This window comes from Apodemus sylvaticus, chromosome 2 (genome assembly GCF_947179515.1).
Source record: "Apodemus sylvaticus chromosome 2, mApoSyl1.1, whole genome shotgun sequence".
NCBI lineage: Eukaryota > Metazoa > Chordata > Mammalia > Rodentia > Muridae > Apodemus > Apodemus sylvaticus.
Genome location: NC_067473.1, coordinates 103,577,371 through 103,649,459, shown reverse-complemented (window position 1 = coordinate 103,649,459; position 72,089 = coordinate 103,577,371).

The following is a 72,089-nucleotide window of genomic DNA, read 5'->3' as shown; positions in this document are numbered from 1 at the left end:
TCCCCAGTGGGACTGAAGCATCTTCACCTGGGCCCTTCAGCTTGTTGACCATTTTGAGTTCTGTGGACTGTATCTTGTGCATTCTGTAAGGTTTTTCTTAAGGCTAATATAAACTTATGAGTGAGTACATACCATGCATGTCCTTTTGGGTCTCAGTTACCTCACTCAGGATATTTTTTAGTTCCATCTATTTATCTTCAAAACTCAGGATGTACTCATTCTTAGTAACTGAGTAGTATTCCATTGTATAAATGATCCACATTTTCTATATCCATCCTGTCATGGAACATCTGTGTTGTTTCCAGATTCTGGCTATCACAAACAAGGCCACTATGAACATAGGGGAACATGTGCCCCTGTGACATGGTAGGGGTATCTTTTGAGTATATTCCCAAGAGTGGAATTGTTGGGTCTTCAGATAGATCTATTTCCAATTTTCTGAGGAACCTCCTAGCTAGAATAATAAGACAACAAAAAGTGATCAAGGGGATACAAACTGGCAAAGAAGAAATAAAGGTATCACTATTTGCTGATGATATGAGAGTATATATATATATATATACAAATTCTACCAGAGAGTTTCTCTAGCTGATAAACAAGTTCAGCAATGTGGTCAGACATAAAATTAACTCAAATAAATCATTATATACAAATAATAAACAGGCTGAGAAAGAAATTAGGGAAATAATTCCTTTCACAATAGCCACCAATAATATAAAATACCTTGGGTTAACTCGAACCAAACAAGTGAAAGATCTGTAATAACTTCAAGTCTGTCAAGAAAGAAATCAAAGATCTCAGAAAATGAAGAAATCTCCCATTCTATGAATTGACAGAATTAACATAGTAAAAATGGCCATTGTGCCAAAGGCATTCTACAGATTCAATGCAATCTCCATCAAAATCCCAACACAATTCTTTAAAGCCATGGAAAAAACAATGCTAAATTTCATATGGAAATGCAAAAAAAGCCAGAATAGCAAAAACAATAAAATAACAATAAAAGAATGGCTAGGGGAATCACCATTTCTGACCTCAAGCTCTACTACAGAGCAATAGTGATAAAAACTGCATGGTATTATTGGTACAGGAACAGATACACTGATCAATGAAATAGAATGGAAGATTCAGAAATTAAACCACAGACTTACAGACACTTGATTTTTGACAAAGAAGCCAAAAATATACAATACAAAAAAGAGAGCATCCTCAATAAATGCTGCTGGTCTAACTAGTCTTCTGTACATAGAAAAATGAAAGTAGACCCATATTTGTCACCTTACACAAAGCTCAAGTCCAAGTGGATCAAGGACCTCAACATAAAGCCAAATATACTGAATCTAATAGAAGAGAAAGTGAGAAAGAGCCTTGAGCTCATTGGCACAGGGGAAAATTTCCTAAACAGAACTCTTAAGAACTAATATCAAGAATTGAAATGGGACCGCATGAAACCGGAAAGCTTCTGTAAGGCAAAGTACATAGTCAACAAGACAAGTCAGCAACCTAGAGTTAGAGAAAAAAAAAACTTCACTAACCACACATTCAATAGATGGCTAATATCCAAAATATATAATGAAGCTAACCACCAAGAAAAAAAAAAACAACACAAACCCAATCAAAAAATGGGATAGAGAACTAAACCAAGAAATCACAACAGAAGAATCTTAAATGGCAGAGAAGCATCTAAAGAAATGTTCAAAGTCCTTAGTTCAGGGGAATGCAAATAAAAATTACCCTGAGATTCAACCTTACATCAATCAGAGTGGCTAAGATCAAAACCTCAGCTGACAGCACATGTTGGTAAGGATGTGAAGATAGAGGAACACTCCTCTGTTGCTGGTAGGATTGCAAACTGGTACAACCACTCTGGAAATCAATCTTGACATGCCTCAGAGAATTTCTAAATTCAAACTACCATTTCCCTATCTCTAGAGGAAAGAGCATTATTTTCATTTCTATTTTTATGACAGCTCAAATTTTTGTACAATGCCTAAGATAATCTAATGAATCCAGAAAGAAAAAAATTTATTTTTATATTCATTATTTCAGATACAAAAGTCTTTGGGACAATTCTATTCATAATTGTGTTATATATACATTAAAGCTAAACACTCTGTACATTTTTCATTTTTCATCTATTGTATAAACACCTAACCCTCCAAATGAAGACTGCCACGGACTGACCCAGCCGGGGAGTCACGACCGAGGGAAAATCAGGGCTTTGGATTCAGGAAGGCACAGGTTCGGCGAGATGACAGACAGACACACCAGAGAGCGATTTGAATCTGCTGCAACTTTACTTTTTAGTCAGGCATATTTATAATACATTGAGGAACAGATCAAGGTTGGCACATCTCCAGAAACACTCAAACAATTACTGAACAAGGTACATTTCCATCTTAATTAGAACAGCAAGTAGACATGAGATGATGCCCACAGGAACTCTTAATCTGTGAACCGTGATCAAAAGCAAACTATGATCATGAACCTCAGACATATAGTGTTCGATTCTAACTTGTGGTTACTTATTAAAGTTGTGTTAATAATCAACAGGAGAACTTGGGCCTTCAGACCAATTTGCATGCTTAAAGCCTTCTTCTGTCATCAAAAGTCAAAATGCTTTAAAAATGAACACATATACATTACAAGAGCCTTCTCTACTACCTTGGACAGCAAACACCACAGTGATCTGGCTCAAGCTAATCTATGTCCATAATCTCAAGAAAATTATAGGACCTTCTAACCTTCAATGTTTTTTATCCATCTATTACCTTCTTATCGTAAGTACCTGTATAAAACAATAGCTCATCAGTAGTCCTATACTTTTTCATATTGTTCTTCTTCTTGCTACAAACTATTCACCATTACCTTCACCATTACTAAGGCTAGTAATAAAGACGGACCCTGTTAAAACATTCCAAGGCTTTCTTTCACTAAGGTTCAATATGAGTTCATTGAGTTTAGGACTGGAAGCGGTAGGCGTAATCACCACATCCTTTTTCCTTCCACCGGAATACCAAGTTCTCCTTTATCAATTGACCTGCTTGTAGGCTGGGATCAAGCTGTATAAAGAATTAAGAGTAGGAAGAAGAAAGACACAGTGCAAAACCCATAACCCAGGAAGCGCAATATCCTTAGAGAACATCAAGGCCTTTTCTTAGGCCAGAGGTGGGCACACTGCCAGGGACCTCCAGGGAGCCTAGCCCTGAGGGGCATTTTTCTCCCGTCTGCCTTAATGACATACTGTCATGTCACACAGACGACACTGGAGTTGGTGTGGCAGAAGACTGTCATAGAGATCTCCATTACCTTAACTCTGCTTGTCTAAAACTGAAACTGAGTAAATAAATCTAAATTAGTCCTAATACATGATATTTTCACCATAATTTGAATTTCGATACTTAGAACTACATTGTAAAAAATTAAGGAAAGATACATTGTGTGTGTGTGTGTGTGTGTGTATGTGTGTGTGTATGTGTGTGTGTGTTGCTCTCAGCTAAATTCACATTAAATTTAATCAAGATACATACTCCATTAATCCTGACCATGAAAAACAACTTTGTTCACTACAGACCAAGAGAACCATGCAGATTTTCAGTGAAGAAAAATACAATTATGACCATGGTCCAGACTAGAATAAATAGTATAAGGAATTTGGAAAACATTTCTTATAGGAGGATTCAGACTTTATTTAACTAAACTGCAATTCCTTAGAACCTACCCAGTGATTCTTTCTATTACACTCTTGTAACAGTTTCTTCCTCTCCTCCTCCTTTCCTTTATGTTTTTGTCTCTTCTTCCCTCCCACTCTTTCCTCTTACTTCTCCTCATCCCCTTTCTCTCTTTCTCTCCTTTGTCTTTCCTTAAAACACATATTAGAGCTTGGAAATACAGCAATAAATGAAATACATATAAGTATTACCTTCAAGGAGCCCCAGAATAATTTGTATACTTAACAATCAAAACATCTGAACAATATACAAAAACTGTGAACTAACAGAAGTTTTAAATTAAAAGCTATTTCTCCTCTAAGACACAGTTATTATAAGCTTGAAATAATCCCCTTTAAAAGGTTTAAAAAGTACCTCCATTAGAGAACAGAGGAAACCCAGAATGGAAGAAGACAACCACAGACTCCGCCCTCCCTAGCTAGAGGATCACAGGCTCCCGGCATGTATATCTGTAAATCATGCTTTGCCTTTTACACTTCATAGGTTCCAAGAGATATTTGGGCAAGTGCTGCCTTGTTTCCTGCCTCTGGGGTCAACAGTTGGGATCATCTCTAACACCATCAGTTTCCTCTGAGAAGTAATTAGTGCTCAAGTAAATGTCATAGAACTCTCATAGTTGCATAGAAAACTACTCTACCTTAAGTCCATTTTTTTCTCATCTACAACTGGGACACAGATGGGGGATTTTGTTTATCTTGCTCATATTTTTGCTTCTCCTACATACTTATGAAGATTCTGATTCTCCAGCAATTATGAAAACATTAAAAAGACAGTCTAATATGGGAGAATCCCTCAATGTCAAGACTTCTGTGGAGATATTTATTTGGGCTTTTTGGAGATTTCTATCACTCCTCAGTGCTCAGGAGATTTCATCTTCTTTTAAATAGTGTCACATTTACATTTTCTTTTAATATAAACACACATTAAACATATACACTAGTTATTAATATGACAAAAAGAATTTCCAGACCAAAAACTAGACTCACACAAATGTACATTTCATAAAAGAGAAATGAACTCACCTAGAATCATTTAGCTACCATCCAGACCATAAGTCCAGAGTGTTGATGCACCATCACCTCAGGAAAGCCTTCCAAAAAGGATCTAAGTCAGTTTCAAACATGGTTTATGTGCAGGGAGTCTATCTTTGGCCTAACAGGTATTAATTGTTTAAATTGTCTCTCTCTTGCTAGGAGTGCAATAGCATCTCAAATGTAGATTCTCCCCCCACCTCTGCATTCCACAGAACATCTGCTTGAATATGTTCTTTACTTATACATATCATCATTCAACTATGGAGAGCTTTCATTAAGCTTTTTAATTTTGTATTTATATTTTCATTCATTTTTTGAAATTTCCATACATATAAACAATGAGTTGAATTATGTTCATTCCCCCATTCCTTCTCACATATTTTCATGTCTACTTTTATTATTAATATTAACCCACTGTGTTCAACTAGTGCTGAAGAAATGAGCATAAGTATGAAACCATCTGCTAAGCAAAACGAGCCTTATTCATTAGCCACACTTGATACTGACTGGCTATCAGATTCTAGTATCTGTTCATCTAAAGAGGTGGAATCTTGAGAACCCATCTCCTATCCATGCCATGATTTAGGCTGGATTTTGTGCATGCTTATGCAGATAACCAAGGCTGCTTTGATTTCATGAATCAAATCATAAATACATTAAACTTTCCCAGGGTCTTGAAAGGGGAGAACATGTTCATTCCAATCTTTCTCAGGAATACCAAGGCTATCACAGACCCACACACACTTCCCTCTTGCTTTACACTTCTAAGGTTTCAGGGTAAATGTGAACCTTCAAAATTTGATGGAATCCATAAATTCTCTTGTAAAAAAAGTCATAAGAACTCATTTTAATTTTTTTAAATATTTACTATGTATAAGTTCAAATGTGTGCAAATATAGTTTCATCTCTCACCTACTCCAACCTTTTCCCAACAGATTATATTGGCACAAGGTAACATAATTATTTGATCCATAAGTGTGTCATTTAATTTCTATAAATATGTAGTACATTACTACTAATATATCTTAAAACAGTATCCATTTGTAATTTTGTAGTTCTGAAGGCCAGAAACAAGTGAGCTTGAATAGATTCTCTGAGTCTAGAGTCTATCGAGGTTAAAAGGTATTTGGTAGACTGCATTTGTTTATGTGGAGATGTGCAGAGGTAATCTGTTCTCAGTTCTACTCCAGATGTGTGAGACAATATACTTCAGAGTAGCTACAGATCTGAGATTCATTTCCTTGCAGCATTTAAGTTATGTTAATAATATACCTGTAACGTTAACTGCTTAAAGTTGCTCGCATTCCTTTGGTGTCTATCTTCATCTTCAAAACATAGACTGTTCTTCTTATTCTTGAAACTGTTCTGACTATTCACTATTTCTCTTCTGTGTGCTAGCAAGAGAAAGACCCCTGTTTGTCATACCTTTGCTTATTAAAGTCTCATGCTTGTCCTTACCTTATGGACAAATCAGTAGTCATTCTATCATATCTTCAAATTATCTTTTGTCATGTCAGAGCATATTCATAGGGATGAGTTCATTATATTAATGGGTACTCGAATGAAGGGAACATATATTTTGCTGTGCCATTTTAGAAAGTCTAACTTTCTGTGAGCCAGCATTGGTCAAGAATTAAAGAATGTCTCTGTTCTTTATCCTGAAATACCTATCCTCAATGTCCAAGATTCCCATATACCCTTCCCACATCTCTTATAAAATATGTTATAATTTCCACAGGATCAGATATGTATTAAAAGGGAAACAACATTAATTAATATAAATTTGTATTTTGAATACAGGAAGAACATGTGAGGAAAATTAACCCCCAGAAAGCTAATCCTCACTGCCTCACGAGGAGAGCAAGCATGGCAATGAACCCTATCACTCGCACCCCTAACACCTCCCTGAACCACTCTACCCACACAGATTTGTTCCAGCTAAACCAGGTTAAAGAATGATAAAATAACCATGCTAAATAGTTAATCATAAAAGTTTCACAAACCCTCAGAGATGAGATATAATTTTGTGCCCTTACAGTGACATTTCTGTGAGAGAGCTCAGCATGCTATTTTTCTCATTCCTATAATTCTTTCTCAGATCACAGGAAAGTTTCTTAAATTTCCATTGAATGGAAAAAGTTTCAGTGGGTCTATTTCAAAGTGAGAAATTTGTAGTTTGGCCTTTTCCACCTCCATCCTTTCAACAACTATTTTGTCTTCTGGTAATAATCACAAATCTTTTCTTCCTGGAGGAACATCCAAGATCCTGGTTATTTTTGTGTCTCTTTGTCAAAACATATGCTGCTAAATTTTAAATAGCTTTCTCTATTTTTATCCAATTATATTAGTTACTTTTTTATTGCTGTAATAAAATACCTATACAAATCAGTGTAAGACATGAAGAGTTTAATCTAGCTCACAGTTTCAGATGATACAGGCTACTGTTACAGGGATGACATAGCATCAGGAATAAGAGAAGACTGGTCATACAGTAACCACAATCAGGAATGTGAGAAGGAAGCTTCAGGGAGAAATGACTTGTGCCTAGCTGGGTTTCCTTTTTCCTTTCTCAATATTCAATCCAAGAGCCCAGAAGATGGGATGATTCCCCCACATTCAAGTCCACTTTCATTTGCCAACTCATCCTCTCTTAAACACCCTCATAGACATACCCAGAGATGTATATCCAGGGTAATGATCGATATAGTTGATAACCAAGTTTTACCTACACAATAATATGCTGATTTATGCATCAGTTGTTTAATATGTTTTTTATCATTGCCATTTTAAATAGCATAATAATTACTTAGCCACCAATGCCATCCTTAAGCTAAAATAAAATAAATTATAGTATTGCTAAAGGAAGATTCTAGCATTCATCATCTCTGTTCTTCATAGATTCTTTCATTATTGAACTATTTACCTGAATTGTAGTTAAGAAATTTTGTTTCATATTTTTCAAGCAGGATTTTAGGATATTGTTATTTACAATGGCATTGTCCTAAGTATTTTTTTTAGCTTTCACTTTTAATAGGATGCTTTGTATAAACTAGACACTTGGAAGTATATAAAAATATTTCTAGACTCTAGAAATTTACTATTCAATAGCAAAAGAAGCAATCCTATCAGCTCAATGCAGACTGCTACACAGGATTTTGAGATTAAGAGTTCATGTTCCGTGTCTGAATAGGATTTTTCAAAACAAGGTTCCTTGGGTCTATAGATTGATGACTTGGAATGAATAGGGAGCAAATAGTTTTCCTCAGTCCACAAGTTCCTTTCATGTTCAAAGAAGAGAGTCTATTCAATTATTTCCCCTCTGCTCTCTCAGATGGCCACGTTTTGTACTGTTGATTAAAGCCAATGTTTGGAAATTATAAAAATTTAACAAAAAGACCCTAACACATAGATTGTAAGTGATTTAAATTCTAACGAAGTTGCTTCTCTATTTGTGGGATTTTTTTTTTTTTACATAAGGTTCCTTTTGAACCTTTGTGAATATTGTCAGGAGTTTTTAAGCAATATTTATTGTATTAACCTTGACTTTCTTATTAATTTTCAGATGGACTTTGTCAGAACATTTCCCACAGATGCATCCTGAGAGACAAAGATCTATGCTGTTATTTTCTCAGATATGTTTTGAAATGTTTGCTACAATCTCAAGATGTGCAGCCTGCTAAAAAAATAATAAGGCTACCTTCTCTGTGCCCTGTCTTTGATCAGCTCCACACCATGCACTCTATCAAAAACCTTTGTCTCCTAACTGCTCTCTGCTCTCCGGTGTCTACCAATCAATGTCAGCTAGTGCTTTTGCATCACTTTGAAGAGGCCAAGTCACAGAAGCCTCAGCAAAGAAATAGGAGGAAATTATTTTCAAAATCTCTTTTAAAATATTGTGTGGAGAAAAGTCAGTTTACAAGATGTACATATTTTTATAAGAAAGAATGGGTGTAAGAAAATTTTGACTCTGTCATTCCTACAGTGAATGTGCAAAATGATGGAAGAGGCAAAAGCACATGTCCTAGGGAGTCTTAAATTGGATTCATAGTTGACAGAAGTTATAAAGCTGAGCAAAGGAGGAAGATGTAATCTACCAGATAGTAAGTAAAATATCAGGAGTCCTCAAGATGAGAGGAAAAACATTTTCTAATTTAAAATAATTGTGTGAATTGACAAGCATGGAATGTATATTGTATTTCCTGTGTGGTGGGCATCATCATGAAACAAAATATAGACTATGTAAGCAAAATGAATATGGTGCTCTCTCTCACAAATAGGTATTAAAAAATCACTAATAACTAATAACTATACTGATGGTATGCCAAATGTTGAAAGGGTGCTAAAGGATGAACCACGTAAAGGTGAAAGGAAGTGAGAGACAAAAAATAGAGGAGGCCATGAGCTTGGTGTATTTGCCAGATACCAGAGCATGTAATTGTTCTCATATATTTTGGAATTTACTCTAATTATAACAAGAAATCTTTGGGGGATTATATATAACAATAATTTGATTACACTTGTGTATTGTTAGAAATGAAAATTAAACACTGAATTCTGATTATACCCCCCCACACACACAGACATACACACATAGACACTCCTTTGCCATTAGCTGTATTACTTGGGTTCGTTTAGTCATTTGTAAATTGGCATGATGTGATGTAGATCAGGAGAGAGCAGAAGTTAAGGATAATGATGAAACATCACTTATTGTACACTCATGAGTATAAGAGACTACTCTATTTCACTAATTCTTGTATCATTAGGCAGTAAGAGCATGCCTGTATCATCATAGGGGCCTCAATAAACATCTTTAAATTCAGTAATGTAAGCACATTCACATACTTATTCACCTATAAAATAAGAAATCCCCAAAGGTTCCATATGTCTTTTTCCTCCAATGTGTTTGGAAAATTGAAATCCCCAAAGGTTCCATATGTCTCCTTCCTCCAATGTGTTTGGAAAATTGAAAAAATATTATAGCCTTCTTAGTTCATTCACTAATGACACATTACCATTGAGACCATGTTAGAATGTAACTCATCAGTGTTTGGGCTATGTAAGATATTTGTGTACCTCTGTATGAACTTCAGGATGTTTTTGTATGAATATTTTATGTAAATTTCTGGGGTATTTTGATGGGTGTTGCATCAGTTCTATATGCTTCTGGTCATTTCCCCATTATTAACTCTTTAAATCCATGAACAAAGAAAGTTTTTCCATTTCTAACATCAACCTCAATCTCTTTCTTCAGAGATATACAATATTCATTGTAGAAGTCTTTCACCTCCTTGGTTAAGATTTTTCCAAGATACTTTATTGTAAACCCATATAGCTTCTAAGGGTATTTTAAACTTGATCTTATACCCATAGATACATGTATCTCTCAACCCTCACTTAAGAAGCTTCCTATTTCAGTAGATGGATGTTAATACAGAGATTCGCTAGGACAAAATACAAAGAATAAGGACTACATGGTCAGCCCCAGTTTGATCTTGTTTAGGAAACTACAACATAACTCCAAAGATTCATGAAACATCTTAGAAGAAAGGGCCAGAAAAAGTGTAAGATCCAGAGCCAGGATGTCTTTTGGAGATAGTGTCTTCTTGTCATGGCAGAATGAAATGAAATAAAGTACCATTTTTCCCTGAATTCTCACTGTAAATCATTATTTTTTTATTTATTCACTTTACATCCTGATCACTAACCGCCCCCCCCCCCCGTCCCAGTGGACCCTCGCACAATCCCTCCCTCCATCTCCCCTTTCCCCATCTCATCTGAGAGAGTGGAGAATCCTTTGTGTATTGCCAAACCCTGGCACATCAAGTCTATGCAGGGATACGTACATTCTCTCCCACTGAGGCCAGATTAGGCAACTGAATCTATAGACATGTAACAATGTTAAGACCTGCTCCAGTTGCTAGGCATCCTTCATGAAGACCAAGCAATGCGTGTGCTACATAGGTCTAGCCCATGTATGCTCCTTGAGTGGTGCTTCAGTCTCTGAGAGTCCCCAAGGGTCCAGGTTAGGTTACTTTGTTGGTCTTTGCAATCCTTTCCCCAACTCCTCCACAAGACTTACCGAGCTCAGTCCAATGTTTGGCTGTAGGTCTCTGCATCTGCCTCAGTCAGCTTCTGGATGGACCCTCTCAAGGAACAGTTATATTAGGGTCCTGTCGGCAAGCATAACAAAGTATCATTAATAGTGTCAGGGTTGGTGTTTGCTCATGCAACGGGCCTCAAGTTGGGCCAGTCATTGGTTGGCCATTTCCTCAGTCTCTCTTCCCCTGCATGTCTTGTAGACAGGACAAATTTTGGGTTGATAGTCTTGTATATGGGTTTGTGGTCTTTTCCCTCTACTGGGGGACCCTGCCTGGCTGCTGGATGTGGCCACTTCAGGTTCTATAACCCAACTTTTATGAGTTTCAGCTAAGGTCACCCCATTTGGAGCCTTATCCATTCCAGATCCCACTCTGGAAATCAATCAGTCAATTTCTCAGAAAATTGGGAATCATTCTACCTGAAGACACAGCACACTGCTCCTGGCATATACCCAAAAGATGTTCCACCATACCATGAGGACATGTGCTCCACTATGTTCATAGCAGCTTTATTTGTAATAGCCAGAATCTGGTAACAACTCATTCTCCTCAACTGAAAACTGGGTACAGAAAATGTGGTCCATTTACACAATGAAATATTACTCAGCCATTAAAAACAAGGACATCATGAATTTTGTAAGTCAATGGATGAAACTAGAAAATATCCTGAAAAAGGTACCTCAGCCCAAAAATGATGTGCATGTTATATATTCATAATTGGATATTAGTCATAAAGACAGGATAATCATTTTATACTCCACAGACCCAAAGAAATTAAACTAGAAGGAAGGCCCAAGAAAGGATGCTTGAATCTCACTTAGAAGGGGAAATAAAATAGTCATATAGGGCAGATGGAGGGGAGGATCTAGGTGGGAGACAAAATGACAGGAATTGGGGTGATTCGGGATCAGGTGTATTGAGAGACAGAGAAAGGGACAGAAGACAAGGAGAACGCATTGAAATTTGTAACAGAAAGAGGTAGAGGATAGAGACATCTCTAAATAGTAATGATTTTAAAATGGTCAAAAAACCAAATCTGGAGAGGTAGCTCAGTCTATAATTCTCACTTGCAAGCAGGGATACCTGAGTTCAATTCAAATAACTTACATTTAAAAAACAACTGAAGTCAGAAGTTGTGGAAAAGCCTTCTTTTTTTAAATTGATATATTTTTTATTTACATTTCAAATGATTTCCCCTTTCCTGGGTCCCCACTCCCCGCAAATCCCATAAGCCCTCTTTCCTCCCCCTGTTCCTCCATCTACCCCTTCCTGGTTCCCTGTTTTAGAATTCCCCTATACACTTGCACTGAGTCTTTCCAGGACCAGGGGCCACTCCTCCATTCTTTTTGGACATCATTTAATATGTGGATTATGTCTTGGGTATTCAAAGTTTCTAGGCTAATATCCACTTATCAGTGAGTGCATAACATGATTGATCTTTTGAGACTGGGTTACCTCACTTAGTATGATGTTCTCCAACTCCATCCATTTGTCTAAGAATTTCATGAATTCGTTGTTTCTAATGGCTGAATAGTACTCCATTGTGTAAATATACAACAGTTTTGGTATCCATTCCTCCGCTGAAGGACACCTGGATTGTTTCCAGCTTCTGGCTACTACAAATAGGGCTGCTACGAACATAGTGGAGCATGTGTCCTTATTGCATGCTAAAGAATCCTCTGGGTATGTACCCAGGAGTGGTATAACAGGGTCCTCAGGAAGTGTCATGCCCAGTTTTCTGAGGAACCGCCAAACTGATTTCCAAAGTGGTTGCACCATCTTACAATCCCACCAGCAGTGGAGGAGTGTTCCTCTTTCTCTACATCCTCGCCAACACCTGCTGTCTCCTGAGTTTTTGACCTTAGCCATTCTGACTGGTGTGAGGTGAAATCTCAGGGTTGTTTTGATTTGCATTTCCCTAATGATTAATGATGTTGAACATTTCTTAAGGTGTTTCTCAGCCCTCCAAAGTTCTTCAGGTGAAAATTCTTTGTTTAGCTCTGTACCCCACTTTTTAATGGGGTTATTTGGTTCTCTGGGTTCTACCTTCTTAAGTTCTCTGTATATATTAGATATTAGCCCTCTGTCAGATTTAGGGTTAGTGAAGATCCTTTCCCGATCTGTTGGTTGATGTTTTATCCTTTTGACAGTGTCCTTTGCCTTACAGAAACTTTGTAGTTTTATGAAGTCCCATTTGTCAATTCTTGATCTTAGAGGGTAAGCTATTGATGTTCTAATCAGGAACTTTTCCCTGTGCCCATGTCCTCAAGGGTCTTCCCCAGTTTCTTTTCTATTAGTTTCAGTGTGTGAGGTTTTATGTGGAGGTCCTTGATCCATTTGGAGTTGAGCTTAGTACAAGGAGATAAGAATGGATCGATTCGCATTCTTCTGCATGCTGACATTCAATTGAACCAGCCAAGACCTCCTTCCTAGGGAACTGTCTAACCCATAATTAAGATACATCATCCCACATCAATTAAGGTAATCAAGAGAAATGCTCATAAGACCTTCTATCAGGTGATCCTTTATTCTGCCTTTTTAACAAGTAATTTCACCCACCTCTTGCTGGTTTGATATCCAAGTAAGCGTATCATTTTTACATCACAAACTTCTAATCCTTTTCTGGAAGGTTCATGTTTATCTCACAATATAGAATTCAATAAGCTATAAAATTTGACATATTGTCTTAATGCCAACATATTAAAAGTCAAAAATCTCTTCATTATAATCTCCAGAAAAAATAAATAAATAAAAAGTAAAAACTTTATGTTTCTAAGATACAATGGCTCAGAGTAAGGATTTTTATTCCAAAGGGGAAAAATATGATAAAGCCAGGAATAGTCAAAACAAATTAAAACCAAAAGTCAGCAGAACAAGCTTCAAAACTTGCAGCTCTGTCTAGCTTTTAGGCAGGATACACACTAGTTTTCTTCTTGGCCACATCCATGTCTGAAGGTCTCCTTGGTGAGCATTCCATAGCTTTGGCATCTCTACTATCCTAGAATCTCAATTGCAGATGAAATTTCCTCATCTTCACCACTTCACACAATGTCCTCCATGCCTGTCTGCAAGGACTTCAACCTTGCCACACAGAACCTGCTCTCAACAATGCTTTCTCCTTGACTTCTTAATTAGCACTCAGTACATGACATTGCTAACTTCAACTGCCAACTCAAGGTGTAGCCTGACCCCCTTCAATCATAGCAGACCAAAGACAGCCCTATCAGCTTCTGTGTGCTGACCTTGGCAAATATTTTCCTAAAAAGTTTCTTTTGAGGAGCAGGGAATTCCTTCAGCTTGGGCTTTCATTCTTTATAGGTATTTTGATCTGCACAAGAGGAAACCTTCAGAAGTAGGGTTTTTCCATTTGAATACCTTTGCCATCCTTCTAGTACACCACAGGAGGCTTCTCTTGAGTAATAGTGATCTCTTTAAATAACATCCTAAGTGAGGTAACCCAATCACAAAAGAATACACATGGAATGCAATCTCTGATAAGTGGATATTAATTAGCCCAGAAGCCCTGAATACCCAAGGCACAAATTGCATAACAAATGACTTCCATGTAGAAGTATGGAGAGGGTTCTGATCCTGGAAAGGATTGATCTAGCATGGGAAGAGAATATAAGGACAGAGAAAAAGGAGGGAGGTGATTGGAGAAGGGATGGAGAGAAGAAGGTTTACGGGACATATGGGGAGGGGGGATCTGGGAAAGGGGAAATCATTTGGAATGTAAACAAAGAATATAGAAAATAAAAATATTTAAAAAAAAAAAAAAAGAATACAGCTGTTTCTCAGCACCAACACTGATGCTTTCCTATCAAAGTGACTCAATCCATTGTCTTGAAATTCAACTTCCCTCAAGATTTCAGGACACAAGAAAGATGAAGGCAGACTCTTGGCCAATGTAGCTTACAAACAGTCCCTGTTTCAGATCCTAATAGAGCCTTTGTTGCTCCCCAGCTCCATGATACTGCATAGGCTTGGCCTCCAAGGTCCACACTTCCCTCAGCACTCCTGTGTTCCAAGCTTCCACCAATAGGGCCCATTGAGATCTGTGTCAATCACTCAAGGCATATTCCAGTAACATACACAATGGAGTACTATTCAGCCATTAGAAACAATGAATTTATGAAATTCTTAGGCAAATGGATGGAGCTGGAGAACATCATACTAAGTGAGGTAACCCAGACTCAAAAGATGAATCATGGTATGCACTCACTAATAAGTGGATATTAACCTAGAAAACTGGAATACCCAAAACATAATCCACACATCAAAAGAGGTACAAAAAGAAAGGAGGAGTGGCCCCTTGTTCTGGAAAGACTCAGTGAAGCAGTATAGAACAAAATCAGAACAGGGAAGTGGGAAGGGTTGGGTGGGAAAACATGGGGAGGGAAGCGGACTGATGGGACTTTCAGGGAGTGGGGGGTCCAGAAAAGGGGAAATCATTTGAAATGTAAATAATTATATCAATAAATTAAAAAAAAAAGAACCACATAGTCAGGCTTATCACAGCAACTGCCCAGCTGTGCACTACCAATTTCTGTTTTATTTTTGTTTTCTCATGCCATGACAAAATGTTCCAACAATCACATCTTAGGAAAAACTAATTAAAAAGGTTCACTTTATTTCATATATCAAGCATTAATCATCATAACTGGAAAGTTTGAGAACTAAAGGCTTAAAGTATCTGGTCACTTTTACACACCCAATCAGAGTAGGGGAACAATGAACGCATATACGTTAGTGCTCTGTTCACTCTCTGCATTTTATACACACCAGGATGTGTGTATACTCTCTCACCCAGAGTATGAGTGTGGTTTCCCATACCAATTAATTAATAAAATATAGAGAATCCCCAACACATATACACAGAGGTCCATCTCAGATGATTCTCCAGACAGGCAAGTCAACAATAAACAGTATCATACACTGGATCTGACATGATATATTTTTCCTCAGAAGCTTCAGGAATCAGAAAGTCATGGCTCAGTACATCAATACATAAAATCACAAAAAGGAAATTATATGAAAATTCAACTATAAAAGTATTTCAATGCTTTAGGGGTTTATAAAAATAAATTCTTCTTACTTAACTCCTTAAATTAATTGCCCCATAGTGAGCTTAACAACAAATATAATTATTAGTGCACAGTATCAGCTTGCAGTGGTTACAAAGCACAGTTAGGATATGCAATGGGACATAAAAATATTTATCGTTTCTTTTGAACACAGAGTCACAGATACTGTAAGGAAGGCACTGAATTGATGTGTTTGTGTGGGTACATTTAATATCCTCAGAGACAACTTTTACAGACAACTCTTGATATTTTGATTATTCTAAATTTGCATTAATTTAAATTCTAATGTTATGCTTTAAGGATATTGACTATACTCTCTATATAAAAACAAAGAATGAAGATTGAGGACAGAGTTTAAGTGTTTAATTACAAAGGTCAAATATGTAGTTGGAAAGACAGTTCAATACCTAAGATCTCTGGCCGCTCTTCCAGCAGACCCAGGGTCAGGTCCCAGCACTATTAACTGGTTGTAACTCCAGTTCCAGGAAAGCTGATACTCTCATATGGTCTTCATGAATACTGCAAGCATTTGCTGTACAAATAATAATATAAGCACATATATACTTAAAATAAAACATAAATTAAATATGTAAGCATGCATAGAATTATATGTAGTACATTATTTTATGACAGCATTGTATGATTTCTTATAACTTTTTCAGAAATTCCTTCTTTTATTTAATGCTCTTGCCTCTTTCCTCTGTATTTATCTCTCCCCTTACCCCTCTTCTCTGCATTTCCCCAGTCAGCTTATTTATATCCTGCTATGCCTTCTCTGTAATGCTTGCACAAACCCCACCGCAGTAAGTATACATTTTTACATTGAGGAACTTTGAAGGTTCCTACAGAACATATACTCATATCTGAATATTTGTAGTTTTCACATCTGAGCAGAAAATGTTCTTTCCAAGAGTCAAAGATCATTTAACAAAAAACTTAACACCAAGCATAAAAAAAAAATCCTCTTTGGAATTGCTGGTCAGGGTTGTACAGGAGATAACTCAAATATTCCAGACTTCTACCCTTACCCTTCTTTTCTCCAGAGATGGAAGTTAAGTCTCTGTTGTTGAAGAAACCATGCACTTCAAAAATAGGATTGACAAACCCCTGAGCTGAAATTGACCTGAATGCCTCTATCCATGGGGAGTATTTTTCATGGTACCAGAATATATCTTGAACGCCTCCAAAGGAAGGAAGCAAATCAACATTCCAACCAAGATAGAACATGTGCAAACCATAACAACCATCATGGCATGACAATCTTAAGGGTGAATCAGTAGCCCAGATACTTGGATGGGAGCCAACAGCCTTCTAACCTGAACAAAGACTTTCTCAACAAGAGGGAAGCCATGCCTGGTTACTCGGAAGCTACACAAGCACCTAAGGCTAGTGAAGTCACAGATTTTAAAGGAGAAGCTACAATTACCACTTTACCAAACCAGCACAAACCTAATTACATTCTAAGGTTTTTTTCCTCTTATACCCAGAGACAAGTGTAGTTTTCACCCTCATCAAAGAAAATTTTCTTTTCAGCAGAAGGAAATTATTACATAAAGCTACTATCAACTATCAACTACAGTGCAAAGTTGTGGAGCTCAATCCCAATGGATACTTCTACAAAACAACTCAGAACCTCAAGCTCAGGGAACATTGTGAAAGAAGGCCTTAGAAGATTACATGAACCAGAGGATCCAGGGTTTGCTGGGAGATTGTATCTCTCCTAGGAATGTCAAAAGCGATATCCATAAAGTTTCATGAACATGATCTCAAAACATGAGCTATACAAGAACAGCAACTATAAACTCACCAAAGTGAATGAGGGAAAGTCCACAAGGCCTCCTCTACTCTACACAAGAAACTACAGGCAACTAAGAAATACTCAGAATGGAAAAATATCCTTTCCCAGGAAAGAGTTCATCCATTTGCTTTCCAATACTAAATTATCAGCTCTGAAAACATATAATTAACAAGATACAAAATGATCAGATTATGTTTAGGAAAATATGTATATAAGTATATCTATGTATGTGTGTGTAACAACAATTAATAAAAATCTATGCCAGAGATTTGAAGGAGTGTTATGAATAACATATAAGAGGGCTTTGAGGGAGGAAAGAAAAAAGGGTAAATAACAGAATTAGATTATAATCTCAAATAAAAAATAATAAAATTTTAAAATTATAAAATATTAAAACAAAAATTTCAGTGAGGCATAAAAGTAGGTGGTAATGCAAACTTATAGAAAAAAAATTTAGTAGGCAGAGGGAATTCTGCTGTCAAGATGGTAGAACTAAATCTACTTTTATCAATAGTCACTTTAACTGCAAGTAGATTAACATCTATAATAGAAAAATTAGAGATTGTCAGGGTGGATAAAATGTTACAATCCATCGACATACTGTCTACAACAAACTCACTTCAAATAAAAAATAGTATACAAACAGATTGAAAACTAAAATTAGAAGTGTGCATCTTGTGTAAATAATAAATAAGAATCATAAATATAATAAAAGGGGCAAAATTGTCTATGTAGCAATAAAGTTATAAAAATTGTAAGTATTGACATATCACAAATAAAGTTAATTATACAAAATCTATCAATCCTGAAGAAATGAACATTTGGGCAATTATAGTTTTAGACTTCTGTACCCCACTCTTTATAATGGATACATTAAACAGATAGGTAACAAGAATGTGAGACAAAATAATGGGCTAACTATCAAGCAACCATGGACAGAGTACTAGATCAAAAACTGAATTGGGTAAGATGACCACTCACTATCAAATCTTGGATCTAGGAAGACCTGGCCTCTTTACATTGTAACCTCAAGTACTCAAGTATGTCAAATGGGTTTCAAAATAAAAAGTAAAATGCTAAATAGAATAAAAATATGAAATATCTGAACTACAGGCAGTCTGACAAATAGCATATAAGAAGTAATTCATCATTTTAGCCTTTTATGGTTTGTTAAAGAATCAAATTCTCTAATGTCCTTTTGAGTAGTGTCTTTCTTACTCAATAGAATAATTTAATTAGTTCTCTAAATAAGTCTCAATCCTGACTTAAAAGATAAATTTATCCAATTACTTAAGTCTTCACCAGTTTTAGATGCATGATATTAGGATCTTAGTGAAGCTTTGGATACATCCGAATTATATGGCCTATAATATAAAAATGCTGAAAATGCTAGCCCAAAAGAATGTCGTTGTTCTCATTAATCGCATATTGGAGAGATTCCATTTCTTGCTTGAATCACTAGAGTTCAACGTATGTTCTCTGCTTCCAGCTGGAACTTACATGCCATGCATCTGGTTGTTCTCCTTCCTTCAGCTGTTCGTTCATTAACTTATACATAACCATTTGTTATCAACAACTATAGGATAAAGTTGATCCTGCCTAGCTACATATGGAACAAAAGACATTGCAAACCCATGACTTGTACTAATTATCTTTCTCATCTTCTCATGGCTATGATGAAATGCCTGACAACATCCTAAGGAAAGAAGTGTTTAATTTGGTTCAGTCCACTGTGTCAGAAAATGAAGGCCTCTGGAGCTTGAGGTACCTCATCGCCTTACATCCTCAAGCACAGAACAGACAGTACTGTTTGCTGATGCCCTGCTCTCCTTGCTTTTCTACTCAGTTCACCCAGATTTACCTCAATTAAACTACCATAGAAAATATCTCAACGCCATAGTCAGAGATTTGTCTCTGTCATAATTCTAAATTCTATCAATTGAAAATTGAGATTAACGATTATTATATGTTGATTGACTTGTGAATTTTACTAAATGTGATGTAGCATTAAGTCCTCAATTTAGAGCCCTCCAGGTACTTTTTCATATTGATTATTATTAACGTATCTTTGCAGTAATTTTGGTTCATAAGACACTGCCCTATGAAATAGTCCTCCTATTCTCTAGGAGAAATATTTGTAGATACATGAAACTTGTGGAGGGGACAGAACTATACATAGTATGGAAAGAGAATCTGTTGCAAGAAGCAACCAAAGCCAGAAAGATTACCTGCTGATACAGAGGAGGTTACCCTAGGCAAACCCACTGACATATGAAATAGGGAATATTTGTTGGAGTTTTATATGTCCCTGCAGCTGTGGTGCATTTATCTAAAATCAGCTAAGAGTTTCTACTTCAAAATATAAGAAACAGACTTTTTTTTTCCTTTCTAAACCGAAGGCATAAAAGGAGACCTGTGGAAATTAAGATGTCCAGGAGATTAGTGTTTCAGACTGCAGGTTGACTAGGTTAAGCCGCTGACACTAACCCTCACCTGTTATCAACTCTCTCCATGGGAAAATGGCATCCTGTAGAGGAGAACTGGTATATTTCATGCATATGATCATCAGCAGAACTAAATTCCTTCTCCCTACTGAGGAATAGACAATAAGAAAACAGACAGGATGTAGATGGAGCACCATTCCCCCCCCCTAATAAACTCCAGTGCTAAAAATATGTAGCTGCTAAAGTACTGCTTTCCTAATCACATGCATTTTATTCTATGCAGAAAGCCCTACATTGTAAAAACCAAGGTGATAGAACACAGCATTAATCTTTTCAGCTATCTTAGGCCTCTTGGACTAGCAATTGAAATCAAATACTACAATTCTCCATAATTCTTTGTCATTAGTCCTCAACATGCAAGGCATTACTTGTCACTGCAAACTTAAATCTCTGGTTTGTCTTTGCACTATAAAAATCCCATAATTCAGTCACCCCCCAGGTACTCAGAAGCAGAGCCAACTGCCATTTGTGTGTCTCTCTACCAGACTAAGGAGTGTGGAACAAAATGTGTTCCTCCATTTCTGCTGAACAGTGAAGGAATCAGAAAAAATAATAACTTAGCTGTTTGCATTAGAGAATCCAAGTTCCTGCAAAACCAAACTTCAAACAACCTGATCAGGGCACTCACTAAGAATATCAGTTTGGTTTTTATAGTTCACTTCATACTTACATGTTGTGACTACCATGTCAAAGTTCTTTAAGAAAAAGGATAATTCAAACTCTGATGAATCTTAGTGTCTATTGGAATCTTCAATTTCCAACTTTAAAATATCTTCTCTAAAAGGTGGGTTTGTCCATTGCTTGTACAAATGGCCCTAATCAAACTGTAATACTATAAGCCTTTGTACACTTGTTCCACATTTCATTGCCATGTGAGGATTCTGCTAAGGGAATTTTATTAGTTACCAGATGAGAAGTAATGAATATAGTTTTGGTTTTATGATTTTGACCTTTTTTGTTTGTTGTTGTTCCTTTTTTTTAATTTGGGAGTAATGCATTGGACACAATTGGCAAAACCTTTCTCTGTGCCTCTAGTAATTTGATATGTGAGTCTAGGGATAAACAATTTGCAGCATGTTCTACACAGTCAGATATATAAGAAAGAATTTGAATATTTTTAAAGCTTCCATATAGATTAGCCAAACTAAAACCTGGGGAATGTCATCAACTCTGTGCCTGCCTATCTCTGATATAGGGCTATGGATTCAGAGTAGGGATAAGAGACTTAGTTAACATCATTACCTCATCATGAAGATGAAGATACACCAGTGCACCTGACCAGGTCCCTTCCTGGAACCCTGTTATACTTGACCCATCTGACATCTTCTAAAAGTATGTTCTTTCAGCTACCCAGAAGATTATGTTTCTATTCTAATAGATTTCTAAACACAGGGCTTTAGTTGAACATGTGAATGTTAACATGCTATTGGATATTTTAAACAATCCTATCATTGTTTATAAATAAAATTATATTCTCATCATCCATACTTTATGGCCACCAAATCAAGCATAGCTTTAAAATGGAAATGGATATGTTTAAGTATTTATGAGCTATTTGTTCTGCTTCTATTTTCAAATATAAATTCCAAGTTTTGCAGAAAATTTTAGGATTTTAAGTCACATTGACATGACAGATAAAATACACAAAGCAGCAGTAGCTAGATTATAAGTGACAATGGAGACCTGACATGTAACCTTGGCAACAACTAACCCTATAGATTATGACTTTAGCCTCTGCAACCAATGCTCAGGATGTGTTGAACATACATTTTCATAATATTCTTTATGCTTTTAACTAAAAGCAACCATAGACAGTCAGATATGCTTCTAAGTGTGTCAGTGAGGACATCTAACTTCTAGTTAGACCACCCACTTGTGCCATTCAGTTACACTAGAGCCTTCCCCTTCTCTGCTCTGAAGATTCTCCCCAGCCAGCTTGCCTTTAGTATTATCTGACTCCAAATGATGCTAATCCCTTTGTTGTAGCAAGTACCATATGCCTGGTTCCATTTCTGTAGCTCTCCTTTTTGTTGTTATTGATGATTTATTTATTTATTCACTTTTCATCCTAATTACAGCCTTCCCCCATCCTCTCCTCCTAGTAACAAACTTAAAAACCCCTCCTCTATTACTCCTTCTCTTTCTCCTCGGAGAAGGGGAGTACTCCCTTATTGGGTGCTACTCTGGGATATAAAGTGGCAGCAGGAATTCCAGTGTAGAGAAGGGGACATAAATTTACCCACAAAACATTCAACCCAAAATTGTTCTTACCTACAAGATGGCTCTTGTTTAATGCCATTATATTTTAAAGGGTAAAATTAAACAAACTTGATTGGAATACTTTTCCCTTTGCTTTTGGTTATTGTGACGAATGAATCAGTGTAACACACATCTCCATGGAGATATTTCTCTTTTTCCTGTGTACAAGTTAGCCACACTGAGGATTATTTTGGATATCTTTAACTCATTTGTAGTGAAAACTCTTATATGAAGCCTCTGGTACGACCAGATACTGGGAAGGTAGGAACTGCTAACTGTGAGAAGTCATTGTTTTTTTTAGTTATATAATGTTTTAGCTTTTTCTACCTTAAGTGCTATTGAAAATTTTACTTATGTGCATGTCCTTTCTTTTTTTTCTATTTTTCCATCATTGGAAATATGTGTTCCATAGCAGAACAATATATTTGAAATCTGAAGGATGGATGTTGGTAACATACACTGAATCACAGCTTAGACAGAATTGCAGTAATAAAGCAGGAGTCAACTACTAGGTTGTGGAGGCATGTGATGTGGTTCCTACACAAAGTTTTGGGTGTCTTTGAATGATATGAACCATGACATGAAATATTGACTTTTCTCAGAGTACTAAAGTGGTGTGGTAACAAAGGCTACACAAACAGTTTATACCTGCTAGCATCATAATGAAAAATCTCACAGCTTTTGCCTGAAGTGAATACCTCACAGAAACTCAATCTTCAATCAGCACTCCTAACATGCAATAGCAGCTGAGTGACAATAACATTTCAGAATGATGCAGACATTGATATTATACTGAGACTAACAATAAAGAAACTTTTATTTAAATTCTTTTTGCTTTGTTTTGTTTTTCTTTTTTATTGGATATATTCTTTATTTACATTTCAAATGTTATCTTCTTTCCTGGTTTCCCCACTCCCAGAAACCCCGTATCCTATGCCCCTCCTCCTGCTTCTATGAGGTTGTTCCTCCACCAACCCCACACCCACCTTCTCATCCTCGATTCCCCTCCACTGGGGCATCTATCAAGCCTTCATAGGACCAACAACCTCTCCTCCCATTGATGCCTGACAAGGCAATCCTTTGCTACATATGCAGCTGGTGTCATGTATACCCCTTGGTTGATAGCTTAGTCCCTGGAACCTCTGGGGAATCTGGTTGGTTGATATTGTTGTCTTTCCTATTACCCTATCATTGATGTATATCCAACCCTGAATATATACACTATAGCTAATATTTTAGTTTACATAAAATAATGACTTTATAGCCTTTTATACTTGTGTATTGTCTTAGTCAGGGTTTCTATTCCTGCACAAACATCATGACCAAGAAGCAAGTTGGGGAGGAAAGGGTTTATTCAGCTTACACTTTTGCATTGTTGTTCATGACAAAAGGAAGTCAGAACTGGAACTTAAGCAGGGTTGGAAGCAGGAGCTGTGCAGAGGCCATGGAGAGATGTTCCTTACTGGCTTGCTTCCCCTGGCTTGCTCAGCCTGCTCTCTTAAGAACCCAAGAATACAGCCCAGAGATGGTACCACCCACATGGGGCCCTCCCCCTTGATCACTAATTGAGAAAATGCCTCACAGATGGATCACATGGGGGCACTTCCCCAACTGAAACTCCTTTCTCTGTGATAACTCCAACCTGTGTCAGGTTGACACACAAAACCAGCCAGTACACGTATCATTGTAGTTTGCTCACATCAACTCCTTACAGTACCCTATTTTTCTCCTCCACCATTTTGCTAATCCTTTCTCTTCTCTTATATAGCTTCCTTACACACACACACACAGAGAGAGAGAGAGAGAGAGAGAGAGAGAGAGAGAGAGAGAAGAAGAAGAAGAAGAAGAAGAAGAAGAAGAAGAAGAAGAAGAAGAAGAAGAAGAAGAAGAAGAAGAAGAAGAAAAAGAAGAAGAAGAAGAAGAGAGGAAGGGAGTAGAAGAGAGCAGAGGAAAGGAGAAGAGAGGAGGGACATGTAATGCATGCATACATACATATACATAAAGGATATTTCTTTTTTTCCCTCAAAACCCTTTTTCTTCTCTTTTATGCTAGATTCCTTTCTACTCTAACAAATCAAGATATATTCTAAAGTCTCTGACAAAATACTCTTGCAAACCTTTGAAAGAAGAAAGGTCTCAAGTAGGCCTAAGTGTTTCACCTGCAGAAACTCTGACTTGTAGACTGATATTTTACTCTAATCGTATTATCAGTCTAAACTTATTATACAAGTATCACCACACACATTCTAATTACAATTTATATTTTCCTTTTACTGCCACTGATATTTAACTAAAATTATATGGCACAGAATGTATTAGATCAAATACATGCAAAACTGCCTGGAGAGACAATAGGTGGTGAGGAAGAAAACTTTGTTATTAGAAAGAAAGAGCTTGGCTTTTCCCCAAGAACATATTTTACTCCTGAAAGACTGTATTAAAACTTTAAGGTTTCTTACTATTGAAGAGTGGTATTTAATATCATGGATAGCTCAGAAATAAGAAAATATAATACATTTTTGAAATCATTACCTTTAATCCCCTGACTACTAAGGATTTAATGAAGAAGGTGCTGAGGTAGCAAATTAATATGAAGATTTTTATGAATGCATCATCTTGGTTCAAGACATAAAAGCTGTGCTATTAAATTACACACATCCTCATTTCACAGTCAAAAATAAAATACCCCAAGCTTGGGAACATGGCCTTCGATATTAAGACTGTCTTCACATTAGATTACCATACTAGGTGTTAATTTAACACATACATCAAATCACCTGAAAGGCAAAGTCAGAGTCACTCTTCACTCTGGGTCTAGTGTCCCATCGTATTGAGCATATGAAAAATAGTGAATATGATCTACATTTCCATCTTCATCAAGCTGTCACTACAATAGAACAAGGGCAGTGGTAGAATTGGATGAGAACCCAGCTTGAATATAATTTTGAAAATGTCAATGTTTGAACCCGCCTGCGAATTCTCCAAAAGGCTCCTGGGGGATGGAGTGAGGACCTAGAGGCAAGAGGTGAGAGAAATGGAGACAAGACAGGATTCTGATCAAGTCTCATTTAATGCAGGTTCACATAGCCGTTATATAGCAAAGCATTTGGCAGCAAAAAAATAAAACAGGACATGGTAAGCAACAAAGATAAACAACCTGACCTTCACAGAGAATCTAATCTAAAGTATATGTCAGCATACTGTGTCTCATCAAGAGCTCAGGGTACAGTCAGCAGCAATAGTTCCAGACTGACCAAACCACTCATGTGACTGATGCCTTCACCTTAACCCAGATCAGGCCTGAGAAAGACATGTCTGACTCCAGTGGTCTCCTAAAAATGTTCATTCAGCAAACTACAGTTAATGTGCTTTCCTACCACCATACCTCAACCTAAGGATTGTCCTAGAGTACACTGGAATTTTGAACAAAGAGTGCATATGTATACTCAGATAAACCAAGGCTCTGCTCCTTAACCCACTGTGCCCTCCTATCTCACTCTATAGATGACAGGCAATAGCTAGCTGCTTATTACTGAGTTTGTACTAAAAGGCACATGCTCTGAGGACCATAGCCTTTTTGTACTCCTCCCTCACTTCCTGATTTGGAAATTCACTGCTAACTTAGTGCAAACACGGAGATGTCACTTTTACAAGCTAGCATAAATGTCTAAGTGTTGTATGCTGTGTTCCTTTATCTTCAAATTAAATTGATAATGATTGTCAGTTGAAGCTAATCCCAAATTTAAAATTATTGTCTTCAGTATCTCTTTTAGGACAAGAATTTCAACATTACTGAGAAAAAAATAATGGATCATCCAAGTTAGAAGAGCTTTGGTCAGCTCTCACAGGGCAACTAGTTTTCATTAAATTGCAAATTAGAAATGATTTTTGATTCTTAAGTAAGATTTACAGAAGTTCACAATTATGGCCCAGTGATGGAGCTCCAGAAGTAAAGGTGCTTGCTGCCAAGGGTGAGGACTGGCAATCCTAAGACCTACCTGATGTGGGGAGTAAGCCATGTACAGCATCTTGTCCTCTGGTATCCAAATGCAGGCACATGCACATGAGCATATATACCAGATAGGTGATAGATAGATAGATAGATAGATAGATAGATAGATAGATAGATAGATAGATAGATAGACAGACAGACAGCAATCAGGCAGGCAGATAGATAGATTTAAAAATTGCTTTGTCTCTGACCACAGCTTTCTTTTCATTCATAAGTTTGGCTGTGTTGTGGTCTTATTGCATTTATTTGAAGCTTTCTAAAGTTTTCTTTGGCAGAAAAATTCTTTGTTTCTTTGATCCCTTTTCCTCTATTCTTTGACTGACTTTGTGTTAAAATCTGCAACATCTCCAACTTCATTTCTGTTATTGAATTCTGGTTAAATTTGATTACATTTATGAAAAAAAGTACAAAGATGTTTCATTTTTAATTAAAAATTATTGCATCCATTTATTCTCTGTGTTTATATGAATGTGCCCCTGAATATGTATGAAAGTCAAGGGACCACTTGCAGGAGTCAGTTCTCTCCATCCATCATGTGGGCCTCATTGACTGGATTCAGTCCATTGAGCTTAGACAGCAAGTCCTTCACTCCATCTCACTGACTATATAATTTCACTTATTAAAAGTTAATTGATATTTGTATAGGAGTCTAATATATTGTTAATTCTGTGAAAGCAACTTTATAATAATTTATATCACTGTTTTAGGCTTTATCTCTTGTTTGTCCTAATCATTGGAATTTCCATGTTTATTCCTCATTAGGGCTGTTAAAATTTCTGTCCACCCTGACACATACACACACACACACACACACACACATACACACACACACACACACACACACACACACAGAGAGAGAGAGAGAGAGAGAGAGAGAGAGGCAGAGACAGAAACAGAGACAGAGGTAGAGAGAGACAGAAAGTCCGAGACAAGAGACACTGAGACAGAGTAATGGACAGAGACATAAAGACTGAGACAGAGACAGAGTACAGAGTGACAAAGACAGAGACAGAGTTGCAGAGGCAAAGACAAAGAGAGATAGAAAGTCAGAGTAACAGAGTGATGAGAGATAGAGTCAGAGACAGACAGAGAATCAATGACAGAGAGACAGAGATAGAGAGGAAGACAAAATCAATACTATGTGATTTCATTTATTTAATGTTTAGAAATAGGTTAACTGAAAATGATCAGCCCTGAAAACATACTTACAAATAACATTATATGTACTGAGCTGGTTATATTTCAGAACATATATGTATACATAAATGCAGATAATCACAAGGAAAAGAGGTCATGAATTTGCAGGAGAGTGGGGAGGGGTAATGTGAGGGTTCAAAGGGATGAAAGAGAAAGAATAACTGTTCTAATTAAATTATAATCATAAAAAGAAATGATGGAATTCAAGATAATAATTATATCTGAATTGTGGGATAATGATGGAGAACAAAATAAGAAACACAGAGTGCAGGTTGTTTTTCACTGTTTCATTTGTTTGGGGCTTTGTTTTTTTTCTTTGCATACAGATGACACAAAGTGTAATTGCTTTTTAAAAAATTCCTTCAGGGATAAATATCTGTTCTTTCCTTGCATGATGGTCAATCACTATTGCCTCTGGTACCTTTTAGAGCTGAGTATATATGTAGATCTGCTTTGAAGAAGGGTGGCCCAGTTCCCTTGGGTCCTGGGCTACATAGAAAGGACAAGATTACGTAAGCATGAGGGCTTGTGCCTCTTTTTTTTCTGGAAAGTACAGCATGAGCAGCTCCTTCAAACTCCTGTCATTCTGACCTCCACACCATGACAGACAGCACCCCAGAATTATGTGCCACCCACAAATCCCTTTCCTTGGGTTTCATTGGGTGTTTTGTTATAGAAAAGAAATGTCTCATCGAATATGGTATTTTTAAATCACAGGTTACTCTCTTAGAAAATACTTAAACAAAATCTGTTAATACAAACATTGAAAGAAAAGAAATAGATCCTCTCTGAAGGAACTGGTTTCAAAATAATCTAAAGAGATTTAGCACCTAAATCTCTGCCAGCTAAAAGAATATTTCATAGTGAGATTATTAAGCATTTTATCTGATCTTCCTAATATAATGTTTCACCTACTCTTATTAAACTCTCATTTAATATAAAAAATCAAATTTTATCTTACATAGTCTTGAAGGATTGTCTGTGCTACATTTCTTTCACATATCCTAAGTACTTCCCATGACATCTGTGAGGCCCAAGGGCAGAGACAAATGAAAGATACAAACACATCAAATTTAAACTCTAGGAGCCTATGGAGGGAGCAATGTTCAGCTGTGTGGGTGTTGAAAAGGTCCCTCCAATATACTTCAGTGACTGTTACCAATGGCAACAGGCTCAAGTGAATACTCTGATAGGAGGCAAACCTGCAACAGGATACATGGAAAGATCAAACAAAAATGTTTTATTTAGAATAGAATAGGCCTCCAGGGGCACTTCACATTCTTTGCAGTTGGTTTATTTTATTTCCTCCTTACTTTTCAAATTCACCTGCTGCCTATGTGGGCCCCCTACCCCGTTGTACTGTAATTTATTACACAAAGTCCAGTTTTTCTCTTTAGGTTCCTTAAAGCAGACAGTTACATTAGAACAAGTAGACAAATAATCACCTTGTAAACATCCTTCAGGAATGTTCACATTCATCATCTGGAACGCCTGGAGTGAGGGAACTGGGAACTACATCTACTGAACTTGTTTAGTGCTGAGCATGATGATTTCACAAATGCCTTTAATGATTATGGCGGTCCTGTAAGAAAAGAGAAATGTGGCATTCTGCTTGCTGAATTCTGTTTTCTCTTGCTTCCAGGGAATAAACTGGACTGGCTCCAAATGTCTTTAAGAAACCTTCAAGCTGAAGGACTCAGCTGAGACACAAGAGGGGGTTACATAGCCTAAGAACAAAAAGGTTCAGTCTTCCACTGGGTGGCCAGTTGCTAGTACAACCAAATTATTTTCTCTATACCCATAATCAATCACAAATATCTCTCTCTCTTTCAATGTAAAAAAAAAAATCCCTGAGGAAATAGGCTTAAATTTCATACAAGTGCTTTAGAAGATCCATGTGTGACATCACTATCTATGTGTGACACATATATTAATTAGGGAGCCTGTGAAACAGAGATATATGAATAGACATGAGTCTAGAGAGGCCACTCCAGTAGACTAAGACACATTCATCTCTTTTCCCAAATTAAGCTTTTCCCAGTCTTGTAAGAATACCAAACCCCCACAGTTAAAAAGAAAAATCTATTCCCAAATGGGTAGACCCTTTGCAAATATGAAGTTTTTCTTGACAAGGAAGGCATTAAAACATTTTTATTTGTGTATCTGGGAGATGGAATTGCTAATCAGCTCATTCCTGAAGATACAATCTGATATAAAGGATTAAAGAGAAATGTTCAAAGTATTCACAGGCTTTTGAAGACTTGACAAGTAGAGGCCTCTGACATGGGGGGGAGAACTACACAAAGAAAGTATGCTGCTGATACCGAGGAGAAATTTCAAGCCTCGAGAAACAATCAATTCACACTAACATGTAACTCAGAATGGGGAAAAAACCCTAAATCTTAAATAATCAAAACAATCTTGAGAAAGAAAAACGATGGTATCTGGAAGCTTCATTCTTCCCAACTTCAAGCTACATTACAGGTAAATCGGCCAAAATAACTTGAGCATAAATCCAACAATACAGCAAAAATAATTTTCAATAATATTTCTATGAAGCAGCATGAAGGAAACCCGAATATCTACAGTGTACTCAGCTAGTGAACTGTAAGAATTAACTCAGACCCTTATCTCATGCTGTGAATAAAACGTGAATCAAAACTGATCAGCAACCTGTGCATAAGACCAGAAACTATAAATATACTAGAAGAAAAAGTGGGGAGTTATGCTGTACGCCATTGATGCTGAAGGGAACTTTTGAAATAGGGATCCCAAGTCTCAGACAATAAAAGCAGAAGTAGAGAAATGGGACCACAGCAAAGTGAAACAACTTCAGAGTAGTGGGAGAAATGACAGACAAGTAGGAAAGCAGTTTACAGTTGGGGAAGCTGTAAAACAAAACTTGCCAACATCTGTCTATCAGAGGAGTAGTGGCCAAATGAAAGGACTTCACGTACACTAAGAGCAATGAAAACAAGAAACCTAATACTCAAACCCGGGAGCCCAGTGAGAAGGCATAGCATCTAGACTGACATTTCTCAACCTGTGGGTCATGACCCCTGTGGGTCATCCAGCTGTAAGGCATTTTCTCAATTAGTGTTCCATCGATTACAAAGCAGATCTTACTTAGGGCATTTTCAAGATTACTTCTTTTTTTTTTTTTCAAGATTACTTCTAATGTGAGGAAAATTCTTGTTTTCTTGTAAAAGGCATACCACTACTGACTAATGTGTTTAATCTAAGAGTATGTGTAAAAACTAAAAGACTCTTATTATCACAGAGAGGAACATGCACTCATTCTCATTGTACTCTGAATTGTGTAGCTTTTCTGTTGAAGTACTTTTCTTTCAGCTATAATGCCCTACCGACTATTTTGTAATCTGTGTAAGCAAATATACATGAAATGAATGTTATTCAATGTCCCATCTTAAAGTAAGTCAATTATAAATAAGAGTTATTTAATGAGTTTTGAACATGATGTCTATAGTGAGAAACGTTCTCTTCTAAAAAACATACCTTTTACCACCTAGTGTGTTTATGCTAACAATACTTTTGTTTTTTATATCTTCCATTTCACTATATTATTTTCTGTGAAATTTTTCAATTTTAAACTTTTTTCGCTATATTTCTTCAATTTTATCAGTAATATTTTCCATGTAAATCTTCAGTTTCATCAGAAGTTGTTTATAATTTCTTTTTCAAGTAATTTAAAAATGATTTTTAAATAAAAGATAAAAACAAATCAGTAATAATGAGGATGTCTCCGTTAGAGCCAGCAACCATACTACAATAGTCACTGAGACATGAAATATAGCTGAAGCATGTGACAAGAACTCCAAAATAGCTATTATGAATATACTCAAAGACATTAGAGAGGACATGAGCAAATCCATTAATGAAAGCATAAACAAATAACAGAATGAAACTACAAAAACATTTCAAAGCATTAAAATGGGGAAAAACTGTGGGAAAATAAAGAAATTTAGAAACTTGATCAAGAATCTCAGAGGCAAGTCTCATTTAAAAAAGAAATACAATATATGAGAAAAAGAATCTCAGACATTGAAGACAAAATAGAAATGCATTCATTGGTTAAAGAAAATGTTAAATCTACAAAATTCTAGGCACAAAACATCCAGGAAATCTGGAATACTGTGAAAAGACTAAATGTATGTATGATATAGAAATAGATGAAAAAGAATAGAAACTCATTCCAAGGCACAGAAAATATTTTCAATAAATCATAGAAAAAATTTCCCAACCTAGTGAAAGAGGTGTCCATTGATGGGTAAGATGCATACAAAATATCAGATTGGCTGGACAGGAAAAGAAATTCCCCATGATACAGGGTAATCAAAATACTAAGCATGTAGAACAAAGAAGAAATACTAAAAGGTGTAAAGTAAAAAAAGATTAAAGAACATATAAAGGCAGACTTATTAAAATAATAAATCCAATAATCCAATAGAAACTCTAGAAGTTTGAAGGACCTGGACAGATGTTCTACAAATTCTAAGAGACTGCAGATGCCAGGCCAGTCCACTATACCCAGTAAAACTTTCAATAACAACCTTCCATGAAAATACTTATTTAAGCAATATCTACAAATTCAGGCCTGCATAAACTAACAGAAGAAATAGTTTAACCTGAAGAGGTTAACCACACTCTCATAAAAAAGTCAAGGAATAAATAATATCCAACCAGAAAATCCAAACAGAGGGAAACCCACACCAGAACAACAACAACAAAATGGGAATCAACAAACAGAGTTCATTGATAACTTTCATGGGCAACAGTCTCAATTATCCCAATGGAAAAAAAAAAACAAAATATTGGATGGTAAAACAGGATGTATCATTCTGCTGCAGCCAAGAAACATAGCTTAACATCAAGGATAGAACACACATCAGTGTCAAAGGGTACAAAAAGATATTCCCAGTAAATGGACCCCAGGAAACAAACCAGTGTAGGCAGTTTAGTATCTGATAAAATAGACCTCAAACCAAAACCCATCCAACAACCCTTCATGATAAAAGTTCTGGAAAGATTAGGGATACAAAGGAACATACCTAAACATAGCAAAGGCAATTACAAGTCCACTGCCAACATTAATTTAAATGGAGTGAAATTCAAAGCATTTTCACTAAAACCAGGAGTAAGACAATGTTTTTCACTCTCTCCATACTTAGTCAATATAACTTTTGGAGTCTTGGCTAGAGCAATAAGACAAATGAAAAAGATCAAGGGGATATAAATTGGAAAAGAAGGCTTCCTTCCCCCTCTCTCCATGTGGTCATGGTCAGCCTCTACTTCTCTACTCTCTCCTCACTGCTTCCTCTGCCTCTACTACTCTCTTAACTCCCCTCCACATTCCCTAAATAAACTCTATTCTATGCTTAAAAAAAAATGGAAAGGAAGAACTCAAAGTATCTTTAGGCAGATAACATGTACATAAAAGACTCAAAAATTTCCAACAGAAACTCCTACAGCTGATAAACACTTTCAGAAAAGTATCAGGATACAAAAATTAATACACAAAAATGAGTAACCTTTCTATATACAAATAACAAAGTGACTGAAAAAAATCAGGGAAACATTGTATTTCATAATAGCCAGAATAGCATAAATTATCTTGGGTTTACTATAACCAAGCAAGTGAAAAGACTTGTATGATTTAAAAACTAACTTCAGAACATTGAAGAAACTGAAAAAGTTATCAGGAGATAGAAATATCTCACATGCTCATTGATTGAAAAGATTAATATAGTTAAAATGCCTATACTAGCAAAAGCAATCTTCATCAAAATCCAACCAATCTTAGTTTATTTTTGTTTTGTTTTTTCATACACCTGTTTGTTTTCTTATTGGAGAGCGAGTAAAGATGTGGAGTTGGTGGGAGGGAAGGATGATCTTGTAGGCATTGCTGGGATAGGAACAATAAATTATATTGTTTGAAAAACTATTTTAAATTTTAAAAATGTAAGAAAAGATGATAAAAGTGCGCTGTACAATTATGGAAACTTCAATGAGTAAATAAAACTTAGTGGTAATAAATACTACATAGCATACAGTTGAGATGTCTGTCTTTTATATTCAGTACATGGTCTATATGCATACTCACATGCCAAGTTTTACTGCTGTGAAAGACAATTTTAGTCCCCATCGAAGATGTGAAATTTCCTGTGGATCACTGAGAGTTAAAACCAGACTTCTCAGTATTGAGGAGTGTTCTGAGCACTCGAGTTGTGTATGGAGTAAAGGAATCTGAGTTTCCATCCTGTACTAGTCAAAGCATCTACTGCTAAAATTCTTGCACGGACTTATTAGCAAAGTCTTCTCATAAATTGTAAATAGGAGATAGAAAGGAGGGTCCTTCTATTTTATGACCTATAACACACTGTTTTCCACCACACAGAAAGATATTTCCTGACATTAAAATAGCATTCTGAAATCTGGGGGGATGAGGCCAGGAATGTTTATTATTCTGACATCTAGACCAGAGCTTTAGAACCTGATGCCTTGGTGCAGAAATTCTCTTCCTAAACTTTCACTTCAAAGCTAGTCTGAGTACATTATCATTTGAAATCAGTTGCAAGCCAAGCAGCCCTACTTAGCAGTGAAGCCTCTTAGACTGACTGAGTACAGGTTTCATTCTATATACCACTGGTTTCCTATAGGAAAGCATGCCTAGTATCAAATTAGTTCAATAATTGATCTTCAAATCGGGCCTTGGGTCTCTCTAGTCTCAACAGGAATCTCATAACAAATAATGGAACAACAAAGAATCTACGGAAATGAAGCTGTTCAAAACAGCAAGCCTCTTGATGGTGGGTAATAGACAGCAAATGGGCCAGATATAGTGTACTGTTACCATGACTAATAGTGGGAATTTGATGGGGGCTAGACAAAGAAATTGGCAGGTGAAGAAGCTACAGCCAGCACTTCCTGATGTGCCTAATTGCAGCTGGGGAAGAACTTAGGGACAGGGGTGACAACAGCTCAGAATTAATTTTACGCTGGAATTGCATTTTCTTCCTAGAAAATCATTCAGTATTTCACAAGCCTGAAATTTCCCAGTGGGCAGTAATTCTTAGAAAATCTCTTCTCCACAGGTTGGCAGCAATGCCAGAACCAGAAGAAAAAACTGTCTTCCCCTTCCAATGGAGGGTATGCATACCTGATAATCAAGAAAAAAGTTTGCACCCACTGAAGGAGAATGAGTTATGGTACTATTTTTGTATCAAAGTCACTGATGCATTTGACATGTATATACTGAGACGTTTGCTACCTTTGTAATATTGTACCTTTCCTCCCGTTTCTGACTCTGTGTCCAGAGATTGGTGTTCAACCAGTCATTGACTTACCAAGCTTGTTCATCAATAAGTCAGTAGTTGTCCAAGGTCAAAAACTCTAAAACAACCCTGTGATCCTTTCCCTCCATCTTTGATCTTCACACCTGTTTAGGTTTCATTCCTGATATATTAAACAAGACTTCTCAGCACTGAGGTGTATTCTGAGCACCCAGGCAGCCTGCAGAGTAAGTGAATCCTGAGGCTGCTTCCAGTGTTAGACAGATGTGTACACCCAATACCCATGAATGTGTTGTTTAAAGATTCGCATCCCCTTTAAGGCCAACTTTCTAATCTAAACTATAAATTCCCCACACCCTTATGCCCCATAGCCATGCTATACCCTACCACATACTCTCAAAGAATGTTTATGGTTTTTCTTGTCTTCTTCCTTACCAAATACCTTGTGCGGGGGTGTTGATTTGCATTTCTCTAATGACTAAGGATGTTGAGCATTTCTTTTTTTAATATTTTTATTTTCTATATTCTTTGTTTACATTCCAAATGATTTCCCCTTTCCCGGATCCCCCCTCCCCATATGTCCCATAAACCTTCTTCTCTCCATCCATTCTCCAATCACCTCCCTCCTTTTTTTCTGTCCTTATACTCCCCTCCAATGCTAGATCAATCCTTTCCAGGATCAGGACCCTCTCCATACTTCTTCATGGGAGTCATTTGTTATGCAATTTGTGCCTTGGGTATTCAGGGCTTCTGGGCTAATAAAAATCCACTGTCTCATTGCCAACTAAGTCATCTATGTAGTCGAGTCCTAAAAGCTTCATTACGACAGGAGATATAAATTTAACATCAATTTCAAATGAAAATAAATGAATTAAGGATGAATATTTTCTAGTTCCATCCATTTGCCTGCAAAATTCATACTGTCTTTATTTTTAATAACAACATAATATCCCACTGAGTAAATGAACCACAATTCCTGAATTCATTCTTGAGTAGAGAAACATCTGGGCTGTTTGAATTTTTGACTCTTATGAATATAGTTGTTATAGACATAGTGGAGCATATGTCCTTTTGATACAGTAGAGCATACCCAGGAATTGTATAGTTGGATCTTTAGACAGAACTATTTCCAATTTTCTGAGAAACCAGCAGATTGATTTCCAGAGTGGTTGTACAAGTTTGCAATCATGTTGGCAATGGAAGAGTGTCCCCCTTTCTCTGCATCATTGCTAGCATGTACTGTCCCTTGAGTTTTTTAATCTTAGCCATTCTGATTGGTGTATGGTGGAACCTTGTGCGGGGGGGGTGTTGATTTGCATTTCTCTAATGACTAAGGATGTTGAGCATTTCTTTTTTTAATATTTTTATTTTCTATATTCTTTGTTTACATTCCAAATGATTTCCCCTTTCCCGGATCCCCCCTCCCCATATGTCCCATAAACCTTCTTCTCTCCATCCATTCTCCAATCACCTCCCTCCTTTTTTTCTGTCCTTATACTCCCCTCCAATGCTAGATCAATCCTTTCCAGGATCAGGACCCTCTCCATACTTCTTCATGGGAGTCATTTGTTATGCAATTTGTGCCTTGGGTATTCAGGGCTTCTGGGCTAATAAAAATCCACTTATCAGAGATTGCATTCCATGCGTATTCTTTTGTGATTGAGTTACCTCAATTAGGATGATATTTTCCAGATCAAACCATTTGTCTAAAAATTTTGTGAATTCATTGTTTCTAATTGCTGAGTAGTATTCCATTGGGTAAATATACCACATTTTCTGTATCCATTCCTCCATTGAGGGGCATCTGGGTTCTTTACAGCTTCTAGCTACTATAAATAAGGCTGCTATGAACATAATGGAGCATGTGTCTTTATTGTATGCTGGGCAATCCTTTAGGTATATGCCCAGGAGAGGTATAGCAGGGTCCTCTGGAAGTGTCATGTCCAGTTTTCTGAGGAACCCCAGACTGATTTCCAAAGTGGTTGTACCATCTTAGAGCCCTACCAGCAGTGGAAGAGTGTTCCTCTTTCTCCACATCCTCACCAACACCTGCTGTCTCCTGAGTTTTTGACCTTAGCCATTCTGACTGGTGTAAGGTGAAATCTCAGGGTTGTTTTGATTTGAATGACTAATGATGCTGAGCACTTCTTAAGGTGCCTCTTGGCCATCAGAATTTCTTCAGGTGAAAATTCTTTGTTTAGATCTGTACGCCATTTTTAATAGGGTTATTTGGTTCCCTGGGGTTTAACTTCTTGAGTTCTTTGTATATATAGGATATTAGCCCTCTATAAGATATAGGGTTGGTGAATATCCTTTCCCAATTTGATGGCTGCCGTTTTGTCCTTTTAACAGTGTCCTTTGCCTTACAGAAACTTTGTAATTTTATGAGGTCCCATTTGTCAATTCTTGATCTTAGAGCAATTCTCAAATTCATCTGGAATAACAAAAAACTCAGGATAGCTAAAACTATTCTCAACAACAAAAGAAATTCTGGGGGAATCAGTATCCCTGACTTCAAGCAATACTATAGAGCAATAGTGTTAAAAAACTGCATGGTACTGGCACAGTGACAGACAAGTGGACCAATGGAATAGAATTGAAGATCCAGAAATGAATCCATACACCTATGGTCACTTGATCTTCGACAAGGAGCTGAAAACATCCAGTGGAAAAAAGATAGCCTTTTCAACAAATGGTGCTGGTTCAATTGGAGGTCAGCATGCAGAAGAATTCGAATTGATCCATTCTTATCTCCATGTACTAAACTTCACTCCAAGTGGATCAAGGACCTCCATGTAAAACCAGACACACTGAAACTAATCGAAAAGAAACTGGGGAAGACCCTTGAGGACATGGGCACAGGGGAAAAGTTCCTGAACAGAGCATTTCTTTAAGTGCTTCTCAGTCATTTGAGATTCCTCTGTTGAGAATTTTCTGGTTAGTTCTAGAATTCCATTTTATAACTGGGTTCTTCGGCTTGTTGGAATCTGAGTAGGGTAACTCAGACAGACCCAGAAGAACATGCATGATTTGTACTCACTGATAAGTGGGTATATGCCATAAAGTAAAGGAACACATCACAGCTTCTGGATATTATAAATAGGGCTGCTATGAGCATAGTGGAGCACATATCTATATTACATACTAGGGAATTCTCTGGGTATATGCCCAGGAGTGGCATAGCGGGGTTCTCCTGTAGTATCATGCCTAGTTTTCTGAGGAAGCACCAGATTTATTTCCAGAGTGATTGTACCAACTTACAACACCACCAGCATGGAGGAGTGTTCATCTTTCTCCACATCCTTGCCAGCACCTGTTTTCTCCTGAGTTTTTGATCTTAGCCATTCTGACTGGTGTGAAGTAAAATCTCAGGGTTGTTTTGATTTGTCTTTCCCTGATGACTAAGGATGTTGAACATTTCTTTAGGTGTTTCTCTGCCATTTCACATTCCTCAGATAAAAATTCATTGTTTAGCTCTGTACCCCATTTCTAAATAGGGTTATTTGGCTCTCTGGGGTCTACCTTCTTCAGGTCTTTGTATAACTTGGATATAAGTCCTCTGTTGGATGTAGGGTTGGTAAAGATCTTTTCCCAATTTGTTGGGTGCCATTTTGTCCTTTTGACAATGTCCTTCGCCTCACAGAAACTCAGTAATTTTTTTTATTCTATATATTTTTATTTACATTTCAAATGATTTCCCCTTTTCTGGCCCCCCACTCTCTGAAAGTCCCATAAGCCCTATTCCCTCCCCCTGTTCTCCTACCCACCTCTTCCCACTTCCCTGTTCTGGTTTTGCCCTATACTGCTACAGAAACTCAGTAATTTTATGAGGTCCCATTTGTCAATTCTTGATCTTAAAGCATAAGCTATTGGTATTTTGTTCAGGAAATTTTTTCCTGTGCCCATGTCCTCAAGGTTCTTCCCCAGTTTCTTTTCTATTAGTTTCAATGTATCTGGTTTTATGTGGAGGTCCTTGATCCACTTGGACTTGAGCTTAGTACAAGGGGATAAGAATGGATCAATTTGCATTCTTCTGCATGCTGACCTCCAGTTGAACCAGCATCATTTGTTGAAAAGGCTATCTTTTTTCCACTGGATGGTTGTAGCTCCTTTGTCAAAGATCAAGTGACCATAGGTGTGTGGGTTCATTTCTGGGTCTTCAATTCTATTCCACTGATCTACTTGCCTGTCACTGTACCAATACCATGCAGTTTTTAACACTATTGCTCTGTAGTACTGCTTGAGGACAGGGATACCGATTCCCCCAGAAGTTCTTTTACTGTTGAGAATAGATTTAGTTTTCCTGGGTTTTTTGTTATTCCAGATGAATTTGAGAATTGCTCTTTCTAACTCTATGAAGAATTGAGTTGGGATTTTGATGGGGATTGCAGGAGGAATAGATACAGAAAATGTGGTATATATACACAATGGAGTACTATTCAGCCATTAAAAACAATGAATTCTTAGACAAATGGATGGAACTGAAGAATATTATCTTGAGTGAAGTAATCCAATCACAAAAGAACACTCATGGTATGCACTCACTGATAAGTGGATATTAACCTAGAAGCTTGGAATACCCAAGACACAATTCACATATCAAATGATGCCCAAGAAGAAGTAAGGAAAAGCCCCTAGTCCTGGAAAGGCTCAGTGCAGCAGTGTAGGGGAATACCAGGACAGGGAAGAGGGAAGTAGTGGATTGTGGAAAGGGGGAGGCAAGAGGGCTTATGGGACCTTCCAGGAGGGAGGATCCAGGAGACGGGAAATCACTTGAAATGTAAATAAAGGATATATCTAATAAAAATATAAAAAATAGAGATGTAAAGTGAATAAAAATTATTGAAAGGAAAAAAGAAAAAAGAAAAATACCTTATAGACTCAATACACATCATAGATCTAAAGATATTAATAAGAAGGAAGGCCCAAGAGGGGATGTTAAATCACATTTAGAAGGGGGAACAAGAGTCATAAGAGGCAGAGGGAGGGAGGGAAATGGGAGGAAGAGGGGAGGGGGAATGGGGGCATGTGTGGGGAGAGAAAGGAGAGAGACCCTAAGGTCCAGGAAAATTAATGGAAATTTGCAGCTCCCAGGGGTAGGGAGAGTGTGGAGAATCTTCAGGAAATCCCAGATACCTGAGGTGGAGAGGCACCCAGGAGTCAATGGATGTAAGCTTAGCCAAGATGCGTAACAGTGGGGACACAGAACCTGAAGAGGGTATCATCTCTTGTAATCAGGCAGGATCCTACAAATGGAGGGATAAGAACACCAACCTACACACAAAACTTTAGACCCCAAACTTGTGCTGTCTAAAAGAAATGCAAGGACAAAGATGGAGCATAAACTAAAGGAATGACCAAGCAATAACCGGCCCAACGTAAAACGCAGCCTATGGGCATGCACCAATCCCTGATATTATTAATGACACTCTGTTATGCTTCCAGACAGGAGCCTAGCATAACTCTCCTCTGAAAGGCTCTATCTAGAAGCTGACTGAAACAGAAACATATATCCCCAGAAAAACATTGGACAGAGGTCTAGCACTCTTATGGAAAGGTTGGGGGAAGGACTGAAGGCCCTGGAGGGGATGGGATTCCCCACAGAATGACTAACAGAGTCAATTAATCTGGACCTTTGGAGACTCTCAAAAACGGAGCCCCCAATCAAAGAACACTTATAAAGCATATGTGCAACTCAGTATCTATGTGGTCTCCCAAGGGGAGTGGAGGCTTTCCCTAAAGCTGTAGCCTGACTGTGGTATCTTTTCTCCAATAGGCTTATCTTGTCTGACCTCAGTGGGAGAAGATGTGCTTAATCTGGTAAAGACTTTATAGGAGAATAAGCATGGGGGGGGGGTACCCTCTCAGAGGAGAAGGAAAGGGGGATAGGAGAAGGGTAGATATTGGAATGAAAATTAATCAATTAAAAATTAAATCAATTAAGTCAATAATTTGTGTTTGGTATTTCATAAAACTAAAAAGCTTCTATACAACTAAGGAAACAATCAGGCAAGGCAAGAAGCAATCCACAGAATGGGCAATAACCTTACCAGCTACACATCTGACAAAATTTATCTTTGTCAGATCTTTAGATCTTGGAATATACAAAGAAATATAGTAAAGGAAATAAAGAACCTATTAAGAAAATGGGCTAGGGATCTAAACAAAGGATTCTCAATAGAAAACAAAATGACTAAGAAATACCTCAAAAAGCTTTCATCATACTTAGCAATTAGGGAAAGGCAAATCAAAACAACTCTGAAAAACCATATCACCTCTGTCACAATGACTAAGGTCAAAAGAACAACTGACAACAAATTCTGGTAAGGTTATGGGGATAGAGGAGCCCTCATTCATTGTGGGAGAGAATGCTAATTAGTGCAGCCACTCTGGAGATAAGTATGGAAAATCCTCAAGAGAATATAATTAAATCTACCGTATGATTCACCTATATTATTCCTTAGGATGTTCAAAGAGTACTCAGAATCCTACTACATACTTTTTACTACATACATTGCTATTCTTTTCATAATAGCTAGGAAATGCAAACAACGTTGTGTCCTATAACCAACAAATGGATACTGATAATATGTTATATATACACAATGGAATGCTACTCAGATCTAAAGTAAAATTAAATTACCAAATTTTCAGATAAGTGGATGGACCCAGAAAAGATTATATTGCATGAGCTAACCTAAATCCAGAAAGACAAATGCTACATGTCGTCTCTCCTCTGTGATTCATTGTTCCAAATACTTAGGTGCAGAGGATACAATGCAGAATGAATGTATATTTTTGTTAGGTGAAAAAGAACCTTGCATTCATCTACATACCAATGTCCAATTAGACCAATACTATTTATTGAAGATACTTTCTTTTTTCATTGTATGGTTTTGGTTTCTTTGTCAAAGACCAAGTGTACATAGGTGTGTGGTTTTATTTCTGGGTGTTCAGATCAATTCCATTGATCAACCTGTTTGCTTCCATACCAATAACAAGCAGCTTTTATCACTATTGCTCTGTACTACAGGTTGAAGTCAGGTATGGTGATCATGTTCATAGCTGCTTTATTTTGTAACAGCCAGAAACTGGAAACAACACAGGTATCCCTCAGCAGAAGAACAGATATAGAAAATGTGGTTACTTGACACAATGGAATGCTATTCAGCTATTAAAAATAAGGACATCATGAATTTTGCAGACAAATGGATAGAATAAAAACTATTATCCTGAGTGAGGTAATGCAGACCCAAAAGGACATACATGGTTTGTACTCACCGATAAGTGGATATTAGCCATAAAATACACAAAATCCATTATACAACCCACAAATCCAAAAAAGTTAAACAAGAAGGAAGAACCAAGTAAGGATGTTTGAGTCATTTAGAAGAGGGAAGAAAATAGTCATAGGAGGCAGAATGAGGGGCCTGTGTAGAAGAGAGGAGGGGGAATAGGGACAGGATGGTGTGTAGAAAGAGATAGGAGGGCAGCGGCGGCGGCGGCGGCGGCGGTAGCAGTGGCTGCTCCAGCTGAAGGGCCATCAGCAGTGGAACCAAGGCGACACAGGGTCCAGTTAGGCCCTGCGCCCACGACCACTGACCTTCGCTGACCAGCCGGGCGGCAAGCAACTGCGGTTCTGCGGAGCCTTTCGCTGCACGGAAGCCACTTCAGAACTCGGCTGCCCGCCAGTCAGGAGAGACTCACCGCCATCTTGATCCCGAGCTCCAGAGATCGGTCAGACTGAGGTACACAAACATAATCCTAGGCCCAACACCGCAGGGGTCTGAGCCAGACGGGCGTTGGCCTGCACCCAGGCCCTGGGCTGTTCGAGTGGCCATCGGGGCGCCAACCCAGCCAGGAGTTTTTTTTTTTTGCCCCGGCCGGTGCACGCGCCGCCATTTTGCCTACAGGAGCCAGAGTGCTCGGGAGGGCAGAGACTGATAACAAGCGTAGCCTGAGGCTAACAAAACGGGGGTCTAGGCCCCAAAAGGCACAGGACTGACCCCAAGAACTGGGCGGCTTGGTGGGCCATCTGTGTGTCAACCAGCCCAGGAGGTTATTAGCACAACAGACTCTCCCGGTGCTTTCGCGGAGCGCGGACGCGCACGCCCGCCATCCGGGTCACCTGGCGGACCCAAATAACAGACATAGCCCTAGGGGAACTTTGCTCGGACCTTGGCCTCCCAGGCGTTTGCCTGGACTCAGGGCCCAGGCGACAAGGCTAACCTAGTGTGCGCCAGCCCGGTTGGGGAAATCGGCTGCCCAGCGAAGTGAGCGGAGCACAGGGGAGGTCACAGCAACATTCACCTTCGGAGCTCCCTGGGGGTGCACACGGGTTCCACCTGGTCCACAGACACAATCTGGGGCAAGGCCTCAGGCAGAAGCCCCCAGCTCAACTCTCTCCGCTTCAGATCAGCCTGGGTGGCCGCCACATCTCCAGGTCCCTCAAGAGGCTAGTGGGGGCTTCCGGGCGGCCAGCTGGGAGAAGTCGGTGTGCTCCAATAAATCGTGCGGGCCCCAGCGGGAGCCTTCAGGTGCCTGCTTCGGGATCTGAACAGCCTGGACAACAGCACCCTGTCTATAGGCAGTGCAGAGTGTAAGCTGTGCACCAGAGGCCAACGGGGAAGGGGCAGCTTGCACTGGTGAGTCCAGCACTGACAAGACCAAGTAACACCAGTGAGAGCTAGATGGCAAAAGGCAAACGCAGAAACGTCACTAACAGAAATCAAGGCAATATGGCAACATCTGAACCAAATTCTCCTCTACCAGCAAGTCCTGGATACCCCATCACACCAGTAAAACAAGATTTGGATTTAAAATCACTGGTCATGATGCTGGTACAGGAACACATGAAGGACATTGAGGAGAAAATGGATCAAAAGTTAGAAGCCCTTGCAAGGGAAACACAAAAATCATTGAAAGAAATCCAGGAGAATACAAAAGCCAACAAGGAGGAAATGCAAAAAACACTTAAAGAAATACAGGAGAACTTTGCTCAACAGGCTGAGGTCATGAAAGACGAAACACAAAAATCTCTTAAAGAAATACAGGAGAACTTTGGTCAACAGGCTGAGCTCATGAAAGAGGAAACACAAAAATCTCTTAAAGAATTACAGGAAAACACAAACATGCAAGGGAAGGAGCTAAGCAAAACCATCCAGGATCTAAAATCAGAAGTAGAAACAACTAAGAAAACTCAAAGGGAGACAACTTTGGAGATAGAAAGCCTTGGGAAGAAATCAGGGGACAGAGATGCAAATATCAACAACAGAATACAAGAGATAGAAGAAAGAATCTCAGATGCTGAAGATTCCATAGAAACCATGGACTCAACAGTTAAAGAAAATGCAAAGTGCAAAAAGCTTGTAACCCAAAATATCCAGGAAATCCAGGACACAATGAGAAGACCAAACCTAAGGATTATAGGCATAGATGAGAGTGAAGATTTACAACTTAAAGGGCCAGCAAATATCTTCAATAAAATTATGGAAGAAAACTTCCCTAACCTAAAGAGAGAGATGCCCATGAATATACAAGAAGCCTACAGAACTCCAAACAGACTGGACCAGAACAGAAATACTTCCCGTCACATAATAATCAAAACACCAAATGTTCTAAACAAAGAAAGAATACTAAAGGCAGTAAGAGAAAAAGGCCAAGTAACATATAAAGGAAGACCTATCAGAATCACAGCAGACTTTTCACCTGAGACTATGAAGGCTAGAAGGTCCTGGGCAGATCTCATGCAGACTCTAAGAGAACACAAATGCCAACCAAAACTACTATATCCAGCAAAACTCTCAATCACCATAGATGGAGAAACTAAGATATTTCACGACAAAACCAAGTTCACCCAATATCTATCCACAAACCCAGCCCTAAAAAGGATAATAGGAGGACAACACCAATACAAGGAGGGAAACTCCACCCTGAAAAAAGCAAGATAGTAACCTTTCATCAAACCCAAATAAGTTAAGCAATCAAATTTAAAAAATAACGTCAAAAATGATAGGAAGTAACAATCACTATTCCTTAATATCTCTTAACATCAATGGACTCAATGCCCCAATAAAAAGACACAGACTAACTGACTGGATACGTAAACAGGACCCTACATTTTGCTGCTTACAGGAAACACACCTCAGGGTCAAAGACAAACACTACCTTAGAGTAAAAGGCTGGAAGACAATTTTACAAGCAAATGGTCTCAGGAAACAAGCTGGAGTAGCCATTTTAATATCAGATAAAATTGACTTTCAACCCAAAGTCATCAAAAGAGACTCTGAGGGACACTTCTTGCTGGTCAAAGGAAAAATACAACAAGAAGAACTCTCAATCCTGAACATCTATGCTCCAAATGCAAGGGCACCCTCTTTCATAAAAGAAACTTTATTAAAACTCAAAGCACACATTGCACCTAACACAATAATTGTGGGTGACTTCAACACTGCACTTTCCTCAATGGACCGATCAGGAAAACAGAAACTAAACAAGGACACAATGAAACTAATTGAAGCTTTGGACCAATTAGATTTAACTGATATATATAGAACATTCTATCCTAAAACAAAAGAATATACCTTTTTTTCAGCACCTCATGGTACCTTCTCCAAAATCGACCATATATTTGGTCACAAGACAGACCTCAACAAATATAAAAAGATAGAACTAATCCCATGCCTCCTATCTGATCACTATGGAATAAAAGTGGTCTTCAATAGCAACAGAAACAACAGAAAACCCACAAACACATGGAGATTGAACAATACTCTACTCAATGACACCTTGGTCAAGGAAGAAATAAAGAAAGAAATTAAAGACTTTTTAGAACACAATGAAAATGAAAACACAACATACCCAAATCTATGGGACACAATGAAAGCAGTGCTAAGAGGAAAACTCATAGCCCTGAGTGCCTCCAAAAAGAAAATGGAGAGAGCATACATTACCAACTTAATGACACACCTGAAAGCCCTAGAACAAAAAGAAGCTATTTCACCCAGGAGGAGTAGAAGGCAGGAAATCATCAAACTCAGGGCCGAAATCAATCAAGTAGAAACAAAGAGAACCATACAAAAAATCAACAAAACTAGGAGCTGGTTCTTTGAGAAAATCAACAAGATAGATAAACCCTTAGCCAGACTGACCAAAGGGCACAGAGAAAGTATCCAAATTAACAAACTTAGAAATGAAAAGGGAGACATAACAACGGAAACTGAGGAAATCCAAAAAATCATCAGATCCTACTACAAGAGCCTGTACTCAACACAACTGGAGAATCTGGAGGAAATGGACAATTTCCTTGACAGATACCAAATACCAAAATTAAATCAGGACCAACTAGACCATCTAAACAGTCCCATAAAGCCTAAAGAAATAGAAGGAGTCATAGAAAGTCTTCCAACCAAAAAAAGCACAGGACCAGATGGTTTCAGTGCAGAATTCTACCAGACCTTCAAAGAAGAGTTAACACCAATACTCTTCAAACTATTCCACAAAATAGAAACAGAAGGAACACTACCCAATTCCTTCTACGAAGCCACAATTACGCTGATACCAAAGCCACACAAAGATCCAACAAAGAAAGAGAACTTCAGACCAATTTCCCTTATGAACATCGATGCAAAAATACTCAACAAAATTCTTGCCAACCGAATCCAAGAACACATCAAAACGATCATCCACCATGATCAAGTAGGCTTTATCCCGGGAATGCAGGGTTGGTTCAATATTCGGAAATCCATCAATACAATCCACTACATAAACAAACTCAAAGAACAAAACCACATGGTCATTTCATTGGATGCTGAAAAAGCATTTGACAAAATTCAGCATCCTTTCATGCTTAAAGTCTTGGAGAGAACAGGAATTCAAGGCCCATACCTAAACATAGTAAAAGCAATATACAGCAAACCGGTAGCCAGCATCAAACTAAACGGAGAGAAACTTGAAGCAATCCCACTGAAATCAGGGACCAGACAAGGCTGCCCCCTTTCTCCTTATCTTTTCAATATTGTACTTGAGGTACTAGCTCGGGCAATTCGACAACATAAGGAGGTCAAAGGGATACAAATTGGAAAGGAGGAAGTCAAACTATCATTATTTGCAGAGGACATGATCGTCTACCTAAGTGACCCAAAGAACTCCACTAGAGAGCTCCTACAGCTGATAAACAACTTCAGCAAAGTGGCAGGTTACAAAATCAACTCAAGCAAATCAGTGGCCTTCCTATACTCAAAGGATAAGCAGGCTGAGAAAGAAATTAGGGAAATGACCCCCTTCACAATAGCCACAAACAGTATAAAGTATCTTGGGGTGACTCTTACCAAACATGCGAAAGATCTGTATGGCAAGAACTTCAAGACTCTGAAGAAGGAAATGGAAGAAGACCTCAAAAAATGGGAAAACCTCCCATGCTCATGGATCGGTAGAATCAATATAGTTAAAATGGCCATTTTGCCTAAAGCACTATACAGATTCAATGCAATACCCATCAAAATCCCAACTCAATTCTTCACAGAGTTAGAAAGAGCAATTATCAAATTCATCTGGAACAACAAAAAACCCAGGATAGCTAAAACTATTCTCAGCAACAAAAGAAAATCTGGGGGAATCAGTATCCCTGACCTCAAGCAATACTACAGAGCAATAGTGTTAAAAACTGCATGGTATTGGTACAGTGACAGGCAGGAGGATCAATGGAACAGGATTGAAGATCCAGAAATGAACCCACACACCTATGGCCACTTGATCCTCGACAAAGAGGCTGAAAACATCCAATGGAAAAAAGATAGCCTTTTCAACAAATGGTGCTGGTTCAACTGGAGGTCAGCATGCAGAAGAATGCGAATTGATCCATCCTTGTTTCCTTGTACTAAGCTCAAATCCAAATGGATCAAGGACCTCCACATAAAGCCAGACACTCTGAAGCTAATAGAAAAGAAACTGGGGAAGACCCTTGAGGACATCGGTACAGGGAGAAAGTTTCTGAACAGAACACCAATAGCGTATGCTCTAAGAGCAAGAATTGACAAATGGGACCTCATAAGGTTACAGAGTTTCTGTAAGGCAAAGGACACCATCAAGAGGACAGATCGGCAACCAACAAATTGGGAAAAGATCTTCACCAATCCTACATCAGATAGAGGGCTAATATCCAATATATATAAAGAACTCAAGAAGTTAGACTCCAGAAAACCGAACAACCCTATTAAAAAATGGGGTACAGAGTTAAACAAAGAATTCTCACCTGAAGAACTTCGGATGGCGGAGAAGCATCTTAAAAAATGCTCCACTTCATTAGTCATTAGGGAAATGCAAATCAAAACAACCCTAAGATTTCATCTTACACCAGTCAGAATGGCTAAGATTAAAAATTCAGGAGACAGCAGGTGTTGGAGAGGGTGCGGAGAAAGAGGAACACTCCTCCACTGCTGGTGGGGTTGCAAATTGGTACAACCACTCTGGAAAGCAGTCTGGCGGTTCCTCCGAAAACTGGGCACCTCACTTCCAGAAGATCCTGCTATACCACTCCTGGGCATATACCCAGAGGATTCCCCACCATGTAATAAGGATACATGCTCTACTATGTTCATAGCAGCCCTATTTATAATTGCCAGATGCTGGAAAGAACCCAGGTATCCCTCAACAGAAGAGTGGATACAAAAAATGTGGTATATCTACACAATGGAGTACTATTCAGCCATTAGAAACAATGAATTCATGAAATTCTTAGGCAAATGGATGGAGCTAGAGAACATCATACTAAGTGAGGTAACCCAGACTCAAAAGGTGAATCATGGTATGCACTCACTAATAAGTGGTTATTAACCTAGAAAACTGGAATACCCAAAACATAATCCACACATCAAATGAGATACAAGAAGAAAGCAGGAGTGGTCCCTGGTTCTGGAAAGACTCAGTGAAACAGTATTTGGCAAAACCAGAACGGGGAACTGGGAAGGGGTGGGAGGGAGGACAGGGGAAGAGAAGGGGGCTTACGGGACTTTCGGGGAGTGGGGGGGGGCTAGAAAAGGGGAAATCATTTGAAATGTAAATAAATTATATCAAATAAAAAAAAAGGAACATTTCACAAAAGAATAATAAAAAAAAAAAAAAAAAAAAGAAAGAGATAGGAGAGAGACCCCATGGGTCAAGAGAATAAATGGAGATCTGCTGGTACCAGGAGTGGAGGGAGGATGACTCTCTAGGCAATCCCTGAAACCTGGAATGGGGGAGGCTCCCAGAAGTCAATCAAGGTGACCTTAGCCAAGATGCCTAACAGTGGGGACATGAAAACTGAAGAAGACATTTCCTGTAGCAAGGCAGGACCCCCAGTGGATGGATAAAGATACCAACCCTTCCACAAAATTTTGACCCAAAATTCATCCAGTTTACAAAAATATACATGGATAAAAATGGAGCAGAGTCTGAAAGAATGGCCCAACTTGAAAGCCATGTGCAAGCACCAATCCCTAACACTATTAATGATACTCTGTTATGATTGCAGACAAGAGCCTAGCATAACTGTCCTCTGAGAGGCTCTACCCAGCATTAAACTGAAACAGATGCAGACACTCATAGCCAAAAACCTTGGTCAGAAGTCAGGACCCTTATGAAAGAGTTGGGGGAAAGGGTTGAAGGCCCTGAAAAGGAGAGGAAACCCACAGGAAGACTAACAGAGTCAACTAACCTGGACCTCTGTGAGCTTTCAGAGACTTGTGCCACCAAGCAAAGAGCATACAAGGGCTAGACTACGGCCCCTGATACTTATGTAGCCCTTTGTCCTGCCTCAGTGAGATAGGATGTGCCTAATTGTGCTGAAAGTTTATATACCCAAGGTAAGAAGATACCCAGAGAGCCCTGCCCTGAGTTGAAGGGACTTGGTGGGGGAGAGACTCTGTGAGGAGGACTGGATGAGGGCAGTCTTTGGGGTAAAAATAAATAAATCAGTTAATTAAAAAAAGACTTATATGTGTGGATTTTGAGAATAGGGGAAAAATAAGGAGGACATGAATTGTGCCTTTGGAAACCCAACATAGCTTGGGCTCTTTCTGGCAACTTCACTTACATCATTTAATTTGATCCTAACAATAAAGTAGGTTAAATTAATACTTTTCATCTCCTCTAAATCACTGTAAGTGAAGCTATTATCAAAATGGCTATTAAAGTTAAATAATAATTAAGTGAGGACTAGAGAAATGGCTCAGCAATTAAGAATACTTGCTAGTTTTGCAGAAAAAAAATCAGGTTCAGGTGCTAACACCCATCTAGAGACACCTATTAGTAACTCCAATTCCTGGGACTTGGCACTCTCTTCTGGCTTCCTTGGATTCAAAACCTACATGTAGTGCACAGACATATATACAGGCAAAACACTCATAGGCATAAAATAAACATAAATTAAAAAATACTTGCCTCAAAAATTCGGATAAAATGTATATCACCAATAAGTGTTATTGAACTTACTGGAGCTTAATATTGTCAGGGACAAAAGTCAGTGTAGTATCCACTGATGTGTGTAAGGAAAAGCTACATGATTTCAGCTGGATATCCTGAGATCCATTCCCAGAACCCATGTTGTAGAAGAATAGAAGCCATTCGTGTGAGTTGCCATCTGACCTCCACATGAGCACCATAGTGAGCTTGAGTGCACCCCTTATGTGCACACACATTAATTAATAACTTATCAAAACAGTATGGAATAGTGACATTATTATTTTCTTCTTAACTGGATTTTAAGGAACATTTCAATATCATTTGGCCTCTGCCTCAAAAGGATTAATAAAAATCTAAAAATATCCAAATCCAAATGATATGTTTGAGACTAATTATGCAGGCTTTTCCCAAACGTGCTTTTGATATTCCTGAGCCCACACTCAACTCACAGCTATAAAACCTGATTCTATAAAGGTTTAGAGAAAAGGAAAGAAAAAAGTCGGCAAGAATCCCAGTGCCACAGTGTAATGTCCTCTCTGATGTGAGAAGAGATTGGGAATAAGGATGGGTAGCTTCCTCTACATCAAGGCTAAGGGGGAAAGCTTCTTGGGACACTTGACCATGAGTAGGAACCCCCAAGAAGCTTCAAAACAGGAGGATATGAAAAACTATTGTGGGCTTCCTGTGTGAATAGCATTACAAAAATAAAACATCATACAAGCAAGTATCCATGTTTCTAGGTCATTAGAGAAAAGAGTAGAAAAGTTGTAAACCAAGTACAGAAAAGAAGCTCTGCAAACAAGCTAAGGGCTTCTAGAAAGGAACAGCTGGAGTGAACCACACAGAACAGAGCAGTCAATATTCGGTAAAAAATCCAAGTGGAAATACAGAGATGGCTCAGTGGTTAAGAGCATGGGATGCTCTTGCAGAAGATGAGGGTTCAATTTCCAGCACCTACATAATTGCTTACAAGCACCTGGAAGTCCAGTCTCAACAGATATGATGCCCTCTTCTGCTCTCAGCAGATACCAGGCATTTACATCATGTATAGACATGATTTCAGATAAAACACCCATACATAGAAAATAAATAAATCTTTAAAATTAAAAACTAACTGCAATTTTTAAAACTTGGGACAAGTTTTTTTTCCAATACATCTAAGGAGATTCTCAAGCGAACCCCCTCCCCCCCCCCCACACACACACAAACACAACACACACAAATACTGCCCATGCATGTACACACAAAAAATCACATTTACCTGATTGACTGAACATGAAAATCTATGAAGGGAGTTGAAGGCAAGGGCAAGCTAGACTCCAGCAAAGGTGCTTTCATTAGCAGGTCCTTCCCTCAGGCACCTTAGGGGCAGAATGGAGAGGAACCCCTTAGTCCACTGTTAGCAGTCAATGCCTGTTCAGATTTTTGTCTTTTACTGTCTATTGTAATGGTAAGTGTAGGCCTCAAAACCTGGAGTCTGCACATAGCCCCTGTGACCTGGACCCCCAGGTCCCAGTTAATTGTGATTGGTAAATAAAGATGCCACGGCCAATAGTGGGGCAGAAGAGATATAGGTGGGATTGAGATTTCGGGGGTTTGGAGAGGGAGGACCCAGAGGAGGGAAAGAGCAGGAGGAAGCACCATGAAATAGAAGAAGGATGTGCAAGAGAGGAGAATGGGGGAGCCACCGTGGGTTAGCTGAGGCATAATAAACATGGTCATGTGGGCTGGCCAGTTGGAACCAAGAGCAGCCCAGATGAAACCCAGTAAGTAATAACTTGAGTTATCAATAGGAAAGTAAATTCTAACAGCATGGAGGGTAGGCAGCTGCCCAGCTATTGTGCTGCCTAAGGCATATTAAAAATATAAAGGCTGTGTGTGTCTATCATCTGGGAACATAAATGGTCTAAGGAGGGAAAGAAGCCCCAGGCTTGGATTTTTAATTTTTTTTAACTACAAATACTTTTCTACAAGCCCCAGGTAAACTGGTCTATGAATGAAATAGGATTATCAATTCAAGAAGGTGACTGAGGCTAAAGCAAAGCAAGGCTTTTCCAGTGTAAAATTCTCAGATCTTGTTCTTGTATGCTGCATGGAAGACTTCTGTATCCACCCTCCTCAACCACTGATAGAGAGTTTAAATGATGGCCATTCGTTCCCAATAAATAACTAAATAAAATGTGAATAATAATCACACTCATGTTAAAACATGGAATAGCTATTTTCTTTTAGGTAGAAATTAATCATTGATGATGAATAGTTTCATAGAGTTTGAATATAACTGTTTTCTCATCAATAGAAAAATTGACCCTGACTCCACAACTCCAAGAAAAGACAGGCTTCTTGATCAAGGAGAAAGCTTATTTTGAAGTAATAGCAAAATGTTCTCAATAGACATAAAAATAACTACTATAAGTCAGCACAGAAAGGACAGGAGGTCATGTCAGATGGGAAGAGTCTGTAAAAGGATTGAAATATGGACAGAGCTACATACCCAAATACAACTACAAGAGAGTGGGTCTTGGTTGCCATCTTTTCTCCTGTGACTGTGTAACAGATTGGTAGGCAGGAATCACCAGAGTAGAGGATCGCTTGGGACACACTCCACCAGGACTCCATCTGTACTCAGAAATTCAGCAGAACCACAGAAATTTGTGCCAGGGGAAAGCAGGTTATGCAGGGTTGCTGAGATAGGTCTGCAGGCACAGAGGAGGGGCAAGCACCAGCCAGTGACAGCAGGACCAACTAACACCAGAGATAACCAGAAGGCAAAAGGGAAATGTAGGAAGATTGTTAACAGTAATCAAGGCAATATGGCACCATCAGAACCCAATTCTCCCACAACAGCAAGTCCTAGATACCCCAACCCAATCAGGAAAGAAAGATTTGGATTTAAAATCACAGGTCATGATGCTGATGGAGGGCTTCATGGAGGGCTTCAAGAAGGACATAAATAACTCCCTTAAAGAAATACAGGAGAACAAAAGTAAACAGGGAGAAGCCCTTGAAGAACTAAGGAATAACACAACAAAACAGGTGAAAGAATTACACAAAGCCATCCAGGATCTAAAGAAGAAGGTAGAAACAATACTGAAATCACAAAGGGAAACAAATCAAGACATACAAAACCTAGGAAAGAAGTCAGGAGTCATGGATCCAAGCATCAACAACAGAATATAAGAGATAGAAGAGAGAATCTCAGATGCATAAGATAACATAGAAAGCATTGATACAACAGTCAAAGAAAATGAAAAATGCAAAAACCTCCTGGCTCAAAACATCCAGGAAATTCAGGCCAAAATGAGAACACCAAACCTAAGGATTATAGGTATAGAAGAGAGTGAAGATTTCCAACTTAAAGGGCCAGTAAATTTCTTCAACAAAATTATAGAAAACTTCCCTAACCTAAAGAAAGAGATACCCATGAACATATAAGAAGCCTACAGAACTTGAAATAGATTTGACCAGAAAAGAAATCCCTTCTGTCACATAATAATTAAAACGCCAAATGTACTAAACAAAGGAAGAATATTAAAAGCAGTAAGGGAAAAAAGTCAAGTATCATATAAAGGTAGACCTATCAGAATTACACCAGACTTCTCACCAGAGACTATGAAAGCCAAAAGACCTTGGACTGATGTCATGCAGACCTTAAGGGAACAAAAATGTCAACCCAGACTGCTATATGCAGCAAATCTCTCAATTACCATAGATGAAGAAACCAAATTATTTCATGACAAAAACAAATTTACACAGTATTTTTCCACAAATCCAGCCCTTCAGAGGAGAATAAATGGAAAACACCAACAAAAGTAAGGAAACTACACACTAGAAAAAGCAAGAAATTAATCTTTCCACAAACCCAAAAAAAGATAACCACACAAACATAAAATTACATCAAAAATAGCAGGAAGCAACAATCACTATTCCTTAATATCTCTTAACATCAATAGACTCAATTACCCAATAAAAAGACATAAACTAACAGACTGGATTCGTAAACAAGACCCAACATTTGCTGCACACAGGAAATGCATCTCAATGTCAAAGACAAACACTACCTCAGAGTAAAAGGCTGAAGAACAGTTTTCCAAGCAAGTGTTCCCAGGAAACAAGCTAGAGTAGCCATTCTAATATCCAATAATATAGACTTTCAACCAAAAGTCATCAAAAAAAGACACAGAAGGACACTTTATACTCATCAAAGAGAAAATCTACCAGAAAGAACTCTCAATTTTGAACATCTATGCCCCAAATACAAGGGCACCTTCATTCATAAAGGAAATTTTAATGAAGCTTAAAGCACACATCACACCCCACACAATAATTGTGGGTGACTTTCAACACCCCACTCTGCGCAATGAACAAATCAGGGAAACACAAACTAAACAAAGACACAGTGAAACTAACAGAAGTTTTGGACCAAGTGGATTTAATAGATATCTATAGAACATTTCATCCTAAATTAAAAGAATATACCTTCTTCTCAGCACCTCATGGTACCTTCTCCAAAATTGGCCATATAATTGGCCACAAAACAGACCTCAACAGATATAAGAAGATCGAATTAATTCCATGCCTCCTATCAGATCACTATGGATTAAGGGTGGTCTTCAATACCAAAAAAAAAATAAAATAAAATCCCACATACACATGAAAGTTGAACAATGATCTACTCAACGATACCTTGGTCAAGGAAAAAATAAGGAAAGAAATCAAAATCTTTTTAAAATTTATTGAAAATTAAGGCACAACATACCCAAATTTATGGGACACAATAAAATCAGTGCTAAGAGGAAAACTCATAGCTCTGAGTGCCTACAAAAAGAAGCTGGAGAGAGCATACACTAGCAGCTTTACAGCACACCTGAAAGCTTTAGAACAGAAAGAAGCTAATACACCCAAGAGGAGTAGAAGGCAGGAAATCATCAAACTCAGGGTTGAAATCAACCAAGTTGAAACAAAAAGAACTATACAAAAAATCAACAAAACCAGGAGCTGGTTCTTTGAGAAAATCAACAAGATAGATAAACCTTTAGCCAGACGAACCAGAGGGCACAGAGACAGTATCCAAATAAACAAAATCAGAAATGAAAAGGGAGAAATAACAACAGAAACTGACAAATTAAAAAAATTATCATATCCTATTACAAAAGCCTATACTCACCACAACTGGAAAATCTGGATAAAATGGACAATTTTCTAGACAGATACCAACTACCAAAATTTAATCAGGATCAGATAGACCATTTAAGTGGTCCCATAACCCCTAAAGAAATAGAAGTGGTCATTGCTAGTCTCCCAACTAAAAAAAAAAAAAAAAAAAAAAAAAAAAAAAAAAAAAAAAAGCACAGGACCTGATGGTTTTAGTGCAGAATTCTATCAGACCTTTTAAGAAGACCTAATACCAATACTCTTCAAATTATTCCACAAAATGGAAACAGAAGGAACGTTACCCAACTTCTTCTATGAAGCCACAATTACGCTGATACCAAAACCACACAAAGATCCAATAAAAAAAGAGAACCTTAGACCAATTTCCCTTATGAATATCTATGCAAAGATATTCAATACAATTCTTGCCAACCAAATCCAAGAACACATCAAAACGATCATTCACCATGATCAAGTAGGCTTCATCCCGGAGATGCAGGGATGGTTCAATATACGGAAATCCATCAATGTAATCCACTACATAAACAAACTCAAAGAAAAAAAACCCACATAGTCATTTCATTTGATGCTGAAAATGCATTTGACAAATTCAGCATCTTTCCATGTTAAAGGTCTTGGAAAGAACAGGAATTCAAGGCCCATACCTAAACCTAATAAAAGTAATATACAGCAAACCAGTAGCCAACATCAAACTAAATGGAGGGAAGCATGAAGCAATCACACTGAAATCAGGGACTAGACAAGGCTGCCCTCTCTCTCCATATTTATTCAGTATAGTACTTGAAGTTCTAGCTAAAGCAATTAGACAACATAATGAGGTCAAAAGAATACAAATTGGAATGGAAGAAGTCAAATTATTACTATTTGCAGATGATATGACAATATACTTAAGAGACCCAAAAAATTCTACCAGAGAACTCCTACAGCTAATAAACAACTTCTATATCCAGCAAAGTGGCTGGATATAAAATTAACTCAAGCAAATCAGTAGCCTTCCTATACTCAAAGGATAAACAGACTGTGTAAGAAATTAGGGAAATGACACCCTTCACAATAGCCATGGACAATGTAAAGTATCTTGGTGTGACTCTAACCAAACAAGTGAAAGATCTGCATGACAGAAACTTCAAGTCTTTGAAGAAAGAAATCTAAGAAGACCTCAGAAGATGGAAAAATCTTCCATGCTCTTGGATTGTCAGGATTAATATAGTAAAAATGGCCATCTTGTCAAAAGCAATATACAGATTCAATGCAATCCACATCAAAATCCCAACTCAATTCTTCATAGACTTAGAAAGAGAAATTCTCAAATTCATCTGGAATAACAAATAACCCAAGATAGCTAAAACTATTCTCAACTGTAAAAGAAATTCTGGGAGAATCAGTGTCTCCAATCTCAAGCAGTACTACAGAGCAATAGTGTTTTAAAAAAAACTGCGTGGTATTGGTACAGTGACAGGCAAGTAGATCAACGGAATAGAATTGAAGACCCAGAAATGAACCCACACACCTATGGTCAACTGATCTTTGACAAAGGAGCTACAACCATCCAGTGGAAAAAAGATAGCCTTTTCAACAAATGATGCTGGTTCAACTGGAGGTCAGCATGCAGAAGAATGCAAATTGATACATTCTTATCTCCTTGTACTAATCTCAAGTCCAAGTGGATCAAGGACCTCCACATGAAATTAGACACACTAAAACTAATAGAAAAGAAACTGGGGAAGACCCTTCAGCACATGGGCAGAGGGAAAAATTTCCTGGACAGAACATAAATAGCTTATGTTCTAAGATCAAGAATTGACAAATGGGACCTCATACAATTACTGAGTTTCTGTAAGGCAAAGGACATTGTCAAAAGAACAAAACAGTGCCGGGTGTGGTGGTGCACACCTGTAATCCCAGCACCTGGGAGGCAGAGGCAGGCTGATTTCTGAGTTCGAGGCCAGCCTAGTCTACAGAGTGAGTTCCAGGACAGCCAGGACCACACAGAGAAACCCTAAAAGATCTTTACCAGCCCTACAGCAGAAAGAGGGTTTATAAACAAGATTTACAAAGAATTCAAGAAGGTAGACTCCAGAGAGCCAAATAACTCCCTTAAAAATTGGGGTACAGAGCTAAAACAAAACAAATAATTTTTACGTGAGTTATATCAAATGGTGGAGAAGCACCTATAGAAATGTTCAACATCCTTAATCATCAGGAAAATGCAAATCAAAACAACCCTGAGATTTTACCTCATACTAGTCAGAATGGCTAAGAACAAAATCTCAGGAAAAAACAAGTGCTGGAGAGGTTGTGGAGGAAGAGGAACGCTCCTCCATTGTTGGTGAGGTTGCAAGCTGGTACAACCACTCTGGAAATCAGTCTGGCGGTTCCTCAGAAAACTGGGCATGATACTACCGGAGGACTCTACTATAACACTCCTGGGCATATACCCAGAGGATTCCCCAGCATGCAATAAGGACACATGCTCCACTATGTTCATAGCAGCCTTATTTATAATAGCCAGAAGCTGGAAAGAACCCAAATGTCTCTCAACAGAGGAGGAACGGATAAGAAAATGTTGTATATATGTGCAATGGAGTACTATTCGTACTCCATTTTAATGTACTATTAGTACATTAAAAACAATGAATTCATGAAATTCTTAGACAAATGGATGGAAATGGGGAATATCACCCTAAGTGAGATAACCCAATCACAAAAAAGAGCACTCATGGTATGCACTCCCTGATAAGTGGATATTAGCCTAGAAGCTTGGAATACCCAAGACACAATTCACATATCAAATAAAGTCAAGAAGGAAGGAGATGTTTGATCCTGGTCCTGGAAAGGCTCAGTGCAGCAGTATAGTGGAATACCAGGACAGGGAAGAGGGAAGGGGTAGATTGGGGAACAGGGGGAGGGAAGAGGGCTTATGGGACTTTCTGGGAGGGGAGATCCAGTAAAGGAGAATTCATTTGCAATGTAAATAAACAACATATTGAATTTTTAAAAAAGGATTGAGCTATGGATGAGCTAATATGAGAACAAGCATCAGAATACAGTGGCTACAGCCACATTGGAAAATGTGAAAATGTATTTTATTGGTTTGTTTTGAATTGGTGTCTCAAGTAGTCCCAGCTAACTTTGAATTCAGTATGTAGCCAAAAATACTTTAAATTTTTGTTTCTTCTCTTTTCACCTCCAAAGTTCTGGGATTACATACACACATTAACATACCCAGGATACAATCTGCTTGGATTGAACCCAGTGCTTTGTGCACCTTAGGCAAGCAGGTACCAATGAGCTACAACCCCAGCCCAGACAAGATGATTTTTAAGCAGAGGGAAGTATTTAAACCTTACTGACCATGGAAGAAGCATAGAATTTAAAAAGCAGCTGTCGATGGACAATGCTGCAGCAGAAAGTAAAGGAGACTGCTAACACCTGGGTTTTGAGTCTTATTCCTCTTCTGTATCTATGCAAACATGGGCTGCAGAATCCTAGTAGTCCTTATCTAGTTACTTCATTATCTAATGAAAAGTGTTCCCACGGTCTTGATAGATCAGCCCCCCCCAACCCATAACATTTGCTTCTCTCTCTACTACACATCCTAGAGCACAATATGCACCCATATGCAACTGATCATCACACCGTCTCTTTTGTCATAATAATATCTGATAGATTCTAGACAAGCCACTTGTTCTGCAAATATTTACAGATTGCTGCTTGTGACGCTTAAAGAGATTGCTAGCAAGGATGTAGAGAAAAACCCTGCACAAGCCAATAAAAAATTATTAGAGCAAATCTATTTCTCACATCTTTGAATCTAAAGACAGATTTCAGCTATTGCCCCTGTCTTAGTCAAGGTTTGTATTCTTGCACAAAACATCATAACCAAGAAGCAAGTTGGGGAAGAAAGGATTCATTTAGGTTACATTTCCATATTGCTCTTCACCAAAGGAGTCAGGACAGGAACTCACAGGACAGGAACTTGGATCAGGAGCTGATGCAGAGGCAGATGCAGTAAGAGGGGTGCTGCTTACTGGATTGCTTTTCCTGGCTTGCTCAGTTTGCTTTCTTATAGAGCCCAGGACTACCAGCCCAAGGATGACACCACTCTCAATGGGCTAGGCCCTCCCACTTGGTCACTCACTGAGAAAATGCTTTATAGCCGGATCTCATAAAGGCATTTCCTCAAGGGAGGCTTCTTTCTCTGTGTCAAGTTTACACAAAGACCAGCCAATACAGTTCCCTTAAGGTCCATGCATTACAGCAATGGAGGATTGGCTCAATTTGACATGGTCCTGCCAGGACTGAAGAGCTGTCTTGCCTGGAATTCTGACAGTGGGGTTGATCATTTGGTACCTCCCTAATTGGAGGCACACATGGACATAAATGATTTCACAAAGTCAGGCTGTAAGAATGGCCTTTTTCATTTCATGCCCCTTACACAGACAAGACTGCTGTAAGGGAGAATTTAGGTGTCTAAGCAAAATCTAGGATAATATTTTCATAACATATTTTATTATTTCTGAGAGGACATACAGTATTCTTTGAAAGTTTCAACCATGAATACAGATGTTTTGATCAATTATGACTCCCCACTATCTCTCTCAAACTTAGGATACAACAACAAAGGTTATCTCCCTTGTAGATTCATTTCCTTATCATCATACTATATAATATATATTACATATAAGCCTTATTGTTAGTGCTATTACTTGCCCCCAAGCCTAATTACATCTGACTATATATGAATGGGCATGGGGTCATCCACTAGGGCATGGACCACCTACCAATGGCAATACCCCAAGTAAAAAAAGCGACTGTCACTCCACTAGCAACCATCAACGACCAATCCTCAAGAGACCCCTCCCTGTTCAGTGAGGAAGTTTTTAACTGCATTGGTGATGTGCAATTCTTTTGCAAGTAACCCCAGATGCTGTAACTTCATGATCAGGATTAGCATTTACAGCCCTTCTGTTTAAGTTCAAACCCATAGATTCTTCCTGTTCTTCACCCATAACACTCCCTTTGATGGTGGGAGGATTTTTAGAGTGAGATTTTTAAGATTTCTTTCTCTCTCTCTCCCTCCCCCCTTTTCCCTACGTGGAATGGATGGCTAACACATGTAAGAGCCGCTGAAGAGGTCACAAGGGGGCACCAAATTACCTAGAGTTGGGGCTAGAAATGGGTATTTCTTTCTTTTTATTCGATATATTTCTTATTTACATCTCAAATGGTTTCCCCTTTTCAGTCCCCCCCACTCCCTGAAAGTCACATAAGCCCTCTTCCCTCACCCTGTTCTCCCATCCACCCCTTTCCACTTCCCTGTTCTGGTATTGCCCTATAATGCTACACTGAGTCTTTCCAGAACCTGCCACTCCTCCGTTCTTCTTGTACCTCATTTGATGTGTGGATTATGTTTTGGGTATTCCAATTTTCTAGGCTAATATCCACTTATTGGTGAGTGCATACCATAATTGATCTTTGGAGATTGGGTTACCTCACTTAGTATGATGTTCTCCAACTCCATCCATTTGACTAAGAATTTCATGAATTCATTGTTTCTAATGGCTGAATAGTATTCCATTGTGTATATCTACCACATTTTTTTCATCCATTCTTCTGTTGAGGGATACCTGGTTTCTTTCCAGCTTCTGGCTATTATAAATAGGGCTGCTATGAACATAGTGGAGCACATATCCTTATTACATGCTGGGGAATCATCTGGGTATATGCCCAGGAGTGGTATATCACAATCCTCTGGAAGTTTTCTGAGGAACTGCCAGACTGATTTCCAGAGAGGTTGTACCAGTTTGCAACCCCATCAGCAGTGGAGGAGTGTTCCTCTTTCTTCACATCCTCTCCAAAACCTGCTGTCTCCTGAATTCTTAATCTTAGCCATTCTGACTGGTGTAAGGTGAAATCTCAGGGTTGTTTTGATTTACATTTCCCTAATGACTAATGAAGTTGAGCATTTTTTATTCGATATATTTTTCATTTACATTTCAAAGGATTTCCCCTTTTCTGTCTCCCCACTCCCCAAAAGTCACATAAGCCCCCTTCCCTCCCCCTGTTCTCCCACCCAACCCTTCCCAATTCCCTTTTCTGGTTTTGCATTATACTGCTACACTGAGTCTTTCCAGAACCAGGGGTCACTCCTCCGTTCTTCTTGTACCTCATTTGATGTGTGGATTATGTTTTGGGTATTCCAGTTTTCCAGGCTAATATCCACTTATTAGTTAGTGCATACCATGATTGATCTTTTGAGACTGGGTCACCTCACTTAGTACTCCATTGTGTATATCTACCACATTTTTTTGCATCCATTCTTCTGTTGAGGGATACCTGGGTTCTTTCCAGCTTCTGGCTATTATAAATAGGGTTGCTATGAACATAGTGGAGCAGATATCCTTATTACATGCTGGGGAATCTTCTGGATATATGCCCAGGAGTGGTAACGCAGGATCTTTCGGAAGTGACATGCCCAGTTTTCTGAGGAACTGCCAGACTGATTTCCAGAGTGGTTGTACCAATTTGCAACCCCACCAGCAGTGGAAGAGTGTTCCTCTTTCTCCACATCCTCGCCAACACCTGCTCTCTCCTGAGTTTTTTTTTCCTTTTTTTTAATTGTTTTTTTTATTCAATATATTTTTTATTTACATTTCAAAGGATTTCCCCTTTTCTGATCCCCCACTCCCCGAAAGTCACATAAGACCCCTTTCCTCCACCTGTTCTCCCACCCACCCCTTCCCACTTCCCTGTTCTGGTTTTGCATTATACTGCTACACTGAGTCTTTCCAGAACAAGGGGCCACTCCTCCATTCTTCTTGTACCTCATTTGATGTGTGGATTATGTTTTGGGTATTCCAGTTTTCCAGGCTAATATCCACTTATTAGTTAGTGCATACCATGATTGATCTTTTGAGACTGGGTTACCTCACTTAGTATGATATTCTCCAGCTCCATCCATTTTTCTAAGAATTTCATGAATTCATTGTTTCTAATGACTGACTAGTACTCCATTGTGCATACATACCACATTTTTTGCATCCATTCTTCTGTTGAGGGATACCTGGTTTCTTTCCAGCTTCTGACTATTATAAATAGGGCTGCTATGAACATAGTGGAGCAGATATCCTTATTACATGCTGGGGAATCCTCTGGGTATATGCCCAGGATTGGTATAGCAGGATCTTTCAGAAGTGAAGTGCCCAGTTTTCTGAGGAACAGCCAGACTGATTGCCAGAGTGGTTGTACCAATTTACAACCCCACCAGCAGTGGAGGAGTGTTCCTCTTTCTCCACATCTTCGCCAACACCTGCTGTCTGCTGAGTTTAAATCTTAGCCATTCTGACTGGTGTAAGGTGAAATCTCAGGGTTGTTTTGATTTGCATTTCTCTGATGACTAATGAAGTTGAGCATTTTTTAAGATGTTTCTCCACCATCCGAAGTTCTTCAGGTGAGAATTCTTTGTTTAACTCTGTACCCCATTTTTAATAGGGTTATTTGGTTTTCTGGGGTCTAACTTCTTGACTTCTTTGTATATATTGGATATTAGCCCTCTATCTAATGTAGGGTTGGTGAAGATCTTTTCCCAATGTTGGTTGCTGATTTGCCCTTTTGATTGTGTCCTTTGCCTTACAGAAACTTTGTAATTTAATGTGGTCCCATTTATCAATTCTTGATCTTAGAGCATACGCTATTGGTGTTCTCTTCAAGAACTTTCCCCCTGTACCGATGTCCTCAAGGGTCTTCCCCAGTTTCTTTTCTATTAGCTTCAGAGTGTCTGGCTTTATGTGGAGGTTCTTGATCCATTTGGAGTTGAGCTTAGTATAAGGAGATAAGGATGGATCAATTTGCATTGTTCTTAAATGGAGAGAAACTTGAAGCAATCCCACTAAAATCAGGAACTAGACAGTTCTTCCCCCTTTCTCCTTATCTTTTCAATATTGTACTTGAGGTACTAGCTCGGGCAATTAGACAACATAAGGAGGTCAAAGGGATACAAATTGGAAAGGAAGAAGTCAAACTATCATTATTTGCAGATGATATGATAGTCTACCTAAGTGACCCAAAAAACTCCACTAGAGAACTCCTACAGCTGATAAACAGCTTCAGCAAAGTGGCAGGTTATAAAATCAACTCAAGAAAATCAGTAGCCTTCCTATACTCAAAGGATAAGCAGGCTGAGAAAGAAATTAGGGAACTGACATCCTTCACAATAGCCACAAACTGTATAAAGTACCTTGGGGTGACTCTCACCAAACATGTGAAATATCTGTATGACAAGAACTTCAAGACTCTGAAGAAGAAAATGGAAGAAGACCTCAAAATATGGAAAACTCTTCCATGCTCGTGGATTGGCAGGATTAATATGGTTAAAATGGCCATTTTTCCAAAAGCAATATGCAAATTCAACACAATACCCATCAAAATCCCAACTCAGTTCTTCATACAGTTAGAAAGAGCAATTCTCAAATTCATCTGGAATAACAAAAAGCCCAGGATAGCTTAAACTATGCTCAACAACAAAAGAATTTCTGTGGGAATCAGTATCCCTGACCTTAAGCAATACTACAAAGAAATAGTGTTAAAAACTGCATGGTATTGGTACAGTGACAGGCAGGGGGATCAATGGAACAGGATTGAAGATCCAGAAATGAACCCACACACCTATGGACAATTGATCCTCAACAAAGGAGCTGAAAACATCCAATGGAAAAAAAGATAGCCTTTTCAACAAATGGTGCTGGTTCAACTAGAAATGGTTATTTCAAGGTAGCTGATGCTGATTCTGAGACTAAAACTAGGGTTCTCTGAAAGATACAGAATATTCATAAGTCTGAACAATCCCTGCAAGCTATGCTGAGTGGGATATTTAAGAGTCTCTATGAGAGGATCTTCAAACATCACAGAATATAGTAAAGAAAAATGTTCAGGACATGACGTCACTTAGGGGTTGCACACACTGATGTTAAAAACATCTTATTTATTCAGTCACTTAATGTTCATCAGGGCCATAAGATAGAGGAATAAGAAATTTTTTAAACTTTAAGATTAGAATTTTGTGAGGAAAGCAATCCATCTAATCAAGAGCCTAAGAAAACTTTGGAGGCTTTGGATAAATAGCTTTCATTTTTTAAATGGTTCAGTTCTGAGACATCTATCCACATGGTTACAAAGAAAAGCAGTTTCTCTTCAGATTAAATAAAAGAACTTATTCTCACTGTGTACAGAAGTCATTTTTTTATGTTGTTCATGCATTGGCTATTCCACTGGGAGAAACTCCAGGCTACGTAATTTTAAGGAGGTGGATGGATTAAACCTGGCCAGAGAATTACCACTTGTGCTATGGTCATGGAAGTAGCAATTCATATGATACTGTTTATGTTTTCTTTAGCCAGGAATTTGTCTTTGTGCTATATTCATGACAAAGACATTGGGGAATGGAAAAATTTTAAGCTAGTTCATTTCCAAGAATAGTGGTGTTAATAGTGAGATAGACAGTTTACAAGAAATGCAGACAAGGGGGAAGTATCAGAGCCTCAGGGAATGGCCCACTAATAACTGGATCACCAACTTGAGACCCATCTCATGGGCAAGCACCAATCCCTGACATTGTTAATGATGCTGTTATGCTTACAGACAGGTTGTCCTCTGAGATGTTCCACCCAGCAGCTGATACAGATAGATGCAGACACCCACAGTCAAACAGTGGATGGAATTTGAGGACTCTTATAGAAGAATAAAAGAAATTATTCTGGGCCCTGAAGGAAATAGGAATTCCCCAAGAAGACCAAGAAACCTGGACCCTTGAGGCTCTCGGAGACTAAACCACCAACCAAAGAACATATATGGGCTGGACCTAGGTCTCCCTGCACATATGTTGCAGAGGTGCAGCTTGGTCTTCATGTGGGTCTCAAATAACTGGAGTAAGGGATATCACAAAAGTTGTTGTCTATTTGTGGGATATATTCTTCTACCTGTGCTACTTTGAATGGCCTCAATGGGAGAGGATGTGCTTGACCCCTCAGAGATCTGAAGTGCCAGGATGAGGTATACCCAATGGGTTACAGGTCAGAGGAGAACTGGGGAAGGCTTGTGGGACGGTGTGGAAGATGAAAAGTAAATAAGAAATAAAAGATAAAATTCACAGACCACAGGAAGCTCAAGAAAGAAGACCAAAGTGTGGGTCCTTCGGTCATTCTTAGAATGGGTAACAAAATACTCATGGGAGCAAATATGGAGACAAAGTGTAGAGCAGAGACAGAAGGAAAGGCCATCCAGAGACTGCTCCACCTGGGGATCCATCCCATATACAGTCACCAAATGCAGACACTACTGTAGACGCCAAGAAGTGCATGCTGATAGGAGCCTAATACAGCTGTCTCTGGAGAGGCTCTGCCAGAGCCTGACAGACATATACAGAAGTGGATGCTCTCAGCCAGCCATTCAACTGATCACAGAGTCCCCAATGGAGAAGTCAGAGAAAGGACTGAATGAGCTGAAGGGTTTGCGACCCCATAGGAAGAACAATAATATCAACCAACCAGAGCTCCCAGGGTCTAAACCACCAACCAAGGAGTACACATGGAGGGACCCATGGCTCCAGTCATATATGTAGCAGATGATGGTCTTGTCATTAATGAATGAAAAGCCCTTGGCCCTGTGAAGTCTTGATGTCCCTGTGTAGGGCAATGTGAGGGAGGGGAGGCAAGAGTGTGTGGGTAGGTGGGGGTGAACCCTCATAGAAGCAGGAGGAGGGGGCATGGGATAAGGGGTTTCTTGGGAGAAAATCGGGAAAGGAGATATATCATTTGAAATGTAAAAAAATAAAGTATCCAATAAAAATAAAAAAATACATAAAAATATTAGGTTACAAAGAACTTTGAAAATATTCTGACATGTTGGAAGGAAGGAACTACCCAAATTTCAAAAATATTTTGATATTGCATCAGGCACAAGAGCTTAACATGTCAGATATGGCTGCAGCCAGATTTTGGTTAGACCACAATAACACATGAACTGAAAAATAGAATACACATCTGGATACGCACACCACTCACAGAAACGCTCATGCCATGGCTGACCAATTAGCCTCTAGACAATGCAGTAATTAACACTCTCACAGCTGGAAAAGGGAATAGTTCAAATGAAATTCAGTCCAAGGCACTTGAGGGATAATTACACATGCAATATAAAATCAGTCACTGCAGAGTTCACAATTACAATCAGCAAGAGATCTGAGGCTTTCTTTCTCCCGAAGACAGAGCAAGCAAGAAGCAAACCTAACAGGTGATTAAGACCGGAGCAGGCGGCCGAGCTCTGTGAAAGCCACCCTCCACTCTCTAATTAAACATCTCAATCCAAACTTTGGCCTAGAACTAAGTCACTAGTTGGATTCTTGTTATTTTCAATGTCCGTGGACATTGCCCTCCTCATGGTGCAAGGCAAATAAATGTACTGCTGACTGTAGCTCAGGCAGCTGCTTGCTGTTGTATAATACAACCCCAAGCAACAACCTGAGAGACATACCTTCAGTTCACCATGCCAGATGATCCTGTCAAATTCTCCCCCAACTTTCAACCTGCATAACTTTTATTCATAAGAAAACATGATTGGACTTTTCAGTTCTATATGGCTGTGGATTTTTCTACTAACAGTGATATATATTTTATGGCATTACCATAAGTTACTACCCATTAAAACACAGGCCACACATAGTTTAAACAAATTTCAACTTGTAGATCACACTTCAGCATTAATTTTTAAATGTCACTAGCATAGGACTTTGTTCTTCATTAATAAAAAATATCTACAAAACACTACCACACCTTAAGTTCAGGGAACATTCCAGAAAAGGGAGAGGAAGGATTGTAAGAGCCAGAAGTTCAGGAAGTTTTCTATAGGATTGTATCACCTAGGAATGTTAGACATTATACCCATAAAGATTCTCCAGCATGAGCTGAACATGATGACGTAGCAAACATGCCAAAGTAGATGTGGAAAGAATCCCAGGAGGCCTCAACACTACACCAAGGACTAAAGGGCATTGGGGGAAGCTGAGAGAGGGAGAGGTGATCTTCCTCAGGGAAGAGCACAACAATTGTTTGTTCAGTGCCTAACAACAAAGAAGTAACATCTGAAGTAAGCAGTTTATATTTAGAGGTGTGTGTGTGTGTGTGTGTGTGTGTGTGTGTGTGTGTGTAATAGAAATGAGTGGAAAGAAAAAAGAGGCCATGAATTTGTAGAAGTTAGTGTATATAGGAAGGTGTGATGGTTTATATATAATTGGCCAAGGGAATGACCCTATTAGGAGGTGTGGCCTTGGTGGAGTAGGTGTGTCACTGTGGGTGTGGGCTTAAGACCCTCACCCTAGTTGCCTGGAAGCCAGTCTTCCACTAGCAGCCTTCAGATGAAGATGTAGAACTCTCAGCTCCTCCTGCACCATATCTGCCTGGATGCTGCCATGTTTCTGCCTTGATGACAATGGACTGAACCGCTGAGCCTGTAAGCCAGACCCAATTAAATGTTGCCTTTTATAAAATTTGCATTGGTCATAATGTCTGTTCAAAGCAGTAAACCTTACCTATACCTTGTACAAAGTTGGTACCAAGGACTGGGGTATTGCTTTGATAGGCATGACCTTTTTTTTTTTTTTTTTTTTTTTTTTTTTTTTTTTTTGAATAATGTGGATTTGGGACTTTGGATTTGGAAAGCCATGAAATGCTTTAAGTGTGTCTTATTGGACCAGCCTAGTAGAAATATGGAAGACAGTGGTGCTGAGGGTCATTTGAACTGTGTAGGCCTGATGGCCCAAGAGGTTTCATTGGAGAAGAACTTTAGTATGTGGCCGAGAGACTGTTTTTGTGATGTTTTGGAGAAGAACATGGCTGATTTCTGCCATTGTCTGAAGAGACTGTCTAAGGCTAAGGTAAAGAGATTTATATTAATTGCATCTGCAAAGGAAGTATCAAACAAGCCCATCAAAGACTTTGTCCTCTGGTTAAGTCTGATGAAGAGAATTATGAACAAACATAGCAAGCTGAGAAAGGAGAAGTACAAAATATATCATTTGAGTATTAAAGGGACTCCAGGAAGTGAAATGGAGCAGAATTCAAGGTTATTAAATTGAATTAAGGGAGAGGTGAACTTCGGGCAAGATTACACCCAGCTAAAGGTCCAGGCAAGGTAGTATAAGCCTTTAATCCCAGGAGGCAAAGATAAGCAGATCTCTGAGCTCAAGACCAGTCTAGAACAGAGAAAATTCTAGGTAAAGAAAAACTTAAATCCAGGCTAGGTGGATCACACCTTTAATCCCAGTGTTTAAGAGACAGGCATGCAGATTTCTGAGTTCAAAGTCTATGGAGCAAGATCCAAGACAGCCAACTTAGGCCAGTGAAGGAGTTGAGAAAAAGGAAGCTAGTGATAATGTAATAGAACAAGGGGGTCAATGTTCCAGCTCCTGCAAGCAACAGAACTCAGCAGCTTCAGCCATGTGTCTCTGGCTTTATATCTAAGTGGAGAAGGAGACTACTGGGACAATTGATGCTGGTTAGCTGGAGTTAAGAAATCAGTGGGGATTAAGAAAAGACCAGCATCACGGAGGTGAAATCTTCTGGGAAGTGTTTTCTGAGAGTACAAAGATGCTATACTCCAGAGACAGCCAAGGTTGTACCTCATACTGCAGCTGTACTTGGTATTGTGTAAGAATCATCCAGGTTGTACTGGTTTTGAAGGCATGAAACCATCATGAAGAACAACTGAAATTTGGCACTGTGAGAGGCCATGGAAGGCCATTGGTAAACGTGCAGCCTCAGTTGTAGTTGACAGCCCAGGTCTGAAGGGGTCATGCAAAGGAGTTGAGGCTTGGTACCATGAAGCAAGCCAATGCTTTGGTGAAGCATAGTTGCAGTGGAAGACCCTAGCATATTGGAGATGCCAGTACCATGGGATGACCACCAAGAACAGCAGTGGCAGTGGAGTGGATCAACCTGAACTTAGAATGCTACAGAGGGCAGAGCAGGAGAAGTGACACCAGCTCTTTGGAGATGCACAGAAGATCATGTGTGGATCTTAGACATTGGAACAAGAAGCTGTGAAGCTGAAGTTGACTTGGGGACCCCAAGATGTTAAAGATACCAGAGCCACAGGATGCTGCCAAGTAAAGCTGCTAACAGGAGTGGAACCAGCCCAGGAGGAAAGAAAAAAAACTCTATCATTTGTATAACCTCTCTGGGTGTGTAAATCTATTTTTGAGTTAGATAAGACTACCCAAAGATCAAACATTGTATCAGAGAATACCAATTGGTAAACAGAAACTTAACTCTTTCTGATGCTCTTGACTCTTTTTCTTTTTAATTACTTTTTATTAATTATGGCATCCTGTCCCCTGCCCCCACTCGTGGTCACCCCTCCCACAATTCCTCCCCTTTATCCCTCCCCTTCTCCTCTGAGAAAGTAGAGCATTCCCCACCCCCATACTTCAGCACCCTGGCATATCAAGTCTCTGCAGGGCTCTCCGACTGAGGCCGACCAAGGCAGCCCAGCTAGAAGAACATATTCCATGGACAGGCAAGAGCTTTTGGGATAGGCCCCTGCTCCATTCCTTAGGGATCTACATGAAGATCAAGCTGCATATTTGCTACATGTGTACAGGGGAAGCTAGGTATGGTCAGTGAATGCTTTTTGGTTGGTGTTTCAATCTCTGAGAGCCCCAAGGGTCCAAGTTAGTTGACTTTGTTGGTCTTCCTGTGATGTTCAGGTCAGCAATCCCTACCCCAACTCTTCCATGAGTCCCCAAGCTCCATACAATGTTTGGCTGTGGGTCTCTGCATCTGTTTGAGTCAGTTGCTGAGTGGACCCTCTCAGAGGAGAGCCCTGCCAGACTCCTGTCTGCGGGCCTAACAGAGTATCATTAACAGTGTCAGGGATTGGCGCCCAAGGGATGGGTTCTAGTTGAACTGGTTATTGAGCCATTCCCTCAGTCCCTGACAAGCCCAGTACCTAAATTTCTTGTAAACAGCATAGATTTTGGGTCAAAAATTTTGTGGGTGGTTTGGTGTCCCTGTTGCTCCATTGCAGTCCCTGACTGGCTATACATGGTGGCCTCTTCAGGTTCCATATCCCCTTAGGAGAAGGGGGAGGGAATATGGGAAGTGTAACCAGGAGTGGGGGCAGGGATCAGGATGTAAAGTGAATAAAAATTAAAATTAAAATTAAAAATTAAAAAGAAAAAGAGTCAAGAGCATCAGAAACACTTAAGTTCCTCCCTTATCCGAAGTCCCTGTCATGCCCTTGAGATGACCCCTCCTTTCTACCCCAACCAGCCATCTCTCCTGTCTTTCTCCACACCTGATCCTGAACCACCACTACCACCCCATTTCACGTCCCTTCCCCTCTGATACCCAGTTCCTCTTTAGATACTCCGTGAGAATATACATAAACTACCTCAATAAAACCAACTTAGGTTCTTCCAGGACTGATGTGTTGTCATGGCTTATTGTGCCTATCAAATTCATCAGAATAAGATGTGCCTAGGAGATTAGGGGGCACAATCTTGGTATGCATATAACATTTCCAGGCACAATTGACTATGGAAATGATGGATGGAATAAAAGAAGGGAATGGAGATGGCTGTGAAGCTCAGTCTCTCCCTCTCCCTCTCCCTCTCCCCCCTCTCTCTCTCTCTCTCTCTCTCTCTCTCTCTCTCTCACACACACACACACACACACACACCACCATAATCCTCACCATCACCACCATCATCACCATCCCTCTCATCTGTTTTCCTCTCTTTTTCTCTGTCATCCCATTTCTTATTTCTGCAAATAACATGTAACATCTTCTGTTCTATCTCACCCTCAACCCTGTGAGCATGATAACTAGTGAGCAAAATAACTAATTCCACCCTTTTAGCTGTTCTGTAAGGTATTTGGGCACTATAATGAAAGCTAAGATACTTACTCAATTATAAATGTTTTCTCAGGAATTACACCTGATAGCATCTTTAAGAAATTTTTGAGAAATTTTCACCCTCAATTGGTTGAAGAATCGTGAAAAATATAAAGAGAAATTCCTGGATGCTTCTCCTTATTCTGTTTATCAGATGTTTCATTTATACTCATAGATATAGCAAGGTATCTAAATCTAATGCTTTATTGTATATACAAGTGATTGAAGATGGCCTATATAAAATTTACTTATCTTAATATGTTGTGTAAAGAAAAACATAATTCTCACTATTCTTCATTTTTCATTACTTGCATGGTTTATGTGTAATATGCTTCTCTGTACCTCCTTCCTGACTGGAGGACTTCAAGCTTAGATACTGATATGTATATGAGCATACACATGGAAATCACTTAGTGCCATATTCCATTTGGAAACTGCCTTGTTTAAGGTCATGTTCATTACTAAGACAGCATGCTCAGTGATCTAGGGGAAGGT